This window comes from Pyrus communis, chromosome 16 (assembly GCF_041283825.1).
Source record: "Pyrus communis isolate YQ-2024b chromosome 16, ASM4128382v1, whole genome shotgun sequence".
Lineage (NCBI taxonomy): Eukaryota > Viridiplantae > Streptophyta > Magnoliopsida > Rosales > Rosaceae > Pyrus > Pyrus communis.
The window spans coordinates 7,549,560-7,612,346 of NC_142580.1; the positions used below are offsets into that span (position 1 = coordinate 7,549,560).

The window sequence follows — 62,787 nt, forward strand, 5'->3', positions numbered from 1 at the left end:
ATCTAATAGATTACAATACAAGCTAAGTTTTATCTTTTACGTTTTGATCCTTAATATGCCCCCTCAAACTGAATTGAGATATCCAAAGAGAAAGTTTGCTTCTGAGAAGGAGAAATATGGGCTTTGGCAAGGATTTTGTATAGACATCATCAATTTGATCCTGAGAACAGATAAACTGCACTGATATGGCTTTGGAAAGAACTTGCTCTCGGATATAGTGATAGGATATAGTGATAGTCAATTTCAACATGCTTCGTTTTTGCACGAAAGACTGGATTTTTAGCTAAGGAAATTGTAGAGATGTTATCACATCATAGTTGTGGAGGTGCTGGAAAAGTCAAACCAATATCAAATAACAACTTACAAATCCAGGTGATTTCTGCAGCTGTATTTGCCAATGATCTGTACTCAGCTTCTGTAAATGATCTAGCCACTGTTGGGTACTTTTTAGCACTCCAACTAAGGAGATAATTACCCAAGTATATACATAAACCACTGGTACTTCTTCGATCAATAGAACACCATGCCCAGTCAGCATCAGAATAAGCATGAATACTGAGAGATTTGGCATTCAAGAAACCAAAACCTAAGTCAAGAGAGCCTTTGAGATATCGCAGAATTCTTTTGACTGCTTGGAGGTGTGATTGTCTTGGACTGTGTATAAATTGACACACAAGGTTTACTGCAAATGAAAGATCAAGCCTAGTCCAAGTCAAATATTGCAAACCACCAACTAAATACTCAGTATGATAAGAGAGTAATGGAGATGAGTGATCCAATTTTAAGGTGCTCAAAGGTGTGGCGGAGGGCTTAGCATCATCCATTTTGGCTTTTTGCAGAAAATTGAGTATGTACTTTGTTTGAGATAGAAGAATCCATTTGGAATACCTCTTGACCTTAAGTCCAAGAAAGTAGTGCAAGGGGCCAAAATCCTTGATAGGAAACAAGGAACTGAGATGAGAAATGGTAGCTTGACAAGCTTGAGAAGAGGGCCCTGTCACTAATATGTCATCAACATACACTAATACAAACACTAATGTAGGATCCTTTTTAATAAACAGAGAATGATCATTTATAGAACTAATGAAACCCATAGAATGTAGAGCACTATGCAGTTTGTCATACCAAGCTCTTGGAGCTTGTTTCAACCCAAATAGAGACTTTTGTAAATGACACACATGAGTTGGTTTAGTTGGATCTTCAAAGCCAGAGGGCTGCTTCATAAATACATCTTCAAAAAAGATTATCATGGAGAAAAGCATTACTAACATCAAGTTGGTTTAAAAACCAATCAAACTGAACTGCCATGGTCAAAAGAAGCCTAATGGTAATAGGCTTTGCAACTGGGCTGAAAGTATCTATGTAATCCAAACCCTCTTGTTGGTGAAACCCCTTTGGCCATCAACCCAGCTTTATAACGATCTATAGAGCCATCAGCCTTTTTTTTATATCCGAAATACCCATTTGCAGCCTACAACATTTTGAGATGGGTTAAAAGGAACCAATTTCCAAGTTCCAGTTTGGGAAGTGCATTGAATTCTTCTTGCATAGCTTGTTTCCACTGTGGTAATTTGGAAGCTTGAAGATAGGTAGAAGGTAAATAGTTTGGGGAAACATATGATGGTAAAGGATGTTTAGTGGAAAGAAGGGCTTTAGGTTTATAAATTCCTGCTTTGGATCTAGTATGCATAGGATGAGTATTAAATGGGGGTTGAGATATAATAGGTTGAGTAGATGATATAGGATAGTGGTATCTGGGATTGAAGGTGAAAGATAATGAGATGATAAAGGTGAAGGTATAGCAGAATGAGATGAAAGAGAAGGTGGAGGTGTAGGGTGAGAAATAGTTAATTGAGGAAAAGTAAGGGTAGTAGGAATAGTAGGTGAAGATAATAATGGAGAACTTTGAGTAGAGGATAAATCTGGAACTTTGGAATGGAATGGAAATGTATAGTCATCAAATTGGACATGTCTGGAAATGTAGCCTTTCTTAGTATGTAAGTCAAGACATATATAGCCTTTATGATTGAGGCTATAACCAATGAAGACATAAGCTTTACTTTTAGGCTCCAATTTAGATGAAGTATATGGTTTTAACCATGGAAAACAGCTGTAACCAAATACTCTTACAGAAGTATAATTCGAGGACTTTTTAAACAGTAACTCATAAGGTGAAGGATGATGCACAGTAGGCAATCTATTAATGAGATAGATGGTTGTGGAGAAAGCCTCAACCCAACACATATGTGGAACCATGGAAGTAGTTAAGAGGGTTCGAGCAGTTTCAACCAAGTTCCCATGTTTGCGCTCAGCACACCCATTTTGTTCTGGGGTGTGAGGGCAACTTAACTGATGATGAATACCATTATCCTTAAGATAAGTAATGAACATAGAACTGAGATATTCTCCACCAAAGTCAGATCGAAGAGTAACAATTTTATTTCCCAACAAGTTTTCAACAAGAAGTTTGAAATGTACAAATGTAGTAAACCCATCAGATTTACACTTGAGAGGAAAGAACCAAGTGTACTTAGTGAAATCATCCACAAAGATGATATAGTACCTATATCTTGTGATAGTAGGAACTAGTGAAGGTCCCCACACATCTATATGCAAAAACTCCAAGGGTTTTCAAGAAGTACTAGTTACAGACCCAAAAAAGAGTTTATAACTCCTGCCTAAAGCACAATTAGAGTAGAAAGACTTGGTTATACTAGTAGATACATGAATGCTAGATGTTGAAGTCAACTTATTTAACACTTCAATTGAGGGATATCCCAAGCGTTGGTGCCAAACATCCTGAGATGTAGTGATAGATGCAGCAAACATATGTTGATTTCCAATAAGAGGGAGAGATGCAGTGAGGATAAAGCCATCCCTCACAAAGCCTTTAAAAACATCATTTCTGAAGAAATATCTTTACAGTAAAATGAGAGGGATAAATGTGAATAGAGCACCAATTATCAATGGTAAACTGATTGGCAGAGAGTAAATCTTGTTTCAAATCAGGAACATGTAATACATTATTGAGATTAAACGTGTGAGCATATGTATGAATTGTAGAAGAGCCATAATTTAGTATGGGCAAACATTTTCCGTCACCAATATAAACTTGTTCTAGACCAATATATGGCTCTAGATTTTGGAGATTGGCATATGAATTTGTCATGTGAAAACTGGCACCGGAATCAAGGAGCCAAGTAGGATAACCAAATTGAGAAGACTTGGCGCTGGCACACATAGCAGATTGAGAAGATTTGATGCCAAAATTAGGATTCATGCACTAAGGACATTGAATTGCTTCATGATTATATTCATGATAGAGTTGACAATAAATCCTTCTTCCAGAGCAGCCTCCACTATTATAGGTTTGGCGTTGATTGTGTGGACGATTGTAATTCTGTGCTGATTGTTGGATCGATAAGTGGAGAAATTGCAATACATTCCATGAGATTGAAACTGCCTAGGGTTGGAAAAGTTGCGATCCATTCCACAACCTTGGTGTGAGTTGACATGGTTGAAATTCTGAGCAACAAATGCCTGAGGATTAGGGTTTGGCAATGGTGTAGGAAGAAGGTCAGCAGAAGATGATCTAGAGGTCGAATGAAAGGCCTAAAAAGAAGATGGAGATACTGATTTCTTTCAATTTGCCAAATGAATTTCTTTTCTCAGTAACAATCCATGAAGCTCATCAATTGTTGTAGATCCAAGCCGAAATTGAATTGCATCGATGAAGGAGTCGAATTCAGGAAGAAAACCATAAAGAGTCATCGAAATCAACTCAGAATCCTTAACCGAAACACCAACATTTGCATGAGCATCATCAATATCTTTGATTTGCTGAAGATAAACTGTAGCAGGAGAATCACCTTTTGTAATATTGCGAAGTCGAGAACGTAGTTCATGAATATGTGATTGAGAAGTAGTTGCAAGACGCGATTCAAGTTTGGACCAAAGATCACGAGCAGATGTGACTCCAACCGTGTACAGAATCAACGATTCAGAGATAGTGGAATTGATCCAGATGAGAATGTTTTGATCATTTTCAAACCAGGCGACATACTCTGGATTCAGTATGGTTGTGCAATTTCCAGTAGAATCACAAAGAAACTTCAGTGGAGCAGCCATGGATCCATCAATAATTCCAATGAGATTGTATCGGTGGAAGATCGGACAAACAGAGCGCTCCAAGTAAGGTAATTTGTTGTAATAAGCTTGATCGGAACAAGTGATCCAATATTCTGAATCGTGATGGATGAAATCGAAGAATTGCCAGATGAATTAGGGCACGGAACCTTAGTAGGAAGGAGATGAACCTGGGAACCAGAATCGGAAGACGAAGAAGGTTGAGTCGCCATAGCTAAGGTTTGAGAATGAAAGCAGAGGAAGCGAGGAAGCATGGGCATCGAGAGAAGGTCGTTAGACTGAGGCGGTTAATACCATAATGGGAAAAGTATTTTCCATTAATTGAAAAATAATAAGTTTACAGAGTGTATATATATACTCAACTTGCTGCACACACTTGTGCTAACAACAAATCCTAACCATCTAACTGACTATTGACAGTTGTAACAAATCTAACAGATTACAATACAAGCTAAGTTTTATCTTCTACATTTTGATCCTTAATATTGTTGTTACCATTTTGTTTCAGTAATGTAATTGTGTCTTATATATTTCGTAACACTATTTGATTGGACGATGAAGATTAGTCTTCCGTAGAGTTGGATTGGTTAGCGACTCAGCGGATGAAAAGGCAAAATCTCTGTTAATACGGATTCGGGTATGGGAAAGCACGTGACTACATTGTGGGAAGAACGAGGACCCCTTTAATTTAAGATTAAGTTTTGATAATTCTATTGGCACACTAATATTTTCTTTTCACACTTTTTTTTTTTTTTTAATTTTCGATCGTCGAATTGGATAAATTGACGAAGTTTAATGATAACAAATTAACGAGAGTGAGAGAACTAAAAACAATGTATGAATAACACTATCCTTAAGTTTTATATCCCTTTTTAATATATGAAAACAAAGTTGCCAGAAAGTATTGCAAAAGAATGTTATTCACAATATACTAATAAGTACAAGTAAATATTGAAACATGAAAGTATATAAGTATTTTAGGAATCATGAGTCTCTATATTTAATTTTGTACATTTAGCTACATTTCAATCATTTTCATAATGCAATGAATTAAAACATGACTCATCAAAATTAATAGTTAGCTCTAATTCAACGTTGTTAAGTCTACATAAAATTAAAAAAATAATAATAATAATAAAAATAAAAATAAAAACTAGCAAAACCTAAGGCCTTCCTCACCGTCTGCATAAAAATCTAACATCTGTGTTTGAAATTATATGAAATTCAATGAGATAAAATTCTATGCGGATTTGGGATGCTAACTAAGTATTAAATTTGGGTGGTGCTATCCACACACTTCTTTTTCCCTCTCACACACTTATCTTAATTTTTTGACATCTGATCATGTGAAAGAAAAAAGATCAATAGACAAAAATTAATAAGAGTGTGAGAAGTAAAATGAAGTGTGAGAATAACATTACCCTAAAATTGAGTCAAGCCTAATTATCAAAGTATGCAAAACATAAGTGTGCCAAATAGGAAAACTACTGAATGTTTAGCGAAAACAAAACTAAAACTACTTTTTGTTCATAAAAATAAAAAAATAAAAAAACTAAAACTACTTTAGACAAATTAATTGCAAAAATATGTTTTTTATATGAATCATGTATGAATTATTGCTCTTATCAGTCACTGAATGCTTATAGTTGTTTAGAATGGTGGTATAATTAGACCATCTCTAATAGTATTTTTATATTGGATAATACTAAGAAGATAAAATTTATAAGTTAAATGATGTATCAGCATAGAAATAAGTATATTTATCAACATTTAAATAATAAATCAATCATCAACTTCTATATTCTTTAGTTTTTAAAGTTTTATTTATAGTTTTCGTCTTTTTAACATTACTTTATTATATTTTATAGCTTTTAAGCATGTTGAGAAATATTGTGGACATCACTCGCGCATCAGTTACAATGTATTATTTATATAAGAAAAATATTACGGTACATCAATTCCTAGCATGATTCTCATTCCATTTGTAAGAATTTTTAGGATTCTTAAATTATGTCTGTTTATCGTACATAGTACAATCATTTTTTATCAAATATTATTTATATTTAATTTTAAATAAAAAATTTAAAATGATATTTGATCGCACAATTTAATGAACATAATACACAAATTTCTAAAATCTTCCGAATAAATTTCTAAAATCTTCATAAAGTAGATTCCGATTCCATCGATTCATACTTTTTACCTTTTTATGATTAAAAAAAAGAATAACGGCTGCTGATGTCATTGCTGACATCAATTGTTGTGTTTTTTATTCCAAATCAGTGGAAAAATCAATGAGGTTGCATGATTTAAGATGGCATGCGCTACACCGAAACAGTGCAGACCATTCTCTCTCCAGCAAGAACACATAGGCAGACCCATTGAACAGTGTTGGGGTTGAATATTTTTTTGGAAAGGGTATCTCTTGAATCCATTTCACTAAATTCACAATATCTACTCATCCGGATAATTAAAATTTGATTTAATGATTAAAGTTATTATAATTTTTAAAGGAGCCCTTGTTTGTAGTTGTTGGATCAAATTTCAATAGTCCGGATGAGTAGACTTGATGGAAGGGATCCGAAATCCCTTTCTTATTTTTTAGGTCGACGGACCAAAAGTCTACTTTAATAGCACCGTTACGTCCATGCTTGTTTTCAAACTCACACTTCTTGATGACAAGTCAAAGGCCACACTTTTTGGTGACAAGTATTTTGGCTTGCACAGCCTGAAAACTTGGATCTGATATTATGTTGAATTTTTCTAACAAGTTGACAGGCCGAGAACTCCACGTCACCAATACTATTCCTAACTTGATAATTACTACTTGACTAATTCATCAAATGTAAAATTTTATTATAAAAAAGCTCGATATTAATTAGAATAAATACATTATATTTAAACTCTCTCTACTTCCCCTCACCAATGCGGGGTAGTCAACAGTTGGCGCGAAGGATAAATTGTTTGCAGTGATAACACTTTAGCGTACTGGTTACATACTTACATATAAGTTTTTTTGTCAGTTAGTGTAAATGATTTTACAATTGTACCGGTCAAATCATGAATGACGATGAAGTGAGGCTTTGCGGCCTTCTCTTATGTCAGTCTGCGGTGGTCGGCATCCACCGCCGTCCCAGAATTTCCAGCAGCCTTCTCTTAAGTCAGTCTTTGGCGGTCGTCCTCCACCACCGTCCTAGAATTTCCAGCCCCATTGTCCTTAAGCAGCCACGCTGCAGTGCCACACCGTCCAACCGTCCAGGGAAAAGTTCATTTTGTTAGCTAAGTATTACCTTTTCGTTTTTAATTTAAGAAGATAATTTTGATTACATTTTTTTTTTTTTTTTGTGAAGATGCTCAATTTTACCCGTTCATTTAAAGTTTTATATGAAAGTTCCTGACACTTTTATGTATGTAGAATATCGACACGTGCTTATGTTATCAGATCGAACATCTGAGTGCAATTATGACAAACATGTATATATGTAAGCACTTGGTATTGTTTGCAGGAATGGTCATTTGCATGTAAACATTGTTTTGTGTTCATTGAAGACTCGCTATACATCTTTTTCACTATAAAAAGGAGAAAGAAAGAGTGCACAAATGAATGCTCCATCAAAGTCTCCATCTTCATTAGAAAGAGTGCATGCCCAAGGTTCGGTTGCGCCTTACGAGAAGTACTTTGTACGCATCGTGAATAACCTTGATATCAAAAAGCTCGGTTCTCTCATTCTCGCTGCCACTATCCAAAACCAATTTATACACACCCATAAATATCAAAGTAATTTGATTTATGGATTAATATGTCCTTTGGTGTACATATGCGTACATGTACTTAACATCTATTAATATACATTTTCAAAAAGAATTATATTGTTATATTGATTTTTTATTCAATCAAAATTTTGAAAAAAAATCCATATTTTTTGTTGGCCCTTTTTTTTTTTTTATAGCTCATTAGATGTGAGATTTTAAATACCATAAAATCTCAAGTTTTATTCATGACATGAAAATATATTAATATTAATATTAATATGATGAGGTGTACAAAGTTAAAGAACTTTGATCAAAAATTTAAAACGATTAAGGTTTTAATTAATGAGTGTTAGTGGCGAGGGACCACATCAAAAGTCTTCCTTTTAGAGTTGATCATAATTTGTCATCCAGAGCAAGGATTTTCCTCCTTGTTCAATAATAAACAAAGACGAGAGGTACACAATTCCTAATGACGATGGTCATATATAGGTAAGGGCCTGTCTTGAAACGCTGGAGGGCCAAAAAAAGTTAAAAACAACACATAGAAATCTCAAACCAGTATGATTACGTATGAGACACAGACCACCTTATATTCATTGGGTGCATTCAAAAGGATTTGCCCAAAATTTATCATCATTCTTATGGGGAATATAATTGTTATTGAAGAACATGTTATATATATATATATATATAGATATATATATTTATCGGTCCAAATTTCAAAATTGAACAAGATTTGTCCAGCGATCATGTCCTAGTACTGACGAGGTTCTGAAAGCAGAGAAGACTCACTTGTGAGTGAAGAAAATCTGGTTGGGGGTGAATTTGGTGATCTTTAATTGCCGAAGACATGACTGTAGGCGACAAAGCAAATCTTGATAGGCCGCAAGCAACCAAGGTGGGAATAAAAAGACCCGATTGACAATACAAGCAAGTTTACACGGCAAGAAGAAGCTTATACCTAAGCTGGCCTGTAAATGTCCATAAGATATATGCTTGACACGTCAAGGCTCCAGGCACTGTATTTTTCTTCTTATTCCATGGCAAAAAGGACATCCAGAAAGATGAAAAGACGAAATTGTGTTCAGAAAAATAAAATGGAATTTTAGGGTTCTTTTATTGAGAAAGCTTGGTATATATATATTTAGCTAGTGTTCAAGCTTTTAAGCGTTGAAATCCCGAAGAACTTCGAAGAATTCGTATCATATATATAGTCAAAAGAAGTTATCATACCTCATAGCCAATCACAATATTACACATACCCCTTGGACGCAACCCCAAAACTGAAAAGATTAAGGGGCCACTGAGACGTGCTTTTCATGCTTTGCTTTGGTGCAAAGACGTGGACTCGTTGATTTCTCGTGGGGTGGACATCTGGTACTGTGGCTTTCGGTTGACACTAAATGTCGGAATTTGGAATAATGTGACCAGTGGATGAGAAAAGGAATGGAAGAAGAAATAACTTAATCCAACAGCATTTTATGTTACGACTTGAATCAACTTAGCAAACCCAAAAGGACCACGTATATTTTTGGAAATTTTGTTCCTCACAATCTCAATGTCCATCGTTGACCAAAAAAAAAAAAAAAAATCTCAATGTCCATCTCCCAAGTCCAACCCTTCAAAGTACAGGTCAAATCCATTCTCACTCAAAAGCTCCAACTAAAATCAAGATTTAAAAAGGAAAAGAAATAGTGTTTAGTATGCATGCATAAAATTAATATATGACAATTTCAAATTTAGTCAAGTTGGTTAAAGCATATTATTCTTCTCTTTATATTTAATTTTGAATCATCTTCACTATAGTTTAGAAACATTTAGTATAAAATATCATTTGTATTGAACAAATTAAATGTGTCCCAGACACCAAATGACATGAAATCAATTTCCCATGCTCGGATAGCCTTTGGAAAGGGCCAAGAGGCAGGCAGAGTGGGGAGTCTGAGCAATGGCAGAGTGACATGTGATCCGTGCTTTTTTATTTTGGAGATAATGAATGGAACTTGATGGGGAGAGAGGAAGTGCATAATTATCAACGGATAGATAGTTATCGAGACCCATCATTGAACATGGACGGCCTACGTTGGGCCATGCAAATCCCCTTCCCCACGAGAATATATTCCACGACAATATAACTTTGATGATTGAATCATGCAGAATACTATTTCTTTTACGTACAGATGTAGTGATATATGAATCTACTGCAGGTCGCTGATTGGCTATAAATAGAGGGCTCAGCACTCAGGAGCATTTGCATTGGACCAAAACGAATAGATATATATGCTTATATTATATCATAACTGATGAGGGAAGAAAGGTCCTACATGAGGATAAAGAGCCGTGTTTTGTAGCCAAGGATGACTTGCCTACAACCTCCCAAAGGCCTCTGAAAAATTTATATGTACTGTGAGAGATATGCTTGGTTAGCTTAGCTAGTGTTAGCTAAGCTAGCTAGCTAGTTTGCTAGGGTTTAAGAATCCTTGTGTGGTATACAGGCAGTCTCCTTGGCTATCGAGACAGGTTCTTTTCTCTCATGCTGGGCCTCTTCTTCCATGGGTCTCATGCCATTTTCTACCAGGATAAGAACTTCTTAAGGAACTCTCGAGGAAGAAGAAGGTACATAATTTGATTGTTTTCCTAATATTTGTTGTAACAATTAATTAGCATTTTTGTTGATTTATCGAAGATTAATGCAGGACAACCTTACGCTTTTAGTTGGTTAACTTTTTGCGTGTAATGGTCAGTTAAATCGTATAGATTTGTTGCAATCCTAAAGCCACGCGTGAATGAGAGCATGGGTTGCTGTAGTCTGCAACTCGACCTTTCCTTGTATTTTTCATACGGAATTTGCTTAATTAAATTCTTGTTTTTCTTGTGGTGACTTATGGATCCTAATCTTCGAGATCTTTTGGTCAACAGCAGCAATGTGGTATCCGATATATGCTTTATGTTGCAATGTTGCATAGATTATAGATTAGATGTGGTATATAAAACTAAATTTTTGAGAAATCGTCAGAATTGTGTTCTACTTCGGTTGTGTTTCGTGTTTCCTTCGGTTGGAGGCGTTTGAAAGAAAGGATTTGAATATGATCAAAGGTCTAAATTATCTATACAAAGGAATGAAAAAACCTGGAAAACATTGCGTTCAATGTATTTGAAAGGGTGGTGATATCCACACACCTTTTTTTGCTTCCCACATACTCCTGGTTAATTTTTATTTGATTTTCTTCAATTCATTTGATTTAACAACCAAAAATTTAAAAAAAAATGTATGAGAAATGTGAAAAGAGGAGTGTGAATAGCACCAGCGTATTTGAAAAAATATGATGGCCAAACAATCCAACTTGTGGAACATACTACAACGGCACAACCCTAGGTAGCGAAGAGTCAACATGGAGGCATCCAACCTTCTCGTTAATGTGAGTTTTTGGAGAGATCAGCTTGCTATCCTACAGAAACTTTCGTCATTGCTTTACGGGTGGGTCTTGTAGTAAATTCGGGAGCATTTGAAATCCATTTATTTTCTCTTTATATACGAATTGTAATGATACACAAAATTTTATCTTTTTTTTAGAACTTTGGCGATACGATGGCAGTTTATTGATATGAAAAAGAAAAAAAAATTTGACATAATCAGGCTAGACATAAACTTTACCCCTCATATGGTAGAAAGCAAAATACAAGAAAAAAGAGGAAAGACATACATCTTACCCCTCTTGAAAAAGAACATACAAGAAAAGGAGGGAGCATAAATCTTACCCCTTTTGAAAAAGCAAATACAAGAAAAAGAGGGGGACATAGGACCAAACCCCTCTAAAATAAAACCTAAAACGTAAGAACTTGTAAGACAGGCGGCAAAACAAAAGGAAACTCCAAAATGATTAGGTAAAAAAGAAAATCATACATCAAGAATGGTAGATAAACATGTAGGCTAGCATGCCCAAGAAATCTGAATGTAGAAACAAAAGAATCTCTACAGGAGGAGCAACATGCAAAACAAGTGAAGATGAGACAAGCCATAAATTGACTAATTTGTCAGTAGCTGTATTCCTGTCTCGAAATGTATGACAGTAACAGAATACCATATGCCCTAAAATGGTTATTTGAAGTTTGAGGTGTGACACAACTCTCCTAGGGCTGCTGTAATTTTTTGCTAAATTTTAGGGTCTCATTTCAATTAAATTTTTAATTACCGAATCGGTAAGACCATTCCAATTATGACTTGCTCATGAAAAACTTAATTAGATTAAGATTCTTAAAATTGATTTGGTTTAAATTCAATAATGATTTGAGCATTTGATTCTCAAGATTATCCTAAATGGTTTAGAAGAAGAGTTAAAAATTGAATTTTAATTTGGATCCCTATCTTGTAGAAAACCTATCCCTACAAGAAAACCTACTTAATTTGCTCAACTCTCAAACGAGTTCATGCAAGTTCAAGGTGTAAACAATCATACTACTAAAGCATTCAAGTTCATGTGTATCAATCAAAGTTCGATGTTAAAAGATGTTTAAAAATCATGTTTTGGTGAATTTAGAGGATTTCATAATGTATTGTAGGCCGTAACAAATTCAGTCTCTCCCCTTGCAATTTTGAAGAAATTGACTAAAAATTCACATGAAGTTTATGAAAGTCCATTAGAACTCCATCATAAGATGTCAAGGGCCTTCAACAACGCCCATGGGCTAGCGTTCGTCTGGTCTCAAAGAACTCTTCGTTTCAAAAATTTTGGTTTGAGATAAATATAAACGAATAAGCTTTGAGTATTAAGAACTTATGCAAGGTGCTTGTAACTCAATTAAGTAAGAGCATTCATTCTTGCATTCCAAGTCCTGAGTTTGATTTGCGCCTCTCCAATATCATTTGTATAAAAGTTAAGAAAATTAGTAAGATAGAGAATTCCCACCGTTTTCAGTAACTGGGACTCAAAACTCTCTAGTCCTACCCAACTTCTCAACTTTCACATCATTCTTCGTTTTAGGCTTAGTTTCACACCTGACACTGTCGATTTGAGATTTTGAGATACCGAAGCAAGGTTCAAACCCTAAGCTAATACACACATTTCCTTTGGTTTAAGCACCTACACTGCAAGTCTGCGAGTACAATCCCTTTTCTCATGCCGTTCTCCGATGAACATATGAAAAGCAAGTTCCAATGATAGCAACTTGAATCACAACTGATGTACATTCCGATCTCATGCCATAACAAGACATCTGTTTTGATAATTGACTAAATTTTGACACAAGGTACTGCATAATTTGATAATATAGCTTATACTGCAGTTGTAATCATCAGAACGAGGCAGGAAGTTTCACATAATCCAGCATCCCAATTGCATCTAATGTGAACTAACCAGTGCTCATGATGATTGCAATATTGCTTTTCAAGGAATGCTACTTTCAAACATTCCTATAGTTCCTAACCATTTCAAAAATTAGCACCGTCGCGGTTGAACAAGAAGTGCAACATAACCCTGCCGAGAACTAGACCCTAAACACTAGACCTCCGAGGACTGGTTCGGAACCTTATTGATGAACCTAGCATGTCCCTCAAACAACTCACAACTCCCATAAAAACATTTGCAACACAAGAGCATGCACGTACAAAATTAGCAAAAGCATTTTATTAAAAGCTTGCACATATTTAAAAATTACAGTCAAACTGCATTATTATGAAGCCAAGCCACCATTTTTCCAAACTCCATATAGATGCCATAGCCAAATAGTAGTTCAATGCAGCATCTTAAAACTATATTTATCTACTAACACATCTTTAAAGGTATACGGGGTTCAAAGAAGCAGAGAAGAAGCCGCATACAAAGTGTGAAATACAGATCATCATGCAGGCAGTGCAAAGCTGTGCTCTGTCCAGTGTGGAGGATCCGCAACAATGCAAATATCCGACTTCTCAAAATCAGCAACCTACAATACAACCCATGTCAAATTTCTAAGCAAAAATGAGAAAAAGCAACATAAAAAATTTGAGAGTGCACAGCACAGAGCACTCATAGGAGGGTTTTCAACCGTGTTTGGTAGAAAAATTGAAAGTGCTTATGGGTCATAGAAGTGTTTTCAGAAGAAGCACCGCACTCTTCCAGAAAGCACTTGAACTTTTCCAGAAAGCACTTGAACATTCAATAAAAATTTCGATGTGTTTCTAATAAAAGCCCATCCAGCAGAAGTCCTAATGAGCAAAAAATCTAACATGTTTCTAATAAAAGCACGTCTAGCAAAAGTGATTGCTACCGAATTAGCCCCAAATGTGTCCTGAATAGAAAGAGTTGTCTTACCTTCTCTTGGCAACTGGGACAGTAATGATACTTATGCCAGAGGCAGTCACAGGAAGGCATAAGAAAGCAACATCCAAGCATCATTGGCATCATACAAGCCACCACAGATGCCATACTCGGCTTTGATCTGTCGATTCATTCAACACCAATAAACATCAACCAAACATATCTCAAGTTTCAAACTTTGAATAATCAAGAACACAAAATCAAACCCAAAATCCCAATTGCCCAAAAGGATCAAATTTTGTTATTTACCTGACTTGGGTGAGTCCGGTATCGCCACAGTAAGAGCAGTTGAAGGGAGCGGGAGTGTCTCTGTAAAAGGTCTGGTGGAGAGGGACGCCCTTTGGGTCGCCGTAGACGGCGTTTGGCGGGATCATTCCGGCCTGGTGCGGATTCTGCAACGTGTAGACTGGAACTCCCATCACCGGTTCGTCCACCTTCGACATCTCTGCCTTTGTTCGTGACTTATGAGTGCGATGAAATCCCGCGATCTTGTGGTCTGGTCTGGTGATTGGAATCGGAATTGGCTGATCTTACAAGAGAAGCGATTCGAGGGAAAGCTGTGATGAGCAGATGGAAATTCGGTTTTCTTGTGGTGACTAGAATGTCCTTGGGCTCTATCTATCAATGGGATCCAGGATCCATTGACCTATATATCTTCTAGAGAGAGTAGTGACTAATCAGACCCGCGGCCCAAACCCCCCAACAATGAACTTTCCAAGTTTTCTTGCATTAATTGCCTCTCTTATCAAATCCCTTAATCATCTTGAATCAAATTCTTTAATTTACTTATTAGTTGTTGTAAGCCTATTTAACTGAGAACTTATAGAGAGGGAAAGAGGGGTGCCGGCAAGGAGAGAAAGAGAATTTGGTGAATTCTGAGATGTGTATTATCTTACTGTCATTTTGCCTATAAATCGCTTACCTTTTAGGTGTTACAACTAAATCATGACACTATCTAAAAGATATCATAGAATCTTATTAGGATTTACACAATTACATTCCTAACCTAATTAGGACAACAACACTCCCCCTTAAGTGTGTAAACACTCAAATAAATTGTCGCATTAGGTCTTCAGTGATAAGTAAGTTTAGTTGATGAAGTTATCGGCACAATGGGCGAATATGAGTCTCAAATTAACAAAAGGATGCATTGGTAGTAAAACTCACAAAATCTTGCTATGGTAAAACCCGATATGGGAATAAAACCTATAAACTAAGGAGAAACGTGAGAAGCATGCATAATGTCAAAACGAAACGTCTAAGGGATGAAAGTAGGACACGTCACAAGGGTCTAACCATCCCAATATGGGTGCTTTGTTAAAACCTAGTAAGGTAGCAAACCCAGTTGGAAAAAATCCTTCTAATTGTAGGAAAAAAGGTACATTAAAATCGAGTAAATATACTTTTGGATATTTTTTGATAAAACTTCCAAAAATGAGAACTACATCAATTCATATCAGATAATTTAAGTATACATATTCCTTGGACGAGCTTTTGAAAAGTAGATTTTGGTTATGACTTCGTCAAGAGATCAGCAAGGTTGTCCTAAGAACATATTTGCTTGATTTCGTTTTGATACTTTTGTTGCTGACGTGAGAAGAAGAATTTCGATGCAATGTGCTTGGTGTTGTCTCATTTGATGTATCACTTCTTAATCTGGTCGATACATGTTGCTTTGTCTACATAAATCGTTGTAGGAATGTCAACGACTAAAGAAAAATCTTCAGTGTTTCGAATATGTTCCAATACTACCCTCATCCAGAAGCGTTCATGAGTAGCTTCATACAGGGCAAGAATCTCAGCATGGTTTGAAGAAGTTGCAACTAAGGTTTGCTTGATAGACCTCCAAGATATTACAGTGTCTCTAACGGCAAAGACATAACCCGTTTGAGGGTGTGGCTTATGCGAGTTAGATAAGTAACCTACACAACGTAACCAACACGACGAGAATCAACCAGAGGACCATAAGGGCGGCGGTTCCTCTCAAGGATTTGTATAGGTAGAACACGCCCAATATGTCGTACCTTTAAGGTAGCAGAAGATGTCTTTAACACCAGTACAGTGTCTGCGTGTAGGCGTATTGCTATATCTTGGCAAAAGATTAACAGCAAAGGAGATATCCGGTCTAGTGCACTAAGGTAAGTACAATAAAGCACCAATTGCACTCAGGTATAGAACTTTGGGCTCCAAAACCTCCGTAATTTAGTATAACCTCATGCGTAGAACAGTTGAGTATACGATGGTCGGATCCACATTTGTCTCATTACTTTGTGCCCATTTCCTTTTTTGGGGTTATGAATCATTTGAAGCAACTGGTCTGCCACACTTCAGGTTAGGAGCATATGATTGACTAGCCGCCAATGTCCCGGGCCACGCAACAGTTGGGTTGACCTCCATTCCCGAACGGCTCATCCTTCCCACACGATATTATGGTGTACGTTGGTATGTTTATCCTTGCAGGTGCATTTGCAGCAAGTATTATGATCTCGCCACCATTGTTAAATTGTTAAAAGTATCTGATATGCTCTGAGCAATGCTTTATAGATCTAGAATACGACGCACTTAAATTTCAGACTAGACAGTTTCGGGATCTAAATGAGACATAGTAAGGGGTAATCCACGACAATTTGAGGTATTCTTCAGGAATGATGGTATTCTTATCTCCCTCTAACGAAAGGAAGACTATCTCATCGAAATGAGAATCCACAAAGCGTGCGGTAAAGAGATCGTCTATCAATGGATCAGTAAGAACTAAATTTTTATTAGCCATAAGATTATATTACTTTAGATCCAAAGGCTTAAATATTTGACAAGTTAATAAAGCAAAACAAAAAAAGAGTTTTCTAATGGTTCATGGATTTTAAATTGGTTTTGTTTTATTAAGTTGTCAAATATTTTAAGTCTTTGAATCTAAACTATTATAATCTTGTGGCTAACATGGATTTAGTCCTCACATGTCCTCATTTTGAGGATCTTAGGAGAGCATAACCATGATAAAGTGATGCATGAGATTTGGTGAGTCCTAGTTTTATTAAAAATGTGATAAAATGTGATGTAATACGCATATATAGTTTCTCAACGTTGGATTCAACCACAATCCCTAAACCCGCCAAAGGACTAAAAATAATCCATAATAATACAAATGTAGTCAGATGTAAATTGATTAAGAAAGCATATTTATAGAGAAGAGCAGTTTAGGTGCCGTGCAAGAAGCTTTATGGAGCTTCCCTTCCAATAAAACAAGGTTTGTTCCACAATATGTATATAAAAAAAAAACAGTATAGTGCGTGCGCACCCACCAACACCACCAGAAGAAGCAGCAGCAGCAGCGAGGGGCACGCCCATGGGCCAAGGCCACTAGCAGTCTAGCACTTGGGCATGTTCCCTTCACCCTCAAATAAAAATGATAAAAATAAAAATGATAAAAATAAAAAAACTCGTCGCTATATGTGCAGAGAATGAATTGGAAATCTCAATAAAACATACCATCATTATTCTATAATCTTCCTTTAGCTTTCATCGCAATTAACCTTAATTAATAACTTTTTTTTCACTCAATTAACTAGTTACGCTTACCATATTAAAATAATGTGATGTTGCAGCAGAGAGGGACTGCATGTGTTGTACATATTTAGCCGTTGTCTAGCTAAAGTTCTCACATGGTCAACACAACCAAACCCTATTTGACCGTATACGTACGTACCACATGCACATGCAGTATGACAATTGACACTCAGTTGTATCAATGATTTTGAAATAATAGTTCTTGTATGCATGTGTATGTATATTGTTTGTTTTGTCCAATTCAGATGGAGCTGATTTTTTTTTTAGGGTTACGAAATTTTCTTCAATTTGACGCGTTTTATCATGAAAACTGTGAAGATATGTTCATCTTCTTGTTTAGAGAAATTTGAAATGAATTATGTAGATTTTTTTTAAAAGGATGAATTTGAAAAATGGATTGCGATGATATCCGTGATGGATTTCTGAATCTGCATACAAAAACAAAAGCTGTGGAACATCCCAAGGACTCCTTCGCTTGTCGCAGCAGCAGAGGGAATATTAATGGAGAGAGAGAGAGAGACGGGGTGAACTGCTGCTGCTGAGATGGTGTCAGGTACAGGAGGAGGAGGGAGGACTGGTAAAAGTTGAGTGAATAGATTCCTCAAAGAGGAAAAGTCCGAGTCATATTGGGTGTCGAAGTTCCCACCAGTACGTGACCAGACTTACCTGGCAATATTGCCAACGGCCCCCCCAAAACCCATGAGCCTCATGAGCCATCACGTGAACTTGCATATACATCAACAGAAAACCCTAATCGCTATCTTGCACCAGTAATATTGCTGCCTTTCTTCCAACACCATACATGATGAAAATAATAATGTTTACACATTAATTTTCTCTGAAGGTCCACTCACCGACTCACGCTTCGGTTTATTTTTAAACTTCTGAATCAAATAAAACAAATAAGAATTAAGTTATATAATAAGCAGAGTGTATAAAAATAAGGAAATTTTAACGAAAATATCATGATACTGTTAACGCTAACATAAAATCACATTTTTAAACTAAAAAGGCAATCATGATACTATTTATTTTACCCTTTATTTTGTCTTTATAGTTAAAACTCAAAGTTTTCAAGTATTTTTCATTAGTTTTCCTTAAAAATAAAACAATAATGTGCAGAAATTACTTCTAAACGTAATACACGTATACATACTTAATTAGTTTTAACAATATTTATTTATTTATTTATTAACATTTTTTTTAACAAGCAATGTTATTTACAGGGTGGGTTTAGCCTCACAATAAACTAGCAATAATGTGGTTCAGACTTATTTTTTACAAAAATCGAATCTAAAACATCTCACTTACACGTAAACAAATGAAAAATAATACCAACCATTTTACCAAGCAGCATTTATTTATTAATATTAGCTTAGTTATATAGAGGAACAGGCTTGCAGCTCCCCCAATACATTCGCTCTGTCCTCTGATCTCTTACTTATATGCGAACTCGTCCTTTTGTTTGTGTCCACTATTTCACATTCTCATCAAATTTTCTACGAGTTTATTAAATAATTTGTCTTGAAATAAAATAATAAGCTGTTAATATTCTCTCTTTAAAAATGTTAAAGAAACTACATTTTTGTATTATATTAAAAGAAGAGTTGATATTTGAATCTTAATTTTATATTCCATTAAAAATAGAAAAATGGTAGAGAAATTATATTTTTATACCACATTGGTGTCTCACTTGATGTAGTAAATAATGTATACTTGACACGTGAATTAATAAATTCTTCTGATTGACTAATAATTGTATAAATCATTTGCAAGGTACACTATTGTATTATAAATATGTGATATCCCTCACGCCTCACGTTACAATTTGACTATCAATTCTCAAGTAATATATGTGGTCCTACACTCCTGAACTTATGATATTTACTGTTTATAATCCTTGATTAATTGAACACCATATGCCTAGGTTCGACTCTAACGTCTAAGTTCGAGTTCTGGTGTTAGTAACCTCCTTTTGGTGGGCGAACTGTAAATATGAAAAAAAAAAGGGATTGGGACCCTCTTTATAAGTCCGCAAAGAAACTTGTGGTATTTCCTAACTCTAAAATAGGGTAACATCCTCTACCCCTAAACTTGTTTTTGAAAAAGGATAGTGCTTTTGCTTTTTTATTCATGAAGCATTTCATGGTTTGGCTGTAATAGTCATGAATAATAAATCTAAATACTATGTTTTGACTTTAAATTCATAAACTTTACAAACTTTAGGGCGTGTATTCAATTGAGAATTTGAGAGATTTAAATGAATTTTATAAATCCATGAATTTTTATGGAGTTTAATTGATTTATAGGGATTTCATGCAAAATTTTGATTCAATTTTGTTGAAATCTCATGGAATGTGAGATTTGTGGATACTTAAAATACACTATGAAATCTCTCAAATTATCTCTAATTCCTCAACTTTTTCAAATTTTTTAAAACCAAATTCTAATTGAATGCACCTGGAATGTTATAAACTTTTTTAAGATCCTAATTAAATGCATCCAGATTTCTAAGGATTTTAATAAACTATCTTAAAATCCTGATTGAATACACATTGAATTTTAGAAAATTACTTAAAATCCTGTAAAATACATCTAGATTCATTAAAAGAAATAAAATCCTTCAAAATCTCACTTGAATAAACCTCCTTCATGTGTGAGACGAGACACCCACGGAATTGCTCTAGGGCAACTAGGATATATTGGACTTCAATCGCTGGCATATGTCATGAATACATTGTACATAAAATGATTTCTTAAGTCTAATTCATGGCCTCGTCCTAACATTGTTGATATTTATATGCACATAAATAATATATTTCATAACAGTCAACTTGTTTTTTTCGGGTCAATTACGTGTTCGTCTTCAAATCATATAAAAAGTGAGAAAAATATGTATATTTGTGTGAATTTAATACTTAATTGCGACTGAATTATTATAATAATGTTGTTGGATAAGAGAAATTTCTTAAAGTGTTTCGTATTTAAACGGATACTCTATATGTTATAAGCTAAATAAAAAAAACAAAAAAAATATATCATTTTCTCTACTTATATACATTACTTAGTATCTAATTTATACAAATGCGAGTAAAATATATATTTGATGTTTAATTGCGACTGGTCTTTTAACAATTGCGTAGCTCGATAGTAGGTGAATGATTTTGTTAAAATATATGGGCGGTCCGCGCGTGGTCGGACGGGCTGCCAGAGCCACGTCCCACCGTTTCAAAACCCCACCTTCTTCTTCTTCCTTTTTTTCTTCTTTCCGGTTGCAGCAGAGAAAAACATAAACTGTTTAATTGTTAAAACAAAGTTCCGGCATCCAGTTTCGGTAATTGCGTTTTTACTTAGTTGTCTTTGCTTTTCTTAATTTAATTAAGCCTCCCGAGATAATTCCGTCAGCTTTACTTATTAGCTTTTTCAATAATATTAATTACGGAAGATTAAATAATCACACGCCTCGCTTGCTTGCGGATGTGAGATTTTCAACCAAGAAAGCAATCAGTGAGAAAATTAAAGATGAACCGACTAAAATACTCGCTATTTGTTAATTTCAATAAAAAATAATCACTTTGGTACGGTATATACGGTTAAATTTTGGGGTTTTGAATTTGTTTGCTCGTTGAACAAGCACTTATTTTCATAAGATTTTTCACAGTCGTTTATGTGAGTTTTGATTTCTATATATACAAATCAGTTATTTTGAGCTTGATTGCCATGACACAATTGCCATAGTGGTGGGAGTTTTATAAGAGTCAATTCTATCTATCATTTATGACTCCAATATAATCGGTCATTTATTGTATAAAAATCACACTCGTTAGTTTAATATATTGAAATCAGTCTCATCTAACTAAAATTTTACACGTCAACAATTACAATTAAATCGGCACACAGCGTCATGCCAATAAAACAAAGAATTTAACAAAACATTTCATAGTTTTTATATGACATGTAAAACTATCTTCCACGCGTGTTATGTAAGTCTCGTCGTTTCATTGAAATCTCTCCACACTGTGAAACGAAGTTCTCTAGCCGGGTCCCACCTGGTACTCCCTAACAGATTCCCACGCGCATTTACAGGGCGTGAACTCCATCATTATTATTCCCAACTCCATCTATCTGTTTGTGACTGCCCCCCTTCCCCCTGTTATATTTCCCTTTCCAAAATCACACCTAATCTCTCTCTCCCTCTCTCTCTCTCTCTCTATTGTTTGTGACCGGTGATTTTGTTTTGATTGTTGAAGCTCATTTTTGCAATCATATCCTGGGATTTTGTTGCCGATTCAGATGACAGCTCCAAACATGGCGAAGATCGCCGCTTCCCTGGAGAGGTCTCTCCAAAATTGCTCCCTAAACAACCACAACCACCACCACCACAACCACAGCAGCAGCGGCGGCGGCAGCATCACAGTCGACGGCGAAGGACAAGGCTCGAGCTTCACTGACGGGGTATTGGCCGCCACGGGGATGCAGGGCAGGTCATCGTCTTCAACCTCATCAACCTCAGACGCCACTTTAGAGCTCAACTCCCATGTCTCCCTTCCATACCATTGGGAACAATGCCTCGATTTAAAGGTTGGTTTTTTCGTTTAAATTTTAATTTCTCTCTTTTTCCCTGTTGATTGTTGGAAGAAACACAATCCATTAATTAGTTAGTTTTTTTTTTTTCCATTTTTGAAGCTTCAATAAATGCAGTAAACACAGCAGATCTTGCAACTCCTTAAATGAAATTCCTTGTTGTATTTAATGCTTTATGCTCTCTGTAATTTCGTTCATTTTTACATTTAATGCTCCATGCCCTTTGTTATAAAATCTCAGAATCAAGAACTTTTCATACCAAAAATCCAGAGAAAGGGAATAAATGGTTTTTTTATTATTTTTTATTTTATCAAACTTTTACTTTAGGCGATAGGAAAAAGAGAAAAGCTTTACTGGGTTTGACCATCTCGTGTTGCAGCAATAAAAAGATATAAACTTTTTACTTTTCTGTGTTTAATCTTTTGTCAGATTTTCGTCTCCTCGTTATTTAGTACATTTTCTTCGAAGAGTAAAGGCAAAACTTTTTTCTGTTTGAATAATTGCATTGTCTCAAACAAGAAAAAAAGAATATGGGTTCAATCACATGTAGTCGCTTTCGAAATAAAATTTACGTATTGTGAATTAATTGCTTCAAAGAAAATAATTGTGTTCTTGAAGCGTTTTTATATAAAACTTATAGTTCTCGGGCGTTTGTTTTTAATATAAAAGTTTATTAATTATTTGCAGACAGGGGAGGTATACTACCTAAACTGGAGGAACGGGATGAAGGCGAAAGAAGATCCGAGGACAAGAGGAGAGTACAGTGGAGATTTCTACTACTCGGAAGAAGATGAAAACAGCTCGTATGACAGCGAAGAGTCTTCGATCGAGTCGTCGCCATCTTCGTGCAGATACGAGCAGCACCAGCAGCCGATAGAGAATCTCAACAGCAACAACAACAATAATAATAATGTGTTGGTAGTGGCTGGCTGCAAAGTCTGTCTCATGTATTTCATGGTCCCGAAACAGCTCGAGGACTGCCCCAAATGCTCCGGTCAACTTCTCCACTTCGATCGATCCGAAAATGGCTCCCCATGATCATCACCCGCTCACATTCATTTTCTTCTTAGTTTCTTAGTTAATTTTAATTTGTTTTTAATCATGTTTTGGCTTTTTTCACCTAGAACAAACCCTTTTGTGCTCTGAGAATATGAAACTACAGACAAATCACAAATGGGTTTTTAGTTTTTAGTATTTAGTAATTTTGTAGTTTAATTTGTTGATTGCTTAGCTCCTTTATTTTATTTTATTTTTGCTTGTTAATTATTTTGGAATATTGAGGGAGGCCATGGGAAGTGGAGGAAGAGAGGAGTCCTACAGTGCCAGCATAGCACCACAAACAAGGTCAATGGTACAATAGTTGGTAATGATTGCGACGTGTAGGTTTCCTTCTCTTTTATTCCATGAAAATGATGAATCCATGATGGTCCTCTCTTTTATTTTATGTTTATCTTCTCAATTTTCTATATTTTTTTCTCCGATTTATTCGTTAAATAATTTATTTTTGGTAAATTAATTCGTTATTATTAATCAAAGTACTCGTTAATTGTCATGCGAAGCTCCCAATATCTTTGAATTTTCCTTTTGGAAGAGGACAGGTACTAATCAATCGTACGCTTTTGTATTTGGTAATTTTTCTTTCTTATCGATTGATTTGATGTCAGTTTATCATACTAGATCAGGGCAGATTCATGAACATCCTGTTATGGTGTCAAATACAAGGGTTTTCTCCGACAAGGAGGTATTTCAGCGGCTAAATTGTGATTGTCAAATTTTAATCATGTAAATCTAATCGTTTCATACATTGGTGCTTATCATACACTGATGGATTATAAAATTATGGCAAAATTCGGTGCATGTTTGAATGTGGAGTGTTTGATAACATGCTGGATTAACAAAAATGTTAAACTTATAATATTTTTCATACCACATTTGTATCACCTCTCCAATACCATTTTATACTTGTAACGGCCAAAATAAAGTTGGTCATACAAAACAATATTTGTCCACACCCCACATCCAAATTCAAAGTTAAAATCTCTCCCTCTTTCCATTTTCCCTTACAACTCTTTAATTCGAATTATTGGTTAATGTTTTGTTTTCCAATTGAAGTAACAAACAACATGAGTAATAAGTATTTCTCTATCTATATATAGATAGAAATAGTCTCTTTGCAAAGTAAAGATAAAACTGCGTACGATATACGTTCTTTCCCGACCTTCACAAAACAAAAAACCTTGTTAGTTTGGGATCACCCTATATATAGCCCAACAATTCCAAAGTTGTGGATTGAATTTGCACGCGTGAAAGTACCGGATGGGGCGGAGTGGAGTTCGACTTGGTGGCCAAGGTAGGTGGATAAAGCGATGGCATTGGCATGTAGCTCAAACCAAAAGCTTTTGGAGTTCTGGTGACCAAAAATCTCACAAATTAAAATAAAAGTCAAAATTTAGGCTGTCCAAAAAAATAAATTGTTAGCCTAACCAGCCACCATGCCTAAATGCCTATGCTGCCGATCGAGCTGTGTATGTTTAGGCTTTTTTTTTTTTTTTTGGAAAAAGCCTGTGTATGTTTAGTTTGGTCAACTGCTTGACACAGGAGAAAGAAAACCATGTAACCGTACTGTGGAAGAGATTAGGAGCACGGAAGACAAACCCTGTCGACATAAAATTCTCAGTCCCACAATATCTTTGCCTTTTCTTTTTTTTTTTCACTGTCAAAAGATGACAACTTTGGGGGTCCCACTCTCCCAACTTCTCCATGATGTGTCCATTTGTCAATGATGTTTTAACTTTTAATTGACCCTGTAATCAACTCAATAATTCTTTAGTAGAAATAATTTGGGCCCTTTGACCTCCAAGCCATTTGAGTCATTCACTTTTTTCTGCCGTATGTTGTAAGTGTTGGTCGATGATTTGAGGGAAGGTGGTTTGTTCTTGTCATTGCGTCTTTATGTATTCCTACGTGACAACAACTATATTTCATCCACAAGATTGGACATATCATCCAACAAAAATGTTAGAGAGATATTCGTACATCTGTAGATTATATTCACACATCTCAAATTACTTCTTCCATATTCTTTTAATTTTTTTAATATTTTTCTATCAAGTGTTAGTGGTGTGTATAAAATATTAAAAAATTAAAAGGGTGTGGGAGAAGTAATTTGAGGTGTATGAATATAATTTCTCCTGTTTTTATCTCTGCATATCTAGACATTCTTAATTAATTTTATAGCTAACTACATTTTACATCTTTCATGTTTGGGATGATTTTAAAATAGGACATGAGGTTTCAATTTTCTCATACGGCTCCATTAGGTTTTGAAAATATTTGAATTTTCGTTGAATTGATAACCTAGTTATCATGAAAGCCGTTACTAGGTTGATATATAAGTCACATTTGCATCACATTGACTAAAAATTTCATCAATCTAATGAATAATTAGGCATTCAAATATACAAAAGGTGTAAATTGATATGGTTTTTAAAACCATAAGAGGCAATGTCAGAAAATTAAAACTTCATGACCTAAAAATCACCTCAACTCTTGAGGATATAAAAGGTGGTTAGCCCTTAATTTTATCTGAATTAAAGAAAAATCAAATGACATCAACGAACGAGCTTATTTGAAAGATAAAACAAGTGCCGGAGTCATATCTTAAAAGTTGAAACGCTTGTGTTGACCCATGAAATTTGGCAAGCACAAAACGATGAAATTAAGCCCAAACAGCAAGAGAGAGAGAGAGAGAGGATGGTGAAGCCATGGTTTACCTGGCCTAATACGGCAGTGTTGGAGAGAAACCAAAGTTAATTAGTGACTCTAATTAAGCAAAAGGCACACTAAGTAAGCATATCCAATTAAACCAAAAGGCCCACTAAATAAGCATACTTCCATGTCACATCTTGCAACCCTAATCCTGCACCAATTTTGAATTGGTGTAGGTAAAAGTTACAAAGAAAAGCAAATATCTGAAGCGAATCCAAATATCTCTTTCAAAACTTTACCTGCTGCAAATCACAGGTACCATGTCCTTATTTTGATTCCACTAGCTGCTAAGCACACCACAAGAAAGACTGCCTTTGGAAATAGAGACATTTTTTTGTATAACTGAGATATCTATTGTAATGTTTATGCTAAAAATAACAAGTAGCATTGAAAAGCAACTCGCGCACCCCATCAAGATTAAAAAGTAATTATATGACGCTGTATATGGTTCTCATTTTTAATAATAGCAATACTAGTTACGTGATCATATATGTGGGTGTTATGTTGGAAATTCTAGCTTCGAAGTAGAATTGAATAGCAGAAGTTGAACTGCATAAAAGTGTAGAATAAATATAGACATATATGTGGTGTGTGGAAGCGGAAGGAAGAGGCTGTGACAAGTGACAAGGTGGTGCAGGGTGCAGCTAGCGGTTGGATGTGTGGACGTGAGGCCCTCCGTCCTAAAAGATTCGAATTTCAGAGAGAGGGAGAGAGAGAGAGATAGTGATGCTTAATCAAATTGGTATAACGGAAAGAGATCAAGTAAGTAAGATGCATGGATGCGTATGGTCCAAGAGGGAGGAGTAGTGCTTAATCAAATTGGTATAACTGAAAGAGATCAAGTAAGTAAGATGCATGGATGCGTATGGTCCAAGAGGGAGGAGTAGTACTACCAGTGATATATATGGTACATACGGGGTCTGAAGACTGGCGGGTGTGTGGGGGCAAACAAAGGAACCTTTCCTGCAGGCTTTCGTTGCCAGAAACCAGAAAGGAATCTATGCGTCGATCGAAGAATGCAGTGAGTACTGTGGAGTGTGGACTGTGTAAAAAGAAAGAGATGAATTATTATGCAGCTAGGAGATGAAAGGTGAATTATTATTAGAGGAAAGAGGACTATAAAGATATATCGTCCTTTGTGTCTCGGTGGTGAGTTGGTCAAAGACAAAAGGACTGACTGATACTAGTAAAGTACTGCAGGCAATTTGATAAGGACCCTCTTAACTCACTCGAAAATTCTATTATGTTCTAGTGTACAACATGCACACCGTTTAAATGAGGCATCAAATAGACGTACAAATAAAGATCCAACAATCAAATATTCATACGCTCCAATGATTTGAATAAGGCATTGGATCAAGATGTGCAATTAAAGATCCAACGGTCATGAATTCAACCCACACAGATAACAATGTATAATACATATACACAGCTCAGTTGTCTATTTATTTACCATCTCTCTATATGTTTTCCGGTGTGATCTAGACGTTTCTCTGCACAAATGGAATCTCTGTCAATCTGTCCCTCTCTCCTTCCTATCCCCCGTTTGTTTCTTCAATTTTGCATCTTTTCCCAACCCTCAATTACTAATACACATCACTTAAACTAATTGGACAAATATATTCAATCTATTCTACTTAATATTGTTAACCCTTTTAGCTACTTTCAATGTTGTTAACCATTTTCATGGATCAAGCCATGCAATTGTTAATTTTACGCTTTTATTATTTTAATTTACACTAGGAAAATGTGATGTTTGAATCTAGAACGCAGTGATTTAAAGATGAATATTCCTAACTGTCATATCCCGGCTTGGGCGGGACCACTTCCCGGGCCCGACTCCACCGTAGCACGATATTGTCCGTTTTGGGCCCCAACCACGCCCTCACGGTTTTGTTTTTGGGAACTCACACGAGAACTTCCCGATGAGTCACCCATCCTGGGAATGCTCTCGTGCGCTACTCGCTTAACTTCGGAGTTCCCACGGAACCCGAAGCCAGTGAGCTCCCAAACGGCCTCGTGCTAGGTAGGGATGGGAATATACATATAAAGATCACTCCCATGGGCGATGTGAGATGTCACAATCCACCCCCCTTAGGGGCCCGATGTCCTCGTCGGCACACACGCGACCAGGGTTAGGCTCTAATACCAAATTGTCATATCCCGGCCCGGGCGGGACCATTCCCGAGCCCGACTCCACCGTAACACGATATTGTCCTCTTTGGGCCCCAACCACGCCCTCACGGTCTTGTTTTTGGGAACTCACACGAGAACTTCCCGATAGGTCACCCATCCTGGGAATGCTCTCGTGCGCTACTCGCTTAACTTCGGAGTTCCCACGAAACCCGAAGTTAGTAAGCTCCCAAAAGGCCTCGTGCTAGGTAGGGATGAGAATATACATACTCCACCGTAGCACGATATTGTCTGCTTTGGGCCCCAACCACGCCCTCACAGTTTTGTTTTTGGGAACTCACACGAGAACTTCCCAATGGGTCACCCATCCTGGGAATGCTCTCGTGCGCTACTCGCTTAACTTCGGAGTTCCCACGGAACCCGAAGCCAGTGAGCTCCCAAAAGGCCTCGTGCTAGGTAGGGATGGGAATATACATATAAGGATCACTCCCTGGGCAATGTGGGATGCCACAATCCACCCCCCTTAGGGGCCCGATGTCCTCGTCGGCACACACGCGACCAGGGTTAGGCTCTGATACCAAATTGTCATATCCCGGTGGGGGGTCCACCACATCTCGGGCCCGCTCCACCACTGTAGCACGATATTGTCCGCTTTGGGCACACCCTCACGGTTTTGTTTTTGGGAACTCACACGAGAACTTCCCGATGGGTCACCCATCCTGGGAATGCTCTCGTGCGCTACTTGCTTAACTTCGGAGTTCCCACGGAACCCGAAGCCAGTGAGCTCCCAAAATGCTTCGTGCTAGGTAGGGATGGGAATATACATACTCCACCGTAGCACGATATTGTCCGTTTTGGGCCCCAACCACGCCCTCACGGTTTTGTTTTTGGGAACTCACACGAGAACTTCCCGATAGGTCACCCATCTTGGGAATGCTCTCGTGCGCTACTCGCTTAACTTCGGAGTTCCCACGGAACCCGAAGCCAGTGAGCTCCCAAAAGGCCTCGTGCTAGGTAGGAATGGGAATATACATATAAGGATCACTATCATGGGCGATGTGGGATGTCACAATCGACCCCCCATAGGGGCCCGACGTCCTCGTCGGCACACACGCGACCAGGGTTAGGCTCTGATACCAAATTGTCACATCCCAGTGGGGGGTCCACCACATCTCGGGCCCGCTCCACCACTGTAGCACGATATTGTCCGCTTTGGACCCCCAGCACACCCTCACGGTTTTGTTTTTGGGAACTCACACGAGAACTTCCTGATGGGTCACCCATCCTGGGAATGCTCTCGTGCGCTACTCGCTTAACTTCGGAGTTCCCACGGAACCCGAAGCCAGTGAGCTCCCAAAAGGTCTCGTGCTAGGTAGGATGAGAATATACATATAAGGATCACTCCCCTGGGCGATGTGGGATGTCACACTAACTATTAGAGCAATTATTTTAAGAGAAAATTTGATTGAATTTCAACTTCATTAGCCACAATCAGTGCCTGTTCGAACCTTAAAGACTCCCTCCAATATCCATCATTCTTCCAGTCGCATATATCCTTCCATTTCAAGTATATGTTGGACCCCAATTTCCAATATTAGTTTACGAAAACAATATTGGGTTATGTTACAGTGTGTGACTTTCAAAACTACAACTTGCCATGTACCAGAATGACGAAAAAACCAAAGATGGTCCATTGGGCTTGCCCACGTTTGATGAGTCCATTTGCCGGTCTTCCTACTTAATTTTTACGAGTCCAACGAAGGTCCAGTAGGCTTTTCCACCTCGTAGTTTTTTAATTCATATTTTCTATTTAATTTTAAATATTAAGAAAGTTATTTAGTACTACAGTCTAGTGATATTCTTTTTCACTTGTAAATAAGAGGTCTTAGATTCGATTTTTCCTAAAGACAAATTTGGACCACATTATTGTCAGCCTATTATGAGGCTAAGACCGGCCCCCTCTTAGTGTAAATAATATTGTTTGTTAAAAAAATAATAATAATAATTTAGAAACCTAATTTACAAGTTTCATATGCCTCACACTCTTTGGGTAGCTGACTATACTAGCAGGAGAAGATCTAAAATGAGCATTATTAAATTTTAGAGAAGTTGATTGAGGAATGTTGCAATGTTGTCAGCTCTTCGTATTTTGTTTTCTTTTTCATAGACTTATTTCTCTGTTTTAAGCATCTAAATTTCTAATTATTGTACAATAAAATAAAGGAAAAAGATGTTGAAGAATGCAGTTCCCACGTCAAAAACTTAACCGAAAAGATTGTATTTTATATTAAATGGTTTCGCTGCTAATCAAACCAAAACTTTTTGTGATAAAACCTTAAACATATGCCAGATTATACATGCGATTAAGTTAGAATAATATCAACGTACTTAGTAGTGAACCATTAACACACCTCTTTTTTTTTTTTTGAAACCCCCATTAACACACCTCTTGAATCTTGACTAAAGAGCCATTTTTAATCGTTAGTCATTGTGGTTTTGGTAAAAAGACAGATTGGTTTTTTATTTCTTCCTTGTAATTGGTAAACGATGGAGTGTTAGGTGTCAAAGAAAAGTGACAGTGTTTCTTGACTGGTAGGTGAAAGTCTGTTGAGGATGGATGTTAGGTTAAACTCGTGGATGATTTTTGACTTTGATCGACCTGGTGCAACACCAGCTTTATTTATTACCCGGATTTTCATGGGGACGGAAGATGGATACTGTAATTAATCAGGTGTAATGTTGAGATGAATGCATGTGGAAGAACGTTACCAAAAGAAAAAGGGCTTGATAATTAGTACTTAAGCAAAGCAATGAGGTACCAACCAGTTCCCGGTGAACCTCCGCCTCCCCCAGAGTACGGGCAGCCGCCACCGCCACCTCCACCTCCACCAGAGTACGCGCCACCGCCACCTCCACCAGAGTATGAGGCACCGGCGCCACCTCCACCGGAGTACGGGCGACCACCACCTCCCCCACTGTATGCGCCACCGCCGCCACCACCAGACTACCCTCCCCCTCGTCCTCCTCCTCCTGGCCCTCCACCACCTGGCTATCAGGGTTACTTTTATCCTCCGCCGCCGCCAACCACGACCCCACCACCGCGGCCTTCAGTACAAGACAATGATGGCCCTGACTGCGGTTCAGTCCTTAAAGGCTGGTATGTACACGCTCTCCCTCTCCCTGCTTCTTTCACTTGCTAGCTTTCAGTTCGTTCCATTAATAGTTTGATCATATCATGTTTGTCATGAACTGAGTGATTGTGTGTTTTACTCTTTTGCTCCTTTGCATTTCTTAACTTTTTAAGGACAAAATTAATCTAATTTCTTGATGATAATCAGCTCCAAACTCATAATTTATGGTAAAAACTGAAATTCTTTTCCAATTGACACTAGGATTAATTACAACAATATAACAAGTTTTCATTTTCTCATTGCTTATGAGTCATGACAATCAGATTTTATTAATTTTTATTTCTATTTTCATCCAGTTCCTTAACTTAATCTAAACTATGAAGAGGGGGATTAGAACTTTGGTGGATATCCAGTGTGACTACGTTAACTTAACCTAAATTATGAAGAGGGGAATTAGAACTTTGGTGGATATCCGGTGTGACTACGTTCGCGTTTGCAATTAAGCTTCTACTTTTAAATGCCTAAATTCTAGATTGTAGGACATCAAAATCTAATTTTTGGCATCCTTAATTTGTTCTTGTTCCACTGCTTCACCTCCACTGACCCCTTCTGTCTTGTATACATTGTTTTCAGTTTGGCTGCAATTTGTTGCTGCTGGATATTGGACGCTTGCTGCCCTTAGGCCATTACATACTACATACATCTGCTCGACAAGCAAGCACATTAACAATAACAAGTGCACGGAGATAATTAAAGAGGGAACGCTTTTAGGATATGAAACCCTTGTGCTTACTTTATTTATGCTCAATAAAACTACCCAAATTAGGGATCTTATCTTAGATAACCTCAGTCCGGTTCATACTTAATATATTATTTATCATCATAATAATAATAATTTATATTGTTGATTTCAAATACTTATTTGAGGAATGCGGAAACTCCTGTATAATTAATCGCTGTGTTAAAGCAAACTTAGCTAATTGATGGCCCCTTGTCGCTGCTGCTTGTTGGAGAACCGCTAGCTGCTAGTCGGCAGAGGATATATGCATCACCTCTTGTCTATATGTAAGTCTGGTTTCGCCGTTGGATAAAATTGTGCATCTTTTAAGTAGTTATACATTATATATAAGAGACTTTAAAACTTACTCCATACTCGCAACACTCGCAACACCGTCATGTGATATTACTATTTCACTAAACAAACGCTATAAACATATATAATACATGAGGTACAGACGAAAATGAACCATCTACTAAACATACAAAGAAACAAATCAAAGCTAAACTACGTAAACAAAATCTGGAAAGGAAGATGATGATCTTAAGCATCCAAAACGTGAAATCTTCCTTCTAGTTGTTCTAGCCAGGAACCGGTTGCACTTGCTGCACCGCATTCCCAGCAGTTCTGAAATCTGCTACAGATTCGAAGATGTGATGGGATGCCTTGTCGAAATTAACAAAACCCATAAACCAGAATTCATGGCCATCTGTGGTGACGATCTGAATGTACTTCTCCGGCGGATTCTCTTTCATCACCACAGGGTTCACGGTGCTTATATTTCCCAAAGGTATAGTCACCTGTTCAACATTAATACAGATTTACAGTCAGCTCAAATCATAATGTTAAATCGCGACAACTGAAACTTTACAACCATAGTAAAACATGGCTCAAATTATAGAGTAAAACCATGATTGGATAGTTAATTTAAAGTTATTTACCTTGTAGTAACTCCAAGTTGCTTGTCCAGACGGAGCAGTAAAAGTCAGAGGACGATCGCTGCAAAAAGCCAGTCTAGCAGTCGACAGATACTGAGTCCCGGCAACCGGCCCCGTCGACGTCGAAAGATAACAGGCAAACGTCTTCTTCAACTTCTCGTTCGGGTCAGTCGCGAAAATCTGCTTAAACAGAGACTCGAATCCGCCTTCGGATAAGGCTTTCGCCGTCAAGTTCACCTTCCCCCACGCCGCTTCCGGAACAGAGGACCCCGTTTTGAGGTTGTACCAGATGTTCCTGGCCATGGTCTCTGCCTTAGCGCTCCAGGAATTGAACGCTTGGATAACCGGCTCAAAGGGGTTGTTGGTGGGTTTGTCGATCGGAGAGTACTGGACGTAGGGCTGCTGCTGGGCGATTTGCTGGTGGTCGGCGGCTTTCCATAGGGCGGCTTGCTGGTTGTCTGGGTGGACGTTCGGGGCTGCTGGGGTGCCCATGATGTGGGTCCCCCATTTCTTAGTGTCCTCTGCCTCTGGTGGTGGTGGTGGTTGGTGAGGGGGCTGTTCGGAATGGGGGTGAGTTTGTTCAGGTGTGGCTGCCATGGTAAATTGGACGGAGATTGGAGGGTAGAGTTGTAGTGTGGAGATGATGAAAGATGAATCGAAGATATTTGTTTGGATTGCGGATTGAAAGGAGGTTTTTATAGAGGAAGATTGAGGATTTTGGATGCTTCCGGAGGGAAGGAGACGTTCTGTTTTGATGGGGAACCTTGCGGGAGAGTGGATTAGGAAGAAAAGAATCTCAAAACAGTCGTTTTTTATTGGGTTATTTTGGTAATTTGAAAGGGCAAAGGATGCTTCGAGTTCCCCGTTACAGGATTAGTTCGTCCTCTGTCACCGACTCACCGTCATATAGCATTTGTGATCATCTTTTTATATTTATCCTATTTTAAGTTTTATTGCTAGCAATCTTTAGACTAATATTTCTATTCGGATATTTTCACTTTCGTCATATGGCACATTGAATTACAAAAAAAATCCAAATGGATAATTGTTGTATACAGCCACTTACGATTAAAGAATCTTTGAATTCGAATATCATAATTGAAACGTTCATTACCATTATCTAAAAATTATATTTATAAAAAAAAGTTATTTAATTTGAAAATCATTTATTTATAGGTGTTAAATGGCAATAGTTTTAATCAAGTAATATATTTACAATGAAATGTCTATTTATTTTATACATATGTATGATTCAAAAATCTTTAAATTGAATTTTTTTTTTCTTTCTTTAAACTAGCATATGGGCACACACAAAGTGTGTGAGACAATTTTTTATTTTTGTTTTTGAAATAGAAGGAGAGAGGAGGAGAGTGATAGAGAATGTGGAAGTGGGAAGTTTTTTTTTTTTTTTTTTTAATTAGAAATATATTAAGATTATAGGTATGTGAGGCTTTGAAAAAAAAAAGTAAAATTTGATTATATGAAATTACATTTCTACCCTATATTTGTTACTCATGTTCGGTTTTATTTAGAGGGTTAAACTGATAATTTTATAGGGTTTTGGTTGACAATGAGTGTTTTATTAATTAGTAGAGATAATATAATTTTTAAAACATTATATTTTTAAATAATAATTAAAAAAAGAACAGTTTTAATTAGGACATTAGAAAACAAGTAAGTCCTTATGAAGAGACACAAGTATTAAGAAAATTTTAATTGAACCCATCTAACTTATTTCTACACTCAGCTTACTCTTTATACCCATATTGTTTTCAATTAAACTATCAATATCTCTTTAAACCCAAATTTACTACCTCAACTACCCTCACAAACCCAATTCAACATGTAAATTTATTTTTATATCCATTTGAAAAATAAAAAACCAAAAGCAAAGCATTCTCTCCTTTGTCATTCTCTCCTTCCAACAATTGCTTTTGATGGCCACTTAATACTACCGTCTGGTGATATTCCTCTTCACTTGTATGTGAGAAGTCTTATGTTCAATTCTTGCCACATGGGAATTTGAACTACATTATTGTTAGCCCATTATGAGGCTAAGCACACCCCCTCCTCTTGGTGTAGATAATATCGTTTGTAAAAATAAATAAATAAATAAAAAAGTTGCTTTTGATGGAGTCTCCATCACCCACTACAACGTTGCTCTGCGTGACCATATTTGAGTTGGAGTTCACTATTGAAAGGCCTCATTGAATTTGAGTTTCATCCAACTGTTGTAACGTTCTTGGGAGGACACAGAAACAACACTAATGAACTTAAAAGATTTTCTAATATCTTTTCGATTTATCAATCTGCATATATTTTATATGAATTATATGTAAGTTGTCACTTTTAAGAGAAACTTGAAAGATTAGAAAGACGAAGAAACGAGAACTATTGTGATGTCAAAGAAAGAAGTATTAAAAAATAATAAACAAGTACACAAATGTAAATTGAAAAACTACATTTTCTTTTAACATTATGAGTTTATGAACACCACATTAAGTTCAACCAAAAAAAACCTTCAATATCATGTGATTTCTAACTAATCAAGGAATTGTCAACACAAAATTCAACCTTGTCAGATAATTAAAAGCATGTAACCATAATGTACTTGGTTTAAAATCATTACTGACGGTGTAATCTCAAAACTCATCCCGGAAACAAAGTGTTAATTAAATTAAAGAGGTATAAGCCAATTTATTGAGTTTTGTGAATAGAACGTAAAAGAAAAATTACATGATGATTAGGATTCGATTATTGGATATGGGTTTATTGATAGAGTTGCGATTTTCACACACCCTTAACTACTTTTCCCACATCCCTTTCTATTTTTTAATACTTAATTGGTATCCTACTATTTAGTCTTCCATATATACCCTTCCTACTTTTTTATGGTAATTAATGAAAGATTAAATAGGGAGGGGTATATATGAAAGATTAAATAGTAGGATACAAATTAAGTATTAAAAAATATGGAGGGGTGTGGGAAAAGTAGTTAAGGTTGTGTGAAAATCACAACCCTATTGATAAATCTAATTTTTATTGTTAATTTCATCTTGTATTTGTTGGTAATTATGTAATAGGTTAATAAAGACATTTCACATTTAAAATTTAAGTAAGATGTAGAAAAAATATGGGTTTAAATAAAATTTTTCTAAGTATTATCTAAAAATAATATCTTTAATGCTTTTGCCAAGAAAGTAATGATGAAAACAAAAAATAGAATTTCAAAAGTACAAAAAAAGGTTTTTTTTTTTTTTTTTTTTTTTTTTTTTCCTGTAATACAACACCTATCATAGAAAAAGTGAAAATAATGCAAAGATCGGGACAAAGGTTTGTGCCACTGTTTACCATATCTTATATGCTTACAGTATAAGTAAAATTAGACAGATTAAATTTTTTTAAATCAAATTGCATTTTTTTTTCCGTTATATATTGGGCAGCTGCCACGTTGCGTTCTTTTTTGAAAAAATGGCATTGCGAGGAGGGTGACAGTTGGAGAAGTATGCCTTGGCCAAGTGTCAAACTTTTTTCAACCGACTGATGACACCTAAGGGAATGAAATGAACCCTTCCAAATTCCAATCCAACTGATATTTCCTGAAAGTTGTTTTTTTATTAGATCGGGCAAAGCACGAAGCTTCTTGGCAGTTTCCTCTACGTACGCCAGCGTTATTATATCAGTGAGTCGGCGATTAGGATAAATGGTGCGCGCAGATAAACGTTTGCATTAACTGGATCGACGTAACGTAAGATCCCAGCTTAGTTTTTTAATTTGATTAATTAGATCCTTATTCCAAATAGAATTTCATCAATGGTTTAACTATTTGGAATTCCTACTAGGGTTTTAGATTTGATGCTTATATAAACCATAATCTTTGATTTATTATTTTTGTTGTTTTTAATTTTCCGTTGGACTAATTCTTTACTTTTAACTTCAGTCCCTCCTATCTAGTCATCTTCTACAGTTGGATTAAGCAAAAGAATGAGTTACAACGTTGTCCATGTTCAACATGAGCAGCATCATCTTCCACCAGGCAAGTCACCTGCTAATTCTAAATTAATTTCCCCCCATTTATTTGTGTGATTTAATCCATTAATTTGTGTGGTTTGTTTGGTTTAACTGACTGAGTTAATTGGTTTAATTTTAAAATTCTTTGGTGGTGGTTGTGAGTCTGTGACAATGGAATTTCAGGGTATCCGCAAGAGTATCCTCCGCCGCCTAATGACTTTCCACCTCCTCCGCCACGGCCGGGATTCCCAGATCCCTATCCTTCTGCTCCGGGACCTTTTCCGCCACCCCATCATCAGGAACATGGATATCAGGGTTACTTCTATGAGGGCTACCAACCGCCACTTTCGGCTGCCCCGCCGCCTCTCCGCCCGTACCATCGCTACCACGAATACGACGGCTGCTCTTCCCTCCTTAATGGCCTGTGAGTCTTTCCGTCCACTTCTTCGATTTTACGCCGTCCAATTTACTTTTTATTAATTATTTATCAAATTGATTGTGAATTCCAAACCTTTTAAAATGACTTTTATGAAAATGTTTTTCAAACAAATTTTTAATAAAAGTACAAAATACAAGTGAATCATAGAAAATTTGAAGTACTTCTAAAAAAAAACATCAGTTATGTAATGTTGAAAGTACTTTGCAAATGAGCACCAATATGTGACGTTGAAAGCACTTCACATGCTTTTAGAATTCACAAACATTTTTTTTTAAAAGTACTTTCATCATTTTAAAATCACTTTCAAGCAAGTGATGTATCTTTTGTGCTTGAACCGCATAAATTAGTGTTTTCTCTTATCTATCCCTTGGTCATTCTCCAATTGATTCTTACTTGTTAAATTTCTTTGGTGCCCCATTACAAAGTAAACTGGGCTTTTCTCTGACGATTAAAATATTGAGTTTGAAGTGTTTTTCTCTAATTAGATTATCGCAGCCAAATGCCGTATTTTCATTGGGAATTTGATGCTCTACTTTCAATGATTGAAACAAAAGTATCGGTTTTGCTTTGTTGATTGATGTCTCCGTCTTGTTGTTTACAATTTGTGCAGTTGCGCTGCACTTTGTTGCTGCTGCCTGTTGGAGAACTGCTGCTTATAGGCCGATCGAGTATATATAAATATAATTGTGCTTGTGAAGCCAAAAAACCTGCAGCTTATCTGTATGATTGGATTCTGTTTTGCTCCAATTCCATCAATTTGTATGTTAAAACTTTTTGTTGTTAAACGTTCAACTTCAATAATATATTAACAAGTACATTCATTTTTGACAAATTACATATTCTTGTTATCTATTATACGTGTCTATATATTCATTCTCAATTCATTTCAATTTAATTACAATTAGTAAACGAGCCATTAGGTTATTTAAGTTAGAGAAAAACAGAAAGACATGGGAAGTTGCAAAACCCCACACCACTCCTACAATGCAGAGGCACATAATAGATCGATATGAACACCACAAGCTGTGCCGTAATAAAATCGGTTGTTGTTGATATTTTCTTCTCGGTTCTTTCTTCTTTTTGTTTTATAATCTGAATTCAAAGAAGGAAGAGATAAGAGGACCCTATAGAAACCATACGTACATAGTTGTAATGTTTCTCTCTTTCTGATCTCTCTCTCCTACAATTTGTTGGAAAGCCCTTGGAGTTAGTCTTGAGGCGGAGCTCATAGCCTTTCTTGCTGGTCTGGAATTTAATGGTAATGGAATGGTAAACAAGTTTGAAGGGATGGCAGAGAACGATTGGGGCTCTATATGGAACTAAAAAACTAGTGGATATAGTTCAATTTGGAGTTCCGAGGTATCTTTGGTGCTGAAATTAGAGTCTCTTCCAATGAAGGGCTTTATACCTTTGTGCTCTACATAGGGTTATAGATTTCATCACTTATGCACCATTGGATTAGGTTATATTGTCTCAATCTCATCGTTAGATTTTATTTCATAACAGTCATTGGCCTAAATTATGTCTCATTTGTTGATTTATTTCTCTAATTGGCACATTCTCCGACATCAAACAAGATAAGATTTCATTTCATGACAAAATTAACAACCATTAGGTTGGATTATCGTATCTCAATCTCATATGTTGGTTTATTTTGGTCAGTTTATATCTCTAATTGGCACATTCTCCGACATGAAACAAGATAAGATTTCATTTCATGACAAATTAACAACCATTAGGTTGGATTATCGTATCTTAATCTTATCTGTTGGTTTATTTTGGTCAGTTTATTTTTTTTATTAGCACATTCTTCGAAATCGTACGAGATAAATTTCATCCGTTTATGTTTTGGGTTTGCACCTCTAAGCTATCAATGTTAAATTTCATCACTTTTTTTATGAACTTTTTAATCTAGAAAATTAAGCACAAGCATAGTTTTCTCTTAATCAATCAATAACATAAACAAAATGGCTGTTGTTTGTTTATGATTTCTTAGTCAAACAAACAGTTGAAAAATAAACATTTAAAATCCTAAACAATTGAAAAATAAAGGAAGTTTTAACGAAAAACCCATGGTACTATTCACTTTAACAAAAAACCACATTTTTACACTAAAAAGTCAATCATGGTACTATTCACTTTATCCTTTATTTTGTCCTTATCATTAAAACTTAAAGTTTTCAAGCCCTTTTCATTAGTTTTCTTAAAAATTAAATCCTTAAAATCATGTTTTGAAGTAAAAAATGTGACCCATCTTATGTTAGGATCTTTGTAAAAGTGGGGCAGCAGGTGACGAATCATAGTTGTCCATCATTTGTGGGCACAGAGGATGATAGCTGAAAATTACACCCTACATGTGGTCACAATCAAACAAATTCACAGCTTACAAAGTATCGAACCTAGAATCTTCCATTACAATTTGTATCATTTGAACTTCATTAGTAAGTTATATCATTTGAACTTCATGAGTAAGTTAACTAAAGTTTGATTAAATCACTAAAAGCTTTAAATGTTTTTCGTCTAATAAAATCCAACAACCAAACATATAGCTAAAGATGCCCCTAAAAAGGTCGAAGTGTGGCGCACGTAACCCTTTTTAGGGTAACTTAGACAATTAAAATATTTTAGACAATATGAAAGTAAAAATTGCAAAAGTGGCCTTTTATCACAGGATAAAAAGGTTTGAGCCCTTGCATAACGGCGTCAGTTCAAATAAAACATTTGACCAAAAATAAAAAAATACAAATAAAAAAGAAAGTGAAAATTGTATTTCTTCAACCAGCCTGTGACAGTTCACACAGAAAATTTAATGAAATCAATTTCAGCTTTTCCGTTTGTAGAGATACTTTTTTCCTTTTTCGTATTTATTTTTAATTTTTGTTATAGATAAAATTTAATAAATCTCAATAGAAAAATATAAAGCAGCAAAAAAATTTAGAAATTCGCAAAAATAGCCGAAAAACGTGGCACCCAAGTAACGTTCTATTTAAATTCGGCATTTCAGGATGAAAGTTCGCCACACGCGCTCGCCTCCGTGACTCGGTCGATCGGCGATTTTTCACACAGCTCACAACCATGGCTCCTCCCAGCCTACTCGGTCCTCCAGAGCTCAGCAACCCCACCAAGACCACATCCGAGCCCGAACCCCCCACCGGCGAACCCTTGGTCGACTTGTTGGTCTCGGATTTCAACAACAAATCGATGGAAGATGAGCCCGAGATGGGCCTGACGGAGAACGAATCCGCCACCTACGTCTCCACCGGCAACCCCTGCCTCGATCTTTTCTTCCACGTCGTTCCGGACACCCCCGCCGATTACCTGAACGAGCAACTCGCACAGGCCTGGGACCAAAACGCTCTGACCACGCTCAAGCTTATCTGCAACCTCCGAGGCGTGCGCGGCACCGGGAAGTCCGACAAGGAGAACTTCCACACGGCAGCGTTTTGGCTCCACAAGCACCACCCCAAAACCCTCGCCTGCAATCTCAAAGCGTTTGTGGAATTCGGGTATTTCAAGGACCTCCCGGAGATTCTATACCGGCTTCTGGAAGGCGAGGACGTGCGGAGGAACCAGAGGGAGGTGTGGAAGACCCAAAAATCGTGCGTTGGAAATAAGATTCGGACTTGGGGACCGTTCAAGAAAATCGGGGGGAAATGGGAGAAGAACCCCGTCAAAAAGGTGCTGACGGAAGAGGAAAAGAAAGCGAAGCAAGCGAAGTTGAGGGAGTTGGCAAAATCAGAGAAGGAAAATGCGAGCAGGCTGAGGAAGGAGAAGAAGGTCTCCATGGCCAAGAAGGCGGTGGCCCGGTACGAGCACGATCCGGATTTCAGATTCCTGCACGAGCGCATCTCGGATATTTTCGCCGAGTTTCTGAAGGCCGATATGGAGAGTTTGAAGTCGAATCAGCGCAACAAGATCACCCTCGCGGCTAAGTGGTGCCCTTCGATCGACTCCTCCTTCGATCAGGTCACTCTGATCTGCGAGAGCATCGCGAGGAAGGTTTTCCCGCGCGAATCGTACAAGGAATACGACGGCGTTGAAGAAGCCCATTACGCGTACAAAGTGAGGGACCGGCTGAGGAAGGAGGTGCTGGTGCCCCTGAGGAAGGTTCTGGAGCTTCCGGAGGTGTACATGGGGGCCAACGAGTGGGGTTCAATTCCGTACAACAGGGTGGCGTCGGTGGCGATGAAGAATTACAAGAAGTCCTTCTTGAAGCATGACGAAGAGCGGTTCAAGAAGTACTTGGAGGACGTGAAGACGGGCAAGGCGAAGATTGCTGCCGGAGCCCTGCTGCCCCACGAGATTATTGGGTCTCTAGGGGACCGTGATGTTGGGCAGGTGGCGGATCTTCAGTGGAAGAGAATGGTGGACGACATGTTGAAGTTGGGGAAGATGAAGAACTGCTTGGCTGTGTGTGACGTGTCCGGGAGCATGGAAGGGACTCCAATGGAGGTGTCGGTGGCGTTGGGGCTGCTGGTATCTGAGTTGAGCGAGGACCCGTGGAAAGGGCTGGTGATCACATTCAGTGAGAATCCTCAGCTGCATTTGGTGGAAGGGGATGATCTGATGACCAAGTGCCAGTTTATGAGGGAGATGGATTGGGGGATGAACACCGATTTCCAGCAGGTGTTTGATTTGCTACTGAGCGTTGCGGTGAAGGGGAATTTGAAACCGGAGAATATGATAAAGAGGATCTTTGTGTTTAGTGACATGGAGTTTGATCAAGCTTCGCCCAACAGCTGGGAGACGGATTATGACGTGATTCAAAAGAAGTTTAGGGAGAGCGGGTATGGTGATGCGATTCCGCAGCTGGTGTTTTGGAATCTCAGGGACTCTAGGTCTGTACCGGTGCCAGGGAACCAGCCAGGGGTGGCTCTGCTGAGTGGCTTCTCTAAGAATCTGCTGAAGCTGTTCATGGATAATGACGGGGAAGTTCGACCGGATGTTTTCATGGAATTAGCCATCTCGGGAGAAGAGTATGAGAAGCTAGTTGTGGTCGATTGAGTGATGAAGTAACGATGAGTTGAGTTTTGCATGTTAATAAAAGTGAGAGGGGGAATAGAAGTGATGCAATGCAGGTACTTTCTGTTTTGTTGCAGAGTTTTGTAGAAGGATAAAAAGGAGAAATGAAAAATGAAATTGTATGTTTTTAGTGAAGTTGTATATTGGGTTCGGGTTCTATGTTGATATATGCAATTTAGGAGATGTTAGAATCATCCAATAAGCTTGAATTTGTTGGTCTTCTCTGATGAATATTTTGATTGAGTTTTATGGTAGGCATCTTACAATCCCTTTGGTAATTGCAGCGTTTTTGTTCAGTTCTGACGTGTAGCTAGTAGGAACGGAACAAGTGCCTCTAAACGTATTCCCCAAATTACATGCCGTTTATCATGTCATTTAATCACGATAACCAATAGAAGTAGAAACCTGCAATTTGCAATTCATTATCCGACGAGTTTGAAGAAGTTGAGGTTTCACCGTAAAATCAATTGACGATATGGAGAGTAGCCTTGCTACTTATAAGCACAAGCAGGGTCCTTTATCTCATCAATGTGAGATTCATTCTCAACACGCCCCTTCACGTATAACAAAATTTCAAACCTAATACGTGAACAACACAAGTCGGGTAACGTGGAGCACTTGTGGCCATTAGGCTTCACACGCGGAACAACCTGCTTTGATACCATGAAGAAAGTTGAGGTTTCATGATAGAACCAAATGACTATATAGACAGTAACCCAATTACTTATAAGCATATGCAAGACTTACTTTCTCATCAATATGAAATTCATTCTCAGTCGTGTTGAGCTGGTTGTACATGGACCGATGAAATGAAAATGAAATCATGTGTTTCGGTGGATGTGTGTCTTCGTTGTTGAGTTTTTTTTGTAGATTGGAATTGGCTCAGTCGTAGCTTTATACATTCCGGAGTCTAGATATCTCTGACTATAGCTTTTGTCAAATCATTTAGATTATGTTAGTCTTTGTTGTGAAAATTGATTCTGGAATTGCTTTTTAATTTTCTCTAACAATCGTTGAATTTATTTAAGGGCTCCATGCGACGGGGCATTCAATGCTCCCCGGGATTGTAGATATTTTGCAACGGATGCTTTTGCCTAAAATAGAAAAGTAAAAGAGACACATTTTCTTGTTTCTGCTTCTTTGGGCCATTGGCTGGGGAATCCCTGGCCCTCTCCGCGGCGGCATTTTCATAGCAGCCCAGAATCTGGTCAGTACACCGATTTTGGAATCAGCCTATAAGCTTCTCTTTTTTGTCAACAAAGCCCATAAGCTGGGTGCATGTGACCATTTGATTTAAGGAAAATTAATGAAAATGAATTGAAAATTTTGAGTTTTAACGATAAGGATAAAATAAAGGGTCAAGTGAATAGTACCTGGATTGATTTTTTAGTGTAAAAATGTGGTTTTTCGTTAAAATGAACAGTACCATAAGCTTTTCGTTAAAGTTTTCTTTGATTTATCTTGTTTTCATAATAAGTTGACATGATCGTTAATAGGTTAGGTCAGTGTTTGTTCACGAAATACAATATGTGTTATCTTTGTGAAATATATATGTAGTTTTTAGCTTACACTTCATTTTTTTTATCCATGCCTTTTGATCAATTTCTCTTGGACACTTCTTACGTAATGCAGTTTACATAAGGTTTTTTGGTAATCGATTAAAATTCAAGAAATAAATTGACAACTAAAATAAATCAAGAGAGTAATCCACTAAAATTAAAATTTAAAAGAAAATTTGATAGCTCTTTATAAATTCGACGAAAAATCAGTTAATACAGCTTCATGAATATGTAGTAGTGAGTGGATATTTATACATTCAGATAGATGAAGCACATTAAAATTGCAATGGTGTTTATAAGAACAGGTCTGACAAATACAAGACGCTGCCACTTCCAGTTGTTGGCTCTCTTCCGTCACCCAACGGTGTTATATAAAAAGTAATGAAGGAGGCCCCTTTTCGCACTTCACACATCTATGACCGTGCCATGAGCTCAGGCACGTTGTTTCAATGTTACCTATTGGTACACTTTTATTCTTTTGATATAAGCAATAGAAGGACAGGAGCGAATTCAAGCGGGATTTTAGTTGTAAGAGTTAATGCTTTTAATCAATTGTGTGTAAGAGCACTTCCACCGTGTGCTCCAGCATGAGGGACAGGCTCAGGAATAGGGCTTGAATGCTTGAGTGATGAAGCCTAGCGTGTGCTGGCAAGTGAGTCCGAGCAGGCCCAAGCGCCCGAAGGAAGTATGACGTAAGGGTGACGTTAGCCACAATATAAAAATTAAAAATATTAATAAAATTTTTAAAAATGAAAACCTAGGCTTCGAACTCAACGGCTTTCGCCGAAGTTCGTAGCCGAGGCTGATGATACACCCACATACAAATGGCAGAGACTAAACCCAAGGGTTTCAACTCGAAACACATAAAAAACCAGAGAATAACTCAAGCAATTGAAGTAGGGCAATAACCTCATCTGGGTTTGAGCAATGGAAGCTTGAAGCTCTCAACTTCAATGGTGGATCACCCAAATGGTGCTCTGATGATGCATGCAAGGATATATTCGAGTTCCTCTCATCCAGGGGATTGAGATTTCAAAGTTTGTTAGTTTGATTTGCTTTGGTTTCAAAGAAGAGGAAGGATGAGAGCTCTCGGAGCTGAAGAAAGAGAATGAGAGAGATTAAAGAGAGAGAGAGAGGTTTCAGAAATGAGAAAGAAGGGGTGTCGGTAGAGAGACAGAAAGAGAGAGAGAAAGAAAGTGTAAGGGAAATGAGAGAGGGCAGGTGAGGGAACCGGTCAAATGAAAGGGACAAAGAGAGTGTTCTGGAAAAAAAATGAAAAGGAAAAGGAATAGGAAAAAGGGAATAGGAGAAAAATTAAAAATTATTTTGTATTATTTTATAAATAAATAAAATATTAATATTTTATTGTCTATTGTCAGGGCTATTGAAGTGCAACGGTGGAGATGCAAAATGCGATTACTGTTTATTAAGGGCAGTTACTGTTCACTGGGGTGGATAGCATAGTGTATTGCCTGGGGGGGCCTTTCCCATGGTGGAACTGCTCTAATGTTGGTATACAGTTTTAGCTGATAATACTTGTGCTCACTCCATTTATGCACTTCATTGTCAACAGAAATGTGATGCATGTGTTTTAGCTGTACAAATGTCGTAATCATAATCATTTATTTTTTAATCACATCATTTGAAACATAACAATGTGTGTTCGCTCTCTTACACTCAATTTTCCATATAGATTAGCGTAGTTTAAACTATTAGTTTGCTAAACCTTTTAGTCATCCATATCTCTTAAACAAATGAACAATTCATCATGATAATTATACTTTGTGCCGAAATTTGATTTGTGCCATACATTTGAAGTGTATATGAACTTTAATTTGAGTGATTTTTTGTTGCAATGGTCTTAAACAGTCTTAAAAAAAATGAAACTAATTTCGCGTATAACATTTTCACAGTTAAAATACATTCTGCACAACAAAACGAGCACATAACTACATTCATAAAATAAGGGAAATAATAAACATGCACATTTTTTATTTGTTAATTTTGTTCAATTTATCTAATCGATAATAATAAATTAAGAGGAGTGCAAGAAATTGCAAGTGGCTTGTTCGAATCCACGTGTGTTAAAATCTATCCGGTAAATAATGCAAGTAATGTTGTTTTTATATTTCTGAAGAAAAAAAAAAAAACAAACAAACAAACAAACACAAAGGAGAAGTGATTAGTCAATAAGGACTTTTTTTTTTTTTGTTCAAGTCTGAGATATCCCACATCCTGATGGGTAAGCAAGACTAATATCCAACAAGGCCCATAAGACTAAAGACATTACAGTCCACTTATGATCACACTCAAATGACATACATTCTTCTCAAGTTTTTAACCAAAGAATCACTTGTGTTTTTGCTTGATTTGTAGCTCGAACCCAATTGGAAAGTACTTAATTTGTGGATTTGAGTTGTGGTGTCAGTTTTGATTCGAGCTTGGATCATGGTGTTTTCTAATCCAAATCAAAACTATATTTGCAGAATTGGCGATGAATTGTAATTTTGAATTGTGATATCTGTTTACTTCAAGTTGACTAATCTCTTTGTCCTAAGTTATAGTTACATGTTCTCTGCTATTTTTCTTTAACCCGAAATTTTGCCCCGCGTAATTTTCTTCAGAAAGGTTCTTAACGAGATCCACATTAATAATGTGCAAAGCTTTTACTGAAGTATAAGTATTTTGGAGGGTTTTGTATTTTAGTTATAAGGCTAAAAATATATTATTGTTAGGCAACATATGTTTTTTAAATACAACTTTAATTATTGAAATTTACATTTAAAATTTGTACCATCTTATAATATTTAAGAATAAAACATTTCTTTCAACAAAAAAATAAAACTAAAACACCATTTCAAGAAGAAGGTAATCAAATACCTCGAAACGGAAAGGGATCTCTGGATTCTTTCTTTCTAATCCACAAAATTAAGAAATTTGTATTGTTGAAATTTGATTAAATGGTTAAAAATAGATGTCTACTTTAAAAGTTATAATAACTTCAATCGATGGATTAAATCTCAACGACACAAATTCTCTAATTTAATGAATTAAGAAAAAAAGGATCCGGACCCTGGAAACGACTTAAACACAATGACATGGAAAAAATGTTGATGTTGCCCGTTACACTGACGCATCACATCACAACCAAAAGACAATTCGCGAAGGACGACATGGCCGACGACTTTTGCCGTCACGTTAGCAAATTAACCGAAAGTGGCCTACAAAATTGAACACGTGGTTACAGTTTCCCGGGAGATTATAGTCACGTGATTTTTGACATTACCTGTTCCTATTCCCGATTTCCCCTACACCTTCCTTTCGCCAACCGTACCTTGAAAATTCAGCATCCCAGTTTATTTTATTTATCTTTTGGTCCTGAAACTTCATGCTATTTGCAAATCGACAACGATATCCAAATTTTTAAAGAGAATAATTTTTTAGGTCAATAATTAATTAAAAAAATTAGGACGATATGCTTTACCTACTTTTTGTACAGCCACCCCAAATTGTCAAATTTCTATTAATTAGTGCTCGCTCAGATTGTTGACGAACCAAATTTCGATTTGTACATGTGCCTTTGGATATCACTGTCTTGCTGGTCACTGCCGAAGTATCTAATTCCTTAACCAAATAATAAACGTGATTAATAAAAAGAAATTAAAAATTCATGCAAGTTGATTTTGTTAATTTATATTATGTCATGAAGGCCAATTTTGTTGTTGTAGTTGTCGCCCATGTTCGTGGTTATGTGGACGATGCTTGTTGTTGAGGGAATGATGTTATCTAGCGTTGCTTGTTTGACTGTGCAGTGTTAGGTTGTGAGCAATGTTTAAAATTTTTTTGATACGGTCAATATTTTTGTGAAAATATTAAAAAAAATTAGAGAAAGATACGGTAAGAAGATGTGGAGTTTAGCTTTATCTAATATCGGAGAAAATCTTAAATTTGAACTAAAATCGGTAGATTTCATCAATATTTTTTACATATCGATTAAATATCGACAAACTGCCGTATTAGAAAGAGTTGCTAGAGAAAAAATGTATAGCATCAAGTGGGGAGTCTCCCATTTGAGCCTCTTTACTTTTTTATCATAAAAGAAAAGGCAATTCACATACTCAAACACCATTAGGTACCTCTTATGCCCGGAAAGCAGAAGGAAAAGTAAAAGAAAGAGACCATTCCAAAGCATTAAAAAAACATTGCTGAAACCAGAGGGCATCTAGAAAAGCAGAGAGACCATAAGGTTTTACTTTGCCGACGACCAAGTCTCAATACCTTGCCGGCTAATTCATTCCCAAAACATGTGAAACTTTCCAATCAATTAATTGAGAACAGTTTGATTCAAAACACACGGGCAAGCCAGTGAACAAGGGTTGTTTTTATTTGTTTTGTTTTTTAATTTTAACAAACGATATTATATACGCTAAGGAGGAGGGGTGGACTTAGTCTCACAATGAATTAGTAATAATGTAGTTCAATCTCGCATTTGTCAAAAATCGAACCTAAGACCTCTCACTTACAAGTGAAAAGGATTACCACTAGATCGTAGTACTAAGTGACCGTTTTTATTTGTTTTTAGAATTGTTAAAAGTGCTTTTGCAACGGAAAAGAATTTAGGCAATTAGCTGAAATCAGTTTTTAATACTTGATTGCAAAAATGATCAGTTTTTAATAACGATGACATATAAATCGTATATTGATGCATTGATATAATGACGACAATCACATGGTAAAAATTTATCATTTCTGCAACCAAATCTAAAAAATTGATCCGTTCTAGCTAATTGTCCAAAAACCTCTCAGGAAGCACTTAAGTTTGCATAAAAATTTCAACATGTTAATAATGAAAGCACTTTTATCACAATACTACGAGCAAAAGTACTTTTAACAATATAATTATACATGAACCCGAACATGATTTGTAAACAATAAAACAGCAATTTTTCAAATGCATTACGCACTTCCAATTTAACTTTCTCACATAACAATACATAATTAATTCAAATTCCGTATCCATCTCAGTTTTATGTAAGTTTTTTTCTCTTGACAATACGTGTTGCCCAACGCTTCAGCATACAAGTGATGAACGACGACAACTGCCAAATTGCCAAATTGACCATGGCCACTTGAACCCCGGTACACAGACAACTAGCACAGCAGTAAGTCCAATTCATTTATATTTTATTATTTGCATTTATTGATTAAAACCTTACTTTATGGATAGCGCCTCCCCGTGGAAGACGTGTGCTTACATAGCATTCCAAAAACATCCTCTCTCTCTCTCTCTCTCTCTCTCTCTCTCTCTCTCTCTCTCTCTCTCTCTCTCTCTCTCTCTCTCTATATATATATCTCTCTCCGTCTCTCTCTCTCATCACTCACATAGCATGAATCTCGTGCCCCTTAAAAGTCGCTCCTCTCTCTCCCGCCTTTGTATTTTAATAAGTTGCTCATCTAATCCAAACCTCCCCAACCCCAACATTCCTCCAAATTTCAAATTCCGAACCAAACTCTTTCAAGCAATTCAACAAACACCTTCTAAACATGTCCAGACCCACCGTTGAGCTTGATTTTTTCGGCATGGACCAGCACCACCGCGATGCCCCCTCCTCCTCCTCCTCCTCCAAATCCCAGTTCCAGAAATTTCTCCACCGCCCCAAAAGCTTCCGAGGCATTCACACCGCCATGTCCAAGATCAATCCCGAGGCCTTCAAATCCGTCATCGCTTCCGGCGATGCCAGCCCCAGTGTTCCAAATCCGGGGAAATCGTTTTCGGTGCCGTCGAGCCCCAAGGCGGAGCAAGTCCCGTTTTCCTCGTTGCCGCTCTATGTTCCCACCGGCATTTCCGCCTCTTCTTTCACGGCTGCTGCTTCCGAGAGCCTTCAGGAAACGAAGCCGCTGACGATTTTCTACAACGGTACCGTTTCTGTTTTCGACGTCCATCGTGACAAGGTTTGTTCTTCTTCTTCTCCCCTTCTCTCTTCTTTTCTTTTTTTTTTCTTTTTTTTTTCCATTAAAAGGTAGTTTTTGTTAAATTAGATGTTAGATTAGTCATTAATAGAATTTGAACTCATACCATCATGTAAAGGTTTAATACATTTTCATCACTGTTGCAAAATGTCATTTGCTCTTCTTTTTCTCCCCTTCCTAATTAATAGGAAATTTTTTTTTAATCTGTTGATATTTAGTTTCTAATTCTGATTAATTAAATGACTGGGTTTTGTTGTGCAGGTGGATGGCATATTGAAGCTTGCCTTACAAGGAAACTCCGGCAAAGCAGCATCGGCATCGGTAGCCGTCGATCCAAAACTTGCTTTTCATCCAAGCGAGCAGCATCAGACTCAGCAGCTTGTGGATCCTCTTAGCGGATGTTAGTCTTCACTTTTTCTAATAATATTTACTTTTTACAGCATCTGCTTATATTTTTTCACTATTGAGGAAACTTCTCTTAAAAGTTAATCCTTAAGAATTATGCTAAAACCGTTACGTAAGTAAAGTGGCAAATTTTCAATTAAAAAGTGGTAAAGAAAGTTCATATATTATGTGTACTAGTATCACTAATATCCTACAGTATTAACGCTCAAGCACTAACAAGTTATATTTTTAGTTGGAGTCTTACATATTTTAATTTTATGAATCGTGCAGATCTACCAATTAGTCGCAATAAGTCATTGCAAAGGTTTCTTGAGAAACGCAAAGAGAGGTAAATTTCCACACAAATTTCTTGTTTTGTATGTTCTTAATTTGTATAAGTACTTTTTAGGAGCGTTTTTAAGTACCAGATGTTTAAGAAATATTCTATATGTCATAATACAAATAGAAAAAATAATATATTTGTTTATATTACTTCAATAATGAATAACACGTAAAGTACTATTTGAATACTAGAAATTTGAAGAAAAAAAAAGAAAAAACCTAGTGATTAACTTTGAATCATGTAATTCTGTGTCATTATCTCATACTCATAGAGATCATGTGACACTGAAATCATTTTACTTGTGAATTATTATGGCACCATACTTAGTTTATAATTAATCAAGTATCATATTTAGGGTTCGTTTGGATGTGTTTTTAAAATTACTGAAAGCACTTTTAGAGAAAATATTTTTTTGTTCCACAAGCACTTAAAGTTCACTTTAAGCGCTTTTTCAGAATTACTTGCATTTTTACTAAGAATTGGTTTAAAAAACATTTTCATCAGAAATACTTTTAGTCATTTTAAAAATATATCCAAATGAATTCTTAGTCCATAATTAATCGAGTGGTAAATAAATAGTAAATGTAAAAATAATAACGCGTTTGGTTTTTGATACGATTACAGGATGAATTCGGGGTCTCCATATTCCTGCCAAACCTAATTATTGACAACCAGCAAAAGCACGAGGGGGAGGAGGGGGAGGAGGAGGAGGAGACGTGTGTGTCGGAGATGACTGATTCCAACTTCCTAGCCTTAGGATAGAAAGCGAAAGTTAAGACCGACAATATAGTAGCATTCTCTATAATGTTTTCCTCGTGAAGGGGGCAATAGCGAAAGCACTAGTCCTATCTGAAAAGCACTTCTTGTTAAAATCTCTTTGCACGTTTTAGTGATGGCCGTGACTCTTTAGGGCAACCTAAGCTTAGCTAGGAGTACTTCCTTGAACTTTCAGCTGGCCTTCTAATGTGGATTATCTGAGACCATTTTTTATTTGTAAATTATTATTATTATTTATTAATGCTAGCGTTGAATTTGGTGGAACCATGTGTTTTGGTTTCCATTGGAATCAATTCACCTTGTTTGTGTTGTAAAGTAATGGAAACCTGAATTCAACTTTTTAAAAACGTGTTTGGTTGACCGACTTTACTTTTCACGCACGGCTACCAAAATATGATGATACTTACCACTTATTATTCCTTGCCTGCAATACAAAATATATAAGATTTCAACTTGGCTTTGGCTCTTCTTCTTGTTCATATCGTTCACATGGTGTATTCCTTTTCTGATTTATGATTTCTCTCATGATTGTCTTAGTCATGGTCAGAATAATTTTCCTACAACATGTTGTATATATTTTCATCTCTATCGTCACAAAATTCATGAGAAAAAAGACGATAAAATTATAACAATAATTCTTTAATTTTAACTCAATTGGAATAATGATTTTTCAATAAAAAACTGTGACCATTGATCTTTAACTTGTCAAAACTTGTTACGCAAGTGAGACTAAATTAAGGGGCAAATATGAAAAATCAAATGAGAAAATTGTTGCAATAGTCCATCAACTTTAACCCATTTGGAGCAATGATCACTTAACTTTAACCAAATTGTAGCAATGGTTCTCTAGCATGACTCATTTTGTCAAAAGTTCTGACAGAGTTTATAAAAAAGACTACAGATGCACGTTTTAAAGAATTAAGAGACCAATGTTCACGGATTTTTAATTAAAAGAGCATTGCTCCAATTAGATAAAAATTAGGCATGTGCTATCCACACATTCCATTTTACTTCGCACACACCCCTTGATAATTTCTGTCCGTTAATTTTTTTCAATTCATTCGATCTGACGGTCGAAAATTAAAAAGAAACCACCGTTATAATTTTCTCAAAATAAACATTAAAAAACTAAACGCATACAACAAGTGACATGATAGTTTCAGCAATCACGGAGATAATACCAAATACTGTCAGTAGGAAAACAAAACGCGTGGAACGATTATTGCCCTTGTCCATTTTACTCCACCGTCCCATTGTGCGTGGAACGTGGTTTTCATACATGCTGGGCAAAAACAATCGAGAGACAGTATCCATCACAATTAACAAACCTTCTCCTCGAGAAACAGTGGTGTTATCTGGTTTGGCATAAGTGGGATGATTATTTGTGGGAAACTTGATTATATTTTGAAATGTTTTGAGTTTTTGGGTTGGTAATGGTAGGCCACGTGCTTATTAGTTTGGCTGTCTGTAAACGATGACTAGACACGTTACCCTTCCAAAATATTTCTCTGAAATTGGACTTTCGAACCCATATGAAATATAAAATTTTCTCTCATAGCGCACCAATTTTGTGTGTATCGGATGTGCATAATTCGGTTGAGTCTAATCACGCTATAACGACATTGTAAAAACAATAAATTCATGTTGAAATTAGGTTATGCACAATTTATGATGGTGTTGTCATTGTTTCGTCGGTGTTTGAGTATCGTTATAATGTTTTAATAACATCGTAAATTGTTGTTAAAATATCGTTATGACATTGTTAGAATGAACCGGATCATGTGAAACTTATACAAACGCGACTCGGTGTGCAAGAGAGAACTTCTTTGTGAAATAATAAAGTGACTGAACGTGGAGACGGTAAGTGAAAAGGGAGAGGTTGGACAAGTAGGTTAAGTGTTATCATTAGCATCCCAATTGTGCTAGAAAAACAGAATTATTGGGCTTTGCCCACGGGCCCAAGGTTCTCTATTCAGATGATAATGCTATCTACATATTTATTTTTTAATTCTCACACACATTTTTGAATTTTTAGCCGTCGAATTGAAGATCATTGAACAAAACTTAACAAAGGCGTGTAAGAGAAGAAAAAAAATGTGCGAATAACACTATCATTCGTTTATGGTTTCCATCAATCATCATCATAATATAGAGGAATGCCTTGCCTTACAATTGAAGGGAATCCATACCTTAAAACACAAGAGGTTTGCTCACCCGTGACCCACCTAGCTGGGTTGTGCGCCTAGTTTGCCAGTTGCACACAATTTAGGTAAATAGTGTATTGACAACATCAAAAGCTAGTGCTGCTCATGCCTGTTTTACTACTATGGTGGACTTGTTTCAAACGCTTCTTTAATACAATTTTTTTTACAATCAATAACGTTAGTGGATTAATTATTAGTTGTTAGTAGGGAAAAGGTCGGTAGGAATCGTACCTTCACCAGGTTGCATAAATATAATTATTTTTCGTCACTGCGTAAACCGTCATTTACAATACAATTCATTTTATGTTTCATAAAAATGTCACATCCGCACAATAAATGATTGTTTAATCAAGTGGATGACAAGGATACTTTAATGACCACAGAAACGGAAAGGGATCCTCTCCGGATCCCTTCCAACAAATCTACTCAAGGGCCCGGATTAAATTTCAAGGGCACCCTGTTTTTCGCTATTTGATTAAATTTCAAGGGTCCGAATTAATTGATTAGGTGGAAGAGATCCGGAGAGAATCCATTTTTCCAAATAGAAGAAATACAAAACTAATGAGTTGTTAAAACATAAAAAAAATCATTTGTTATAAAAATTATATTTCTAAAATTTGTCTTTTCTCTTTTACCCACTACTCTATTTTGATTTTATTTTATTGGTGAGTAGAGAGTGATGTTCAGATAATTTTGCGAGTGATATCCAGAAAATATATATTTAAGTTCAATTAAATGTCCAAGTGGTGATATCTCAACTTAAATACATCAAGCTAGGTGAAGAAATTTAAATTTTTGACGACTTAGGACACTGTCTCATAGAAGTTTTGGTTGCATTTGCATATAAGTTTCTCTCAAGTTCTAGTTCGAAAGGAAAAAAAGAGAAAGCCTTCTTTCTCGTGGAAGGGCAAGAAGGAGGAAAGTGGATTGTCATTGACACTGTTATGTTGTGCTTGTTGTAGGATCGTCGTTTTTTGTTGTCGAAAACTAGTTTTGATTATGTATTTACTCTAGTTATGGTACGTTTGATTTTTTGCATAACCCATGCACCACAATATTTGTGGAAAACTGAAAATTGTTTTGTTGTTATGGAAATTTCCAGTAGCCATACGAGGGCTCAAACTTTCCGTAGTGTGTATTTTGACTAAATTATTGAATGACCAAGGCCATTTTTGTGTTTCCTAGTAGAATATATGAATCTTGTACTTCTGTATAACATTTGCCATTACCTGCATCATTGATATTTTTAGTTTCTTTCTCTTTGGGTTTTAATACTGGGTTTCTTTATTTATTTAGGCGAAGTGATAGCTCATGCTCTCGAAGAAGTCGGAAAAAGAAACATTGGAGGTGAATTGCGAGACATACTTTGAGTCATATATTACTTCTTTGCGCTACCATCCCAATTGGCACAACTAGAATATTATCTATGATGTTTCCAGGGAGATCAGATCACCCAAGCACTTTTTCACTAGGTATAAGCCCCCTTGAGAAATAAGGACGTTCATCTATCCAAATATCTCAGCAAAGGCACGAATTATTCATATGAGCAAATTAAGCACAACTATTATATATGGCAAAATTACAGTACTTGAAAAATTAATAGGACCTAATCTCAAGCCAGTGAAAGAGTTACTTGGGCCTTATCAAAGGCTAGAGCTTCATGGGAAGAGATGGGAAGCACATCTTAGATAAACATACAATTAAGCAAGCTTTCAGTTTCTAAAAAATTCAAACAGAACACAGTACAAAGACATGCCTAAGCCAGACAAAAATTATATAAGTAGCACGATATTGGGTTTACCATTCCCTCACGGTTTTATTTTTAGGAACTCACGAGCAACTTCTCAGTGGATCACCCATCATGGGATTGCTCTAGCCCCCTTCTCGCTTAACTTCGGAGTTCCTACGGAACCCGAAACCAGTGAGCTCCCAAAAAGCCTCGTGCTAGGTATGGATGAGAATATACATATAAAGATCACTCCCCTGGGCAATGTGGGATGTTACAGTAAAGTCACATTTTCAGTAAATTTTATAATATTTAAAAAAAAAAAAAAAACCCTTGCGCGACGTCAATCTTCGTCACGCAAAGGTTATTTGCGTGACATAGAACCAATACGTTACACAAAGGTTATTTGCGTGACGTACCCGTTAATACGTCACGCAAAAGCGTTTAGCGCGACGTATTGGTACGTCGTGTAAAGTGTTAAAATTTTGGCGGGATTGAAAAAAATGTGGTTTTTTTTAAATTTCGACCTTTTGTTTTGTATAACCCTAGGCTAAGGTGTTCTCATTCTTCCCTTCAGAGACCACAAGTCCTCCCTCAGTCAGTTCAAGTCTTCTTCTCCCGTTCGTGGTTCTCCGGCGTCATCAGGGGCTGGTCGGAACGGTCCGGGTCTGTCAAGATGGGAGCAGACTCCCTTTCGGGCAGTTCCGGCGACAATTCCGGCCCCGTTGTGAGGAAGAATCAGTTCCGTGGCGTGCTATTCAACTACGGCCCCAAACCTATTCAGGTCTGTCAGTTTCTTATGTCAGTTTATGCTTTTTGTTTCTGGATTATGCTGCATTTGAGTAGTGATTGAGTTTCGAGAGCTCGATCTCTGTTTGGAAGATGGTAATTTGAAATAATTGGGGCTATTGGTGACATTTCGTTGTTGAAAAATGCAAATTTTTAACTGTTTGGTGGTCTGAATTATGTTAATGGTGAGTTGGGAGATTTGAATTTGGTGGTTAAAGTATTTTTTGAGCAGTTTCCAATTACTGAGATTGGTATTTTGAAAGAATGGGGATAATTGGTGCCATTTTGCTATCGAAAAATGCTATTTTTAACCGTTAGCTAGTCTGAATTATGTTATTCGGATGTTGGGAAGATTTGAATTTGGTGGATAAAGTTTATGCCAATTACTGAGATTGGGATTTGAGGTGAAATGCTGGAGCTTGGGTGAGAACTTAGATGGTTAGGATGGGTTTTGGTACCATGCGAAAAATAGATGTGTAGTAGTGCACTGGCAGCTATTGAGGGATAACAACATTTCAAGAATGATAGGATTTTCAAAGTCACTTGTTTCGATGCTATTTATCTATGAAATTAAGAGGAGAAATTACCTGGTTCTGTTGTTGGAAGGTTCGGTTGTGTCTACTACTCTGTAGACTCTACCTATTCCTTTTTGTTCAATAAAACACATTGCTCCCTGTAAAAAATGTTGGAAGGTTCAGTGAGCCGCATCAAGAACACAAGTTTCATGCCTTTTGGTTGCAGTGGTTTGGTTAACATTTTGCAAGATTAAACTTGTAAACTAGATTTCTGTTTAAATTGCTCATAGAATTAAGTATTTTGGATTTTAGAGTAAAGCCCAGCATTCAAACAAAAAAAGTTACTATCGTAGTAGAGGCTAGTTCTCTTTTTTCCAGCTCATGCCTTTTATAAGTCATTTTTTTTTTTCGAAAAATCATCAATTTTCATTTAATATAAAGTTCATGCTGTTTGTTATTGTTGTCGAGTGTAGTTCATTCACTTTCATTGTGCTCACCTATAGGAGTCTATCTTGTATGCTTATACATATAATTTTCTTGATGATGATTGAGAATTATCCTTCCCATGCAGGTAGCATTTAAAACAGGTGATTATCGACATCAAGTCATTTTTATTGGTGGACTGTCTGATGGTTTTCTGGCACAGAGTATGTAACACTGCTTGTTAACTTTCTTTTGAAGAGAAGTGATATTTTGTCTTCCATCACCAATGCTTGTTTGTGTGACTAGATTGTATCATATGTATGATTTTCACTCACAGTAGTTTTCTTCATTTAATAAACGCAAGTTCACTGCATAATGTTGGGAGGTGCTTAAAGAAAATTTTGATAATGTGTTATTCCTTTCATATCTTTCTTTTATGCGATTTACATATACTTGGAACCTCTTGCAATTGCTTTGGACAAAGAGAAATGGTCACTTGTTCAACCACTCTTGTCATCTTCGTACATTGGATATGGCACTTCCAGCTTGAAACAAGTAACTATTCAACCAATCCCTTGCTTTATTTTATAGGTTCTTGATTCGTGCACCGTTTCCTGTGTTTTTTTGTAGAGTACGGTAAACAACATATCCTTGCAAGTTGCAAGACAGTTAGTTTTACTTGTATTGTATCTATATGTTTTAAGGATCCATGGTGACTGGCCTGGACTTTTCATCAAGTTTAGTTTGTTACATGTTTAAGCTTTCTGTTAGGTTTGTGTTGATTGCATTTAGACTTGAGCATCTGAAGTTAATGAGAGCACTCATCGTGTCACTTTTTGATGGATTTAATTAGAATACTATGTTTTTGGTTCTGACTCTAGGATATTGTACATTACATGCGCACAAATGCTGCATGCTCCCGAGCGGTCCGTGCTGCCATTCTTCAGGTAGTACCCTTCCCATACTCTGGTTCTACCATATTGAAAAGAAAATTTGAATGTGAATAAATTCAAGATGCTAGACGTGAAGTACCTCGTTCAGAATTAAGGTGTTTAAGATTACAATCATGCCATTTGGGTGCAAGTTGGCTCCCTTGTTTACTTGTCAATTCCACCAAATGTTTAGTTATAAATTGTAGGTGATTGATGTTCTGTTGAGATCCTGGATCAAAAGCTTGGTCATCGTCATGGCAAGGTTGTTCGGGGTATGGGGAAGGTGTGGGTTTGTGAGACGGGTGTCTCCTCTTCCAGACCGACTACATGATAGGTCATTGCCCTGACGGAGGAAGTGGAAACCCTAAAAGATAAGATTGCGGCCCATGAAGCAGCTCGGGAAGCAAATGAGGGCCCAGGGCGAGCAGATGAGTATGATTGTATGGGCCTTAGCGATGTCCGGTCTCCAAATCCCGATGCCAGCATATGATCTTGCTCCACCTTCAACCTCCTAGCCACTTCACTCATCCGATACCCAGTAGTCTGATGTATCAAACCTAGAAGACTACTTATTGTAGTTTTTTTCTTTTTTTGTTCGAACATCTTGTATGTACATTTTCATATAGTTTATAATTAAATAAATTTTCTTGTTTAGAATTTAATTATAATATTTATAAAAATTTAAATCAAAAATATTTTTGTAAAAAAAAAAAAAAAGAGTTTGCGCTACGAAGAAGTTCCATAGGTCATGCAAAGTGTCTTTGCATGATGTAGGGTTATGCATTGTGCAAACCCATTTTGCGTGACCTATGGAACTTCTTTGTCGTGCAAGGACACTTTGCGTGATGTAGGGACGGCGTCACGCAAAGTGGGCACAATGCACAACCCTACGTCATGCAAATTGGGTTTGTGCGACTCATGTACCTACGTCACGTAAACTCACTTTGCGTGATGTAGGTCACTTCTTCGTTGCGCAAACCCTGCTTTCACAGCCTTGGCGTGCGATGAAGGTTTGTTGGGCAAATTTTTGCGTGACGTTTTTTAACTTTGCGCGATGAAAAACCTACGTCACGCAAAGTGTTTTTTGTATTAGTGATGTTGTGATTCAGGGTTCTTGTTAACTATAAAGTTTCCTACACATAATTTTTACCACATATTTCATATTTAAATTTCTCAAAGTTAATATTCCTCCCATTTATGCTAGCCGTACAGCAGCCTTTCTCCCTCGCTCTGTTTCCCAGTTTTACGTCGAGGGGCAAAATAGACCTGAATCAAAGACATTAATTGATGAAGAAGCAAAACTGGGTTTTCCCCAGAGATGTGTAAGTAAAAGAAAGTTTCACAGAAAAGGAAAGGGAGAAAATAAATGAAGGAAAAGGCACTGCGAGGTTTTACATGGTAAAAGAAAGCTTATTAATTTATGGACAAGAGTTGCAGAAGGTGCCACGGGCCCTAGCCCTAGCCCTAGCCATCTCATTTTTCACCCCCACGTGCTATACAAACGCTACGCAGATGTACAAAAGGGTCCGCCAAAACCATACCGTGCAAGGACATGCCTCGAGTATTGCCCATGCCATCTCCAAACTATACAATCACCCGAGAGCAAAAACCAACAAGATCAACTTAAAATGTAATCGGATACTTTCATGCATGTGGGAGGCTTTTTTATTATCGCGGCGTTACGCATTTTTAAATATTTTTTTATTTATGTTTCTTTACCTTTGATTTTGAGTCCCGTCTTATTTTTTTTTGTTTTCTTCAAATATTTTTGTCTTATTTTGTGTGCGTTTGGCAAGTGGTTGTCTTATTTTGTATGTACATTTTCATATAGTTTATAATTAAATAAAATTTCTTGGTTTATCATTTATTGTTTAGAATTTAATTACAATATTTATTAATTTATCGTTTAGAATTTAATTACAATATTTATTAAAAATTAAATCAAAAATATTTTTGTAAAAAAAAAAAAAGAGTTTGCGCGACGAAGAAGTTCCATAGGTCACGCAAAGTGTCTTTGCGTGATGTAGGGTTATGTATCGCGCAAACCCACTTTGCATGACCTATGGAACTTTTTTGTCGCGCAAGGACACTTTGCGTGATGTAGGGACGGCGTCACGCAAAGTGGTTTTGCGTGACGCACAACCTTACATCATGCAAAGTGGGTTTGCGTGACGCACGTACCTATGTCACATAAACCCACTTTGCGTGATGTAGATCACTTCTTCGTCGCGCAAACCTTGCTTTCATAATCTTGACACGGGACGAAGGTTCGTTGGGCAAATTTTTGCGTGACGTTTTTTGACTTTACGCAATGAAGAACCTACATCGCGCGAAGTTTTTTGTATTAGTGATGTGATTCAGGGTTCTTGTTAACTATAAAGTTTCCAACACATAATTTTACCACATATTTCATATTTAAATTTCTCAAAGTTAATATTCCTCCCATTTATGCTTAGCCGTACAGCAGCCTTTCTCCCTGTTTCCCAGTTTTACGTCGAGGGGCAAAATAGAGCTGAATCAAAGACATTAATTGAGGAAGAAGCAAAACTGGGTTTTCCCCAGAGACGTGTAAGTAAAAGAAAGTTTCACAGAAAAGGAAAGAGAGAAAATAAATGAAGGAAAAGGAGCTGTGAGGTTTTACATGGTAAAAGAAAGCTTATTAATTTATGTACAAGAGTTGCAGAAGGTGCCACAGGCCCTAGCCCTAGCCATCTCATTTTTCAATCCCACGTGCTATACAAACGCTACGCAGATGTACACAAGCGTCCGCCAAAACCATACCGTGCAAGGACATGCCTCGATTATTGCCCATGCCATCTCCAAACTATACAATCACCCGAGATTAAAAACCCACAAGATCAACTTAAAATGTAATCGGATACTTTCATGCATGTGGGAGGCTTTTTTATTATCGCGGCGTTACGCATTTTTAAATATTTTTTTATTTATGTTTCTTTACCTTTGATTTTGAGGCCCGTCTTATTTCTTTTGTTTTCTTCAAATATTTTTGTCTTATTTTGTGTGCGTTTGGCAAGTGGTTGTCATTCATGGAAAAACAAAATAATTAAAACTAAATGAACAATGTATATGCAACTAATCAAGGCTCGTTTAATTTTTGGGTTTGAATATTATGTGTTTAGAAGTGTAAATTTGGATTTCGAAATGATTTTTCTGTTCAAAATTTTGTTTCTATGATTTTGGGGGGTTTTTTTGTTGAAATTTCATTTATATTAGAAAGAATCATAATTCTTAAAAACATTTGTGCTTACAACAAACTCTTTTGCAAAATTAGGAATCGAACACAAATATGAACATCAACTCCTTATATAGAAGTCTGCTACGAAAATTAATTACTCATGCAAACCTTTTTATTCTCATCTCCATGGTCAAATCCTACGTCCACATATCCTTATTCGTTGACACAAAATGTCATATGACAGTATAATCGTATTATGCAAGTTATTTTCCTGAACCGGCCACAATCCAACCTAATTTCATTATGGAACTTTTGTTCTTGTTATGTTCGACTATTAAATTTAATCTAGTAATCCAAGAACAATCCAAGTACATTCTCTCCTCTTAATATCGCTTGTATTAAAACTCAATACGAGATCTAAAATACATTTAAGACAGGTTTGCGCCACGGGTTGAAACTCAACCCCAACCCAACCGACGCCCTATTAAAAGTCACCGATAATGTCTTCAATTAATGTAAATATCCAAGTGTAACACCAAGAAAATTTCAACTAGACAAATAACCACAATGTACTTTTAGAACAAGCAGGGAGCTTGGTGATGTTAAAGATAAAATGGCAAAGGTTTTCATACATCTGGAAATTGATTATGCCCGTTTCGTTGCTGGTTTCTTCTCGGAGTTGTTCTTGGGACGAATCTTCACAAAAGCCTTGTCCAAATCATAAACAAAAAAAAAAAAAAAAAAAAAAAAAACAAGAAATTTAGAGGACTCTTGCGCTCAAGATCTTTGCATTTACATGAGAGTTAGGTGATTGGTTACCGATTCAATAATGTTAGCTGAACAGATAAACAAAATATCAATAAACTGGCAGAATTTTAACATGGCTGGACAACAGTGTTCCTCTAAAGTCAACTACTAGGAAAAACAGAGTACGAGCACCAGCTTGAGCCAGCATATCAGATCTTTACTACTAGCTTTGCAAGGTCAGAGGATCCTAAGAAACTAATTGACTTGTAAATTTGTAGAATAATCTATTTATGTCAACTGATTTCATGACATTGATAACTTGAATAGTATTCAAATACCATCATTACAGTAATCCAACAAAAAGTTTTTAAATATAGAATATTTAAACCCTACTCTAAACCCCTAAACATGACTTGCTTGACCTCCACCACCACGAGGAGAACAGCAGCAGCGGCAACAGGATCAACGGCAGCAGGAGCAGTGGAAGCAAAGCCTTGTATAAAAAAAAAATTTCTTAATATAAAATGAAAATTTCTAATTAGTTTACAGAAATAGTTATATAATTCATACGTAGATATTTGGCAAGCCATGAATTAGCTTTCTCAGGTGACTTATTTAGTTTAGTCGGTTTATATTTAATTAACAGCTAATGATAATTA

General features: G+C 36.7%; 8 protein-coding genes and 1 long non-coding RNA gene across 11 annotated transcripts; 6 read left to right on the forward strand and 3 right to left on the reverse strand.

Moving 5' to 3' along the window:
* Positions 1-13,501: 13,501 nt before the first annotated feature.
* On the reverse strand, positions 13,502-14,853 carry LOC137731972 (GSH-induced LITAF domain protein). Its single transcript, XM_068471242.2, has 3 exons — positions 14,445-14,853; positions 14,190-14,316; positions 13,502-13,821 (listed from the first exon to the last, which is right to left on the reverse strand). Exons 1-3 carry the CDS (start codon positions 14,636-14,638, stop codon positions 13,738-13,740), a joined length of 405 nt encoding a protein of 134 aa, XP_068327343.1. The 5' UTR covers positions 14,639-14,853; the 3' UTR covers positions 13,502-13,737.
* Positions 14,854-21,908: 7,055 nt separating this feature from the next.
* LOC137730461 (protein CURLY FLAG LEAF 1-like) lies at positions 21,909-23,606 on the forward strand. The gene is made up of 2 exons (XM_068469450.2): positions 21,909-22,340; positions 23,031-23,606. Exons 1-2 carry the CDS (start codon positions 22,053-22,055, stop codon positions 23,379-23,381), a joined length of 639 nt encoding a protein of 212 aa, XP_068325551.1. The 5' UTR covers positions 21,909-22,052; the 3' UTR covers positions 23,382-23,606.
* Positions 23,607-30,907: 7,301 nt separating this feature from the next.
* Positions 30,908-32,370, forward strand: LOC137731455 (uncharacterized). Its single transcript, XM_068470562.2, has 2 exons — positions 30,908-31,401; positions 32,009-32,370. The coding sequence occupies exons 1-2, from the start codon at positions 31,055-31,057 to the stop codon at positions 32,055-32,057; spliced, it is 396 nt and encodes a 131-aa protein (XP_068326663.2). The 5' UTR covers positions 30,908-31,054; the 3' UTR covers positions 32,058-32,370.
* A 162-nt stretch (positions 32,371-32,532) lies between these two features.
* Positions 32,533-33,916, reverse strand: LOC137731454 (GRAM domain family protein). Its single transcript, XM_068470561.2, has 2 exons — positions 33,095-33,916; positions 32,533-32,953 (listed from the first exon to the last, which is right to left on the reverse strand). The coding sequence occupies exons 1-2, from the start codon at positions 33,686-33,688 to the stop codon at positions 32,735-32,737; spliced, it is 813 nt and encodes a 270-aa protein (XP_068326662.2). The 5' UTR covers positions 33,689-33,916; the 3' UTR covers positions 32,533-32,734.
* Positions 33,917-36,683: 2,767 nt separating this feature from the next.
* On the forward strand, positions 36,684-38,373 carry LOC137733039 (uncharacterized). 3 transcript variants are annotated; one of them, XM_088687304.1, is made up of 4 exons: positions 36,684-36,839; positions 37,032-37,127; positions 37,286-37,526; positions 38,027-38,165. In XM_088687304.1, the coding sequence occupies exons 2-4, from the start codon at positions 37,076-37,078 to the stop codon at positions 38,064-38,066; spliced, it is 333 nt and encodes a 110-aa protein (XP_088543430.1). In that variant the 5' UTR covers positions 36,684-36,839; positions 37,032-37,075; the 3' UTR covers positions 38,067-38,165. The 3 variants fall into 3 exon arrangements, with proteins under 3 accessions (XP_088543430.1, XP_068328368.2, XP_088543429.1); XM_068472267.2 differs by having other exon boundaries at positions 36,686-36,839; positions 38,152-38,373; XM_088687303.1 differs by having other exon boundaries at positions 36,702-36,839; positions 37,046-37,127; positions 38,152-38,373.
* A 2,120-nt stretch (positions 38,374-40,493) lies between these two features.
* LOC137732125 (uncharacterized) lies at positions 40,494-42,841 on the forward strand. Its single transcript, XM_068471424.2, has one exon. It carries the CDS (start codon positions 40,617-40,619, stop codon positions 42,543-42,545), a length of 1,929 nt encoding a protein of 642 aa, XP_068327525.1. The 5' UTR covers positions 40,494-40,616; the 3' UTR covers positions 42,546-42,841.
* A 1,444-nt stretch (positions 42,842-44,285) lies between these two features.
* Positions 44,286-45,463, reverse strand: LOC148689902 (uncharacterized). The gene is made up of 2 exons (XR_015957947.1): positions 45,032-45,463; positions 44,286-44,767 (listed from the first exon to the last, which is right to left on the reverse strand). It is a non-coding gene; the product is annotated as an uncharacterized LOC148689902 (long non-coding RNA).
* A 4,020-nt stretch (positions 45,464-49,483) lies between these two features.
* On the forward strand, positions 49,484-51,943 carry LOC137731984 (protein TIFY 9). The gene is made up of 4 exons (XM_068471258.2): positions 49,484-50,074; positions 50,354-50,492; positions 50,768-50,825; positions 51,444-51,943. The coding sequence occupies exons 1-4, from the start codon at positions 49,667-49,669 to the stop codon at positions 51,478-51,480; spliced, it is 642 nt and encodes a 213-aa protein (XP_068327359.1). The 5' UTR covers positions 49,484-49,666; the 3' UTR covers positions 51,481-51,943.
* A 4,117-nt stretch (positions 51,944-56,060) lies between these two features.
* Positions 56,061-58,847, forward strand: LOC137746487 (uncharacterized). Its single transcript, XM_088687281.1, has 5 exons — positions 56,061-56,310; positions 57,402-57,477; positions 57,738-57,808; positions 58,135-58,200; positions 58,392-58,847. Exons 1-5 carry the CDS (start codon positions 56,203-56,205, stop codon positions 58,530-58,532), a joined length of 462 nt encoding a protein of 153 aa, XP_088543407.1. The 5' UTR covers positions 56,061-56,202; the 3' UTR covers positions 58,533-58,847.
* Positions 58,848-62,787: the final 3,940 nt, after the last annotated feature.

Bases quoted from the DNA above. Each gene is read 5' to 3' on its own strand.
- LOC137731455 (XM_068470562.2), top strand. From the start codon at position 31,055: ATGAGGTACCAACCAGTTCCCGGTGAACCTCCGCCTCCCCCAGAGTAC. The intron at 31,402-32,008 runs GTATGTACACGC...CATTGTTTTCAG, and splicing joins GGTTCAGTCCTTAAAGGCTG to TTTGGCTGCAATTTGTTGCT.
- LOC137731972 (XM_068471242.2), bottom strand. From the start codon at position 14,638: ATGTCGAAGGTGGACGAACCGGTGATGGGAGTTCCAGTCTACACGTTG. The intron at 14,317-14,444 runs GTAAATAACAAA...ATGAATCGACAG, and splicing joins ACCGGACTCACCCAAGTCAG to ATCAAAGCCGAGTATGGCAT. The intron at 13,822-14,189 runs GTAAGACAACTC...GTTGTATTGTAG, and splicing joins GTCCCAGTTGCCAAGAGAAG to GTTGCTGATTTTGAGAAGTC.
- LOC137730461 (XM_068469450.2), top strand. From the start codon at position 22,053: ATGACAGCTCCAAACATGGCGAAGATCGCCGCTTCCCTGGAGAGGTCT. The intron at 22,341-23,030 runs GTTGGTTTTTTC...AATTATTTGCAG, and splicing joins AACAATGCCTCGATTTAAAG to ACAGGGGAGGTATACTACCT.
- LOC137733039 (XM_068472267.2), top strand. From the start codon at position 37,076: ATGAGTTACAACGTTGTCCATGTTCAACATGAGCAGCATCATCTTCCA. The intron at 37,128-37,285 runs GCAAGTCACCTG...ATGGAATTTCAG, and splicing joins GCAGCATCATCTTCCACCAG to GGTATCCGCAAGAGTATCCT. The intron at 37,527-38,151 runs GTGAGTCTTTCC...CAATTTGTGCAG, and splicing joins TCTTCCCTCCTTAATGGCCT to TTGCGCTGCACTTTGTTGCT.
- LOC137746487 (XM_088687281.1), top strand. From the start codon at position 56,203: ATGGGAGCAGACTCCCTTTCGGGCAGTTCCGGCGACAATTCCGGCCCC. The intron at 56,311-57,401 runs GTCTGTCAGTTT...CTTCCCATGCAG, and splicing joins ACGGCCCCAAACCTATTCAG to GTAGCATTTAAAACAGGTGA. The intron at 57,809-58,134 runs GTAACTATTCAA...TTCTGACTCTAG, and splicing joins GCACTTCCAGCTTGAAACAA to GATATTGTACATTACATGCG.
- LOC137731984 (XM_068471258.2), top strand. From the start codon at position 49,667: ATGTCCAGACCCACCGTTGAGCTTGATTTTTTCGGCATGGACCAGCAC. The intron at 50,075-50,353 runs GTTTGTTCTTCT...TTTGTTGTGCAG, and splicing joins TCGACGTCCATCGTGACAAG to GTGGATGGCATATTGAAGCT. The intron at 50,826-51,443 runs GTAAATTTCCAC...ATACGATTACAG, and splicing joins CTTGAGAAACGCAAAGAGAG to GATGAATTCGGGGTCTCCAT.
- LOC137731454 (XM_068470561.2), bottom strand. From the start codon at position 33,688: ATGGCAGCCACACCTGAACAAACTCACCCCCATTCCGAACAGCCCCCT. The intron at 32,954-33,094 runs GTAAATAACTTT...AATGTTGAACAG, and splicing joins CAACTTGGAGTTACTACAAG to GTGACTATACCTTTGGGAAA.
- LOC137732125 (XM_068471424.2), top strand. From the start codon at position 40,617: ATGGCTCCTCCCAGCCTACTCGGTCCTCCAGAGCTCAGCAACCCCACC.